Source organism: Ciconia boyciana, chromosome 26 (assembly GCF_034638445.1).
Source record: "Ciconia boyciana chromosome 26, ASM3463844v1, whole genome shotgun sequence".
Taxonomy (NCBI): Eukaryota; Metazoa; Chordata; class Aves; order Ciconiiformes; family Ciconiidae; genus Ciconia; species Ciconia boyciana.
In genome coordinates, this window is record NC_132959.1 from 1,859,102 (window position 1) to 1,920,049 (window position 60,948).

The window sequence follows — 60,948 nt, forward strand, 5'->3', positions numbered from 1 at the left end:
GCAAGCCCTTGTCGGGCATTTTTTCCAGTGATTCCCTTCTTCAATAAAAAGGCACCTAAAGCCATTATAATAATAACGCATGTTGCACATATAGAACAACGAGTGGAAGATGCCTTTTGGAATCCCAATTGCTGATGAATTGCAACTGCCAGCGTGGGGTTATCATCCATATTAAACAGCAGCATGAGGAGGACGCATTCTGACAACAGTAGTCAGCAACAGATGCCAAGGATGGCAATGGCGTGTGCCATACAGACACTCCCGCTGGGCCATAGGGGGTAGCAACTTGTCCATTCTGATTTACACTTCATTGTACTTAAAAACAAAGATATTTTGCTACTTCCATAGTAATAGAGAGGACTTGTTTGGGCTGTTCTATTACAGTAAACCTCACCACACAGCCTTCTCCCTTTCTCCCAGCAGCAGCATGTTCTTGCAAGGAAAAGCCTTCCTTTAGTGGAGTAGGTAACACTGCGGAACAAAGTTCCCCCCTTTCAAGGAATCTCAGGAAAATATATATAATCAGATTGGCAGCAAAATGACTTTGAAGGGCAGGACTAGACCTCATTGCATTATACGCTACTGTGGAATAGAAACCTCAATCAAGAGCTCAACAACAATGGGAAATGGTTGGGATGCTTTCCTACTTTAATTGCATACTGAGATTTATCTTCATAGTGTCATAATGTTTGAGCACAACATAAGATATTTGTAATTCCTTTGGAAAATTGGCTCTGCCTTTTCTATAATTGAAGATAACCATGTGAATTGCAACATATGTCTTTATCTCAGCTTAGACTGGGTAGCAATTTATCCCTGAAGTAATTCCTCAAGAACATTGGAATTAAATACCTAATTACCATTTTCAAGTTAGCCAACTGAATATAAAACTAAATGTTAAGTCTTGTTTTAGAAATGCATTAATAATTCTGTCTTGAAAAGTCAAGACCTTCAATCCAATGTGAGAGGAATCCACACTGTTAGGACTTGTTTCCTTCTCTGCTGCAGACTGCTTGGGGTTAATGTCACTGCAGGGTCCATTTATCTGAACCTAAAGGTTAACAACACAGGCAGTTGGCATGCCAATGCTTTCTGAAAGCATTTTCAAAGCACATCATAAAAGCTCATTAGTGTTCTACACAACTGATTTTGTCATATGTTGTTTTGTTGGGTTCTTTTTGTTGTTGTTTTTTTTTATTTTATTTTAAACAAGAGTATTACAACTGCCAGCTCAAACACTAGCAGAGAAGACAAGGAAATAAAATGATTAGTCAACCAGAGAAGCATAGCCAAAACTCAGTACCTAAAGAGTGCGTCCATAAGGAAGTAATGCAGCAAAACAGTGCACGTGTCAGCTCAATTTACCAGTTAAAACAAGCTTAAGAATCAAATTCCAACACCTTAAAAACTAAAGATACCAAACACAAAAATGATCATCTTTGTATCCATCAGGAGACAGAAAAAACACTTGAGCTGCAGACAAGCCGTCAACACTTTCAAGCACTCAGGAAGTGCTGACAGGATACATTTATTCTGTATTTAACTGAAATGTTAAGATTCTTCAAAAGACTTTAATAGTCCTCTATCTGTAAGGATATGCAGGAAAGATGTATAAACCTTAAAGGACCAAGCTAGAGCTCTGAAGACATCCATTTGATTACACTGTTCAAAAAAGCAGACAGATATCAAGAATCAAATCCATCCCTGAGACCATTGAAACACCACAATAAATAGATCTGATTTATGAAGTTTAAAACTCCAGAAATGTGCGGTTTAGTGTGCACACCACAGCAGGTGAGGCAGGAACCTTAGAAATAATTATTTCAATTACATGTTGGTTTTGGCTAATAAGGACTTTGTGCCCAAAAAGGTGTCCTCTCCACCAGGCTGACTAGGAAAGTATATAAAAGTAATTTGAGGCTCAGAGCTTCATCCATTTCTCTTGGTTTCTTCTCCTTCAACCAAGTATGTGTGATCAGCTCAACTGCTTTATAACTACCATACTAGAGCTAAATAGACTGTAACCTTGAGAGGCTTAGCACATTTAATTTCTTAACAAAGAATAGAGACATGGGAAACCACTGAGGTTTTTCCCACTTTGTCTTAAAGTTAGCAATACCATAAAGGCTGTGAAGAGACAGCAGTTGCAGGGGGAGCTGAACTGGTTTGTGACTATGAAAGTGTGGAACAAATAGTGTGTAATTTTTAGAGATAAAACCTACTGAAACCCTGGCATTACATTTGTCTTAATTTGCTTTACTTCAGACAGCAGCTGTGCACTCCACTTTTCCTTTGCATTAAAAGACTGCATTTTACTGTTGTGTTTCGTGCTTTGTTTCTCTCAAAGGAAAAAAGGTTTCTTATGAACAAGGCTTTAGATATCCCATGAGTAAAAGTCCAGAGCTATTCTACTTCTGAATGATCAGCCATGCAGCTTGATGCCCAGCTTATTAAAAAAAACAGGACAGGCTTGGAGGTGTCCTGCAAACAACCCAAAGACAGCCTTGATGCCTGCTGTCCACTACACAGAACAGGTCCAAAACTGTTGCCCTATACACTTAACCAAACCTGTCACTTACCACTGGCCCAGCCTCAAACCACCTAGCATCATCCCTACATTATTCTGCAGACAATGACACACTTTCCTGTAACTTAGCCTTCCATTAGGTGCTTTGAATGTTATAGATGTGAACAGCTACAGAGACAACATGCTTTGAAGAAAGCCAGCGCTGGGCTCAGCGTCACAAGAAGATTTGTAACTGCTTCCACCAATGGGAAATGGGGAATTTCCCACCTAGGCATATCCTCCACTACACAGTGCACCACTACAAGGGGCTCTCAATCTTATCAGCTGGTCCTGATACTTCTCATTGCTCCATGCGATAGCTCATGCATTAACTTTAAGCCACAAGCCATAAATTCACCAGGAAGGTTGAGAACCAGAGAAGAAATACCCATTTTTCCATTGCCAAGGTTTATTACCCAGCAGTTGAGGCTCTCCACGCTGTGTTATGAGCTATGCAATGGAAAGGTGAAGAGCAACAATCTGCTACACTCTGGTACTACACCAAGGTAAATGGAGAGATGGAATTGCTAATAAAGGCTCCTGCCTCTGAGCATTACCTCTGAGTTAAAGCAACGTCCAGTTAGCTAAGTTTGTCTGCCTGCCCACTGGGAAAAATATTTTCCCTTGAAGCAGACGGCATTGGCTATTGCTTAACATGTGATATCAAGACGAAGCACTGGCCTTACTGCCTGTATCCATCATTTTGTCCCAAAACAAGGGGTTGCAACAAGCAACCCCCTATATTCCCCTTTAAATATACAAACTTGTATTATCATAGAATCATTAAGGTTGGGAAAGACCTCTAGGATCATCTAGTCCAACCGTCAACCCAACACCTCCATGCCTACTAAACCATGTCCCGAAGTGCCATGTCTACACATTTTTTTAACTCCTCCAGGGATGGTGACTCCACCACCTCTCTGGGCAGCCTGTTCCAGTGCTTGACCACCCTTTGAGTAACAAAATTTTTCCTAATGTCCAATCTAAACCTCTCCTGGCACAACATGAGGCCATTTCCATTTCATTATATTTACTAGTTATGTAAAATCAGGAAGCTAAACTACTAAAATCAGCTGGCCTCTTTCTAAAGAGATACTCTGAGCCAGAAAAAGGAAAAAATGACAAGAACCTTGAACTTGATTGAACCACAGTCATGACTTGTAGCATGACCCATCTCAAAGCCTATTCTTACCCCACATCTCAGCTTTGCTCTACTGATAAACTAAGATAGTCCTTCCAGGTACCACGCTTCTGCCAACCTGTGTTTATCCATACATAAAAGAATAACAACACTGATAGAGGCTATTAAATGGCATCTTCACAGCAGGACCTCTTAAAACTCCTTACAAATGCTCATTAATGTTTTACATGAGCAAAGCTCTTCAACCTGGACTCCATTATAATGAACACCAGCACATACCCAATTTAAAGGATGCGTCTCAAAACGTCAAAGACTACTAATTACATCACATGTAGGGAGCAGTTTACCTTCTGACTGACAAGCACAAGGCACATGGACAGGCAGCATCTGCACAAGCACAGCTGAGGTCTAGGTGCAAACCACCAGGTGTTGGGATGGTCACAGAGTAAGATCATGGGGTCATTAGAAAAGCACTCCCCCTTGGCTATCACTGGGATGCTATCATCTAGTCCAACCTGGTAATTCCTTGTTTCTCACCCAAGGAACCCAACCAGATGTCACAAGCACAATTGCTAATCAAGTCTGACCAAATCAGAGTGCCTGTAGGACCACAGTTGCCTGTATAAAGCACCGCCCCCATAGCCAGCTTCTAAATCCTTGGCAAAGTTTGATTCCTTGCAAGTTTAGCTATGCCAGTTTCCAAGCAGATTTCAGTTTGCCATAGGACAAGCCCTGGACACAGCCCTGAGATTTTAATGCCCCACCAAAAGGCAGTATCAGCTTGCCTGCACACCTTCCACTGGCCTTGTTTCCAGCCATAAAAAGCAACTAAACCCAAAGCCTAATAAAATCAGGGAATGACTCCTATTAAGTTTGAAGAGCACTAGATCGGCCTTACAATGAGTAGCTGAGTGCCAAGCTTTGGGTACATCTCTCCCAGCCTTGTTTTGTAAAGCCAGATTCCTCAATGCCCCCAGCTGCCTACCTGCATTTAAATGAACAAAAAAGTAAGGATGATCATTGCCCACTCCCCACTGCTGCTTCCTGATTGTCAGTCACTAAAAGAAGCTTTAAGAGGAGAGGGACAGATTTCTTCACGTAACTAATGAGGTCAATGGAATAAAAGGCGGCTTTTACTTCTCCCATAAAGATTTAAAATGGAAAGAACCCACAGGGTGTGAGGTGCATTTCATGGTGTTTGGGGATAACAATATACTAATAATCACAAGTGAGTAAAATAATCACAGCCAATGAAAAAGTTGCATATGAACAATTCTCTCCTATATCTAATTAGGATTTGATACACAGTGGCTCAGATTTTCCATGCAGTCTAAAAGACCATATAAAAACAAGCACTTCCAAGCTTTCAATCCAGTTCTTACTCTCCGCTGTGAGCTCGGTAAGTTATTTGCCTATTTCTATTTCTAACTAGCAAAATATCCTCTTGTTGGTACTTTGAACTTGAATCTAGATCCTGCAGAAATACTCCAACACTGCAAATTAAGGGGGTTGTTTCTTTTAAAGGATCTTTTTGGGTTTTGTTTTTTTGGTTTTTTTTTTTTACAGGCATAGACAGATACAGGCTTTTAAAGTTGAGCCTGAGATTTACAGAACCTCACCCAATTTGGGATGTGATGTTTCCACTTTGATCTGGCTATTTAGGTTTGAAATTTGCTTTGAAAAAAATTTGCTTTAATTTGCTTTGAAAAAAATGAATTCTAGATTTCTCCTATATTGGAGGCCACTTATCGTAGTAGTTCAAGTAACTATTTCCGTTGGCAGCTGACCTTTACCATCCTAATCAGAGACTGATGTAGATTACTTCTATTATACCACAGAGGCTAATTTTTATCTGGAATAACTGAAGGAAAGTTTGGCTTCTGCATATTCGAGACCTCTTTTACAAACTTTTTGGAGGATTCTTCTTTATAAGAGCTAATATTACCTTCCCACTTTCAAAATGTAGCTAGAAAACCCTGATCCAATCCTGCCTGGTATTTTTCCTGTGTCTGCAGTTAATTGTCAGCTGACATCTTTAAACAAATCATGTCGATCTACAGTAGCTAGCACCTGACCCTTGAGAGCTTGTTCTTAGAGCAGTCCTGTATATCTGCAAAAGCAACTACTACCAAATTGCAAAGTACAGATACCCAAGTGCCATTTGCTAATGCAGAGCAAAGCTGATTTGCAGTCAGATTTTAAATTTTAATTAGGAAATCCAAGGTCTCAGCACTTCTCCATGATCAATCACATCTTTGGAATGGACACCTCATGTCTTCCAAGTATGGCAGAGACAGCACTGACATCCCACAGCTATGGCTCTCAGGCAATGGCTCTTCCCAGCAGCTGGGAGAGACCCTGCACCCTCCTGCCTTCAGGCAGGCCACGTCCATGCGAGGAGCAGTTCAGCCCTGGAGTACGGGGCGCTCCACAGGCTAATTCAGGCAGCTGAGGTACATATGGGAGCAGACACCTCCTGTGATTCTTGCAGCCCTTTGGTCCCCAGCTTCTACTGGAGCAAGCTCAGGAGAGAAAGAGCAAGAGACAGCAGAGTACAGAGTAACCAGTAAAGCAACTACACAGCTGCATCCTGAGATGCAGAGAGTTACATTTGACTTTTTCTACTCACAAGGGACACTGGCAGCTTGAGTCAGACTTTCAAAAGTTGCTCTGTCCTTAATGAGCATTAGACTTTTAAAAATAGAGCTCTGCCACATCACCCTGCCAATTACAAAGATAACAATCCTCTGTTCTGCAATTTAAATTAGCATAAAGGGCAGCAATACTTTCTTTTGCTTTACCTAGTGCCAGCAGAAAGTAATTCCAGTTTCAACTGAAGCGTCTGGAAAGCAAATAAATGATAGCCCTTGCCACAAAAAGATGAAAACTCAGCACTAATCCCAGATACGCCATTGCCTCACTAGCAGAAGCATGCAGGTCGCTTCGCAGCTATGCCTGAAATTCCCCTTCTTCTAGGGATAATAGCTACCTGCTTCACATGACATCTGAAGCTATGAAAGAGATTGTTAGTTAAATGCAATGCTGTGCAGTTTCTGCTGTGTAGAGGAGCACTAAGAGTGAGATCAGCAAGCTCAAACAGCAGAAAGGCAACTTGTCACATATGAGCAGTGATCTGCAGGGAATTCATTTATCTTTCTTCCCTACTTTGTTTTTTAGGTTCATCTCCATCCCATAACAATGGCTTATTATGGGTACCAATACAAGCAGCAGTGCTATATTCCAGGCAGAGTGAAGCATGCCACACCGGTCTTCACGCAGTGCCACAACCCCAGTGTGGTGAAGTGTGCGTCATGTGCTCCGTGTGCTTCCCAAGGCGCCAAGCTGTGCACTGTGAGGAAGACCATGCAGAGCAGCCCCAAGTGCTCCACACCATGTCCATCACGGTGTGTTGAGACACACATTGTGGAAGGCCAGTCTTCCTCCTGTAGCCCCAGGTCTCCTGATCCATGCACCATGGTGTTCCCTCAGCCCCACATGCAGGGCAGGGAACATCTCTGCATGCCGCACTGTGGACAGCCAAGCATTACGGTATGCCCTCAGATATGCGCTCCAGCTCATATGTACCAACACAGCTCGTATCCTTATTCATACCAGTGGTCCAATAGCTACCACTACAACTGTGGGCAACAATAAGCTCCATGGAGGTGTCCGCAGAACAACCAGGCGATGAAGAGCAAGATGCACACCCATAGCTGAGTTCACAGACACAGCTTTCAGAAGCACAACTCTTCTACTGCAGTCACCGGGACTTGTGGACAACCTGACACCTTTACAAACCAGCCCTTATTTAATGCTCTTCATGTTATACTCCTCATTAGATTTAGAGGTCTCATAGCTTCATACCTACATCTACAACATCTACATCTCCTATCATCTACAACAGGCGTAGACCTCGACTGCATGAAGACAGTTTTTCCATGACTGCCAGTGTAAAGAATATTGAGTTTTACCATGGGCATAATCACTCACGTGGATTACACTGCATTGTCAAAGCAGCCTCAGCTAGCCCAGCACCAACAAAAACTAGGTCCTTCCACACTAATATTGCTAAGAATACACATTTCTTTCTGCTTTCAACTTTGTTCCAGATGAGATTTTGTAAAGAAACCGGTTTTTAATTCTGTGCTTTGTTCTATATGCAACCAACAGAAATAAGACAAGTAAATGTCAAATGGTGGAAAACAGGACTTGACTTTCACGTCAAAGGGGTCTACTGTGTGAAGCAACTCACTCTGGAAGCACTTACTACTTAAATATTCACCTCTGATGTAGCAGCTGGAAGCCAGAGAGTAGTTGCTCTATAGTCTGCATTACTTTATTCTCTATGGTATATAACCGACATCTCACATATTAAAGCCTCTACTGCATCAAACTACCTGCTTGCTATTTTGTTTTTTTCCTCCAACCCTATTCACACTTGACTCAGAGCTGAAAACCCCCAGTTGTGCGGCAGCCATAGAAAGACAAGCAATGCTTCCACCTGTGCTGGTAACAAATACTCAGCTCCCCACAGTGGATCTCAAAACAACTTACAAAAAAGCTGAGACAGCTGTAAGATGACTAACAGCTACCAGCAAACACTGGAATAGTCAGGGCAGTGCTCTAACCCCTAGACCGCACTTCTGTATGCAGTAGGACATTAAGCTATTCAAAAATTGAGGTGTTATGACCCCATCCACCAATAAATCCCAATTAAATTTACCCCAAACCACTCCTTGTGCATTTGTAAACTGTACCCTAGCAATCCCTTGGGCTCCATCATGTGGCCAATGGATTCAGGGAGCATGAGGGAGCCACAGCACAGCCAGCCTCAGGCAGGCACACACTGCTTCACAGCACAACAGCTGAGGGCTCAGCACAAAAATCCCAAGCTATCAAGAACCCGCAATGCCATGAACACCCAGCCATTCAGAGTAAAACATCAATATCAGAACAAGGCATAGCAGAAATTGTAAGATTTACAGCGATTTTTTTTTTTCTATCAGCCATGACATACATTGTAACTGATACTCCCAAATATGTCACTTGTGACAAGGTTAGGCAAGGCTACAGGACTCCAAATTCAGTTTGATTTGCACAGCAAGGAAGCATCTTTTAAAAGAACAAAAAGTTTGAAGCCAAAAATAAAGTAGACTGCCTTGGAGTAAAAAAAAAAAAAAAAAAAAAAAAAATCAGAGACAGCAACTCTGAAGTGGCACAACTTCCCTAGAGTCAGCAAAGATGAGGATGACTTACGCCTGCTCCAGATCTGCCTACTAGGAGAGAAGTAATAAAGTTGTGCACTCCACCAAGTAGCCAAAGGGCACGCCTCTAATGTGGTTGCGTCCAAAGGAGGGCAAAGCTATTTGGCGATACCCAGCAAGGGGAACGCTCTCCCATTCCCTCTCCTGGCTGCTACACTACAGCCTGTGAATGCAGTACATCAGCAGACTGAGGTTACAGCAGCAACATGAACAAAGGAGCCTTTCTGCATCTCCCTTCATGGTTTTTCACGCATACCTTTGTGCTACACCCAGGCTTTAAGAGGTCCTAGGTAGTCAGAGGCTTCAGTACTGTGCTCATGTGGGGAACTTCCCTCTTTAAGAGTTTGTTGCCTAGTTCATCATGCTCTCTACATCACTTGCCTGCAAACGCTTCCCGTTGGCCCAACTCTGCTGATCTTCACCACTTCTGGACAATAGTATGGCAATGAAAATGCATGTGATTTGTATTTAAATGCAATACAGCTGCCTGCTCTTTCAACAAGCTGGGCAGCAACTGCCACATTTTTATTATTCCTAATTAAAAACAAAAAGGATGAGAAATTAGGAAGGCATTTAAAGTGCCTCCGCAATTCAGAAACCTCTATCACACTTTCAGAACTCTCTACAGAGGCAGACAGATGCATCAATGTGGTTAAATTCAAAATGTCATGCAGTCAAGTTAGCCCAGCCTGGGGAGACAAGTGAACATCAGGTCGGAGCTACACTGCAAGCGCCACAGCCCACCGGTCCCGCAGCAAGGCCAACCTGCCCTGAGGACCTCAGCCTGGTCTGCACCAGCCACCCAGACCTGCCCTGGGATGCTTGTAGGCTGAAAGCAAAGAGCAACTGCGTCACCTAACACAAAATTTGCCCTTGACAATGATACATTAGGTCCTCTATAACTAAAGATTTTAGAATTAAAATACTATTTCAAAATGAGAGTGCTTTCACCAGTAGCTGATAACCAGTAGTTTTATCTCAGCAACATCACAAAGAATAATTCAAATGAAATCTCCAATAAAAATCTTAGGAAAATAATTAAGACCAAGACCTTTCCAGTTTCAGGTGGGAAAACTTAGGAACACATTAGAAACCTTTGTCCCATCCCAGATTTAAGTCTTACTCAGTGTACTTGTCCCCAGCCACTGTCTCACAGGAGCAGGGAGCCACCTGACAACTCTGGGGCTTCTCAGAGGAAGCATCAAGTTCTCAATAAGAGTTAGCAGGACCTCAAGCATTTGCAGTCTGAAGCTGACTTCGCAGGGTGAATTTGTTCTCTCCTGATCAGCTTTGGCTTACCACATACCTACAGTTCAAAACCTAGCAGGGAGAGCAAGAGAAGGGCTGCAAAGAGAAAGGCAGAACTGTGATTTAGTGAACACTGGCATCACCTCTACCAGGCAAGAGCTGAAGCCACCAGGAGTATTTCATAGCTAGGGATTTTCTCTTTACTCCCTTATTTCTGGTGCAATTCAAAAGCATAGCAGTTGGTCATTTTACCCCATACCATAAAAACATCCTGCCTCTAACATCAGCAGTAAAGCATCCAAAGCCAATTCTAGCACACAGCAGCCAACAATTCATAGGAGAGCGGACCCACAGGCTCCTCTTTCAGCCCTGATGTGATGGAAAGCGCTTTCCATGCATGACCAAAACCATCTATTGCATCAGAAGGGATCAGAGGAGACATCCACAGGAAGGCAGTTCCCTGCATGTCCCCCAGAGCTGCATTCCCTGACCCCAGACCACCACCAGCTCTGCAGCCCATCTGCTCTCATCATTACCAGCACCTGACCAAACCAGCCAGCACCTGCTGCTCAAAGCTTTTCATTTACGACTGTTTCACATTCAGAGTTTATTACTACTTTTCAAACTTTTTTTATATTGTACTTGGACCCAGCTTTGTGTTAGCTAACTTTACAAAGCACAGCAGCTGCGTTTATTTCAATGCATTATCAGGCTGTTCGTTATTTTAAAAGCCCATCTTGCTGCAGACAGTAATTTACACCAGAGCATCTCCTTGACGTGCTCACAGCTGTCAGCTGGTGGATGTGTATCTGTACTTCAGCCGCTTGCACTAGAAATAAGGCTCAGGATTTCCAACAGCCCAGAGAGCATCCCAGCTATCCCAACACATCTGCAATCACAGCCCGGTTAATGCAGCTTAGCTATGCCCTCCTCTGGGCACTACCAGCTTACACGCTTCCTGGTTTTCACAGGATCTCCAACAGCAATGAAGCCATCAGCTGCTCTCTTGCAATTAGCCAAGCTGCATTTTCTTCTGAAGCACGTACAGCAGCTCCTTCCCTCCTCAAAACGGGCCAGGCCAAGGACACACTTCAGTGCTGACAGCCCAGAACTGAGCAGCTGCCCAGCAGAGACCAATGGTGCACAGCTGCTCAACACCCAAAATCCTGGTGACAGAGCAAGCAGAAGGTTAAGATGTTGTTCTCCAAAATGTTAGGGAGGTGCTTTGATGCCACAGAGGTGTTGAAAAGCAGGCAGAAGCCTCTCAGACTTTCTCCCTACAGTCTATAGCCCAGGTATCAGTCAGGATCCTGCAAGCCAAGGCTTTAACTCCTAGAGAAACTACAGAAACAGCCAGTAGAGAAAAACAAGAGCTAGAGCAGCCCCAAGACTATTCCCGCTAGAGATAGCAGCAGTGAAGCACAGTCGTCCATAATAGCACACAGGTTAAAACCATCTGAAACCATTTTTCACTCCAGCTCTTGATATGGGAAGTAAGTACCTGTGGTGGACTCACAGCAGGGCTGCAGAGCAGAGCTGGCTACAGACTTGCAGGCTCTTCTTCACTCATCAGTGTTTTGCTTGGAGAAGTCTCTACCTTGCTAAGAAAGGCAACCCTGAGTGGGTTTCAATAGAGAAGCAACTTGCAGATAAATAAACTGATACAAATATGAGGCCTTTGCTGAAAAGGAGTTAAAGCAGAGTTTTCTCCACCATTCAGCCAGTACAATTGCCAGCAGTCTCTCGATCCATTACAGAGAGGAACAGAGAAGCAAAAAAGAGCTTTCTACTGTATTCAGAGCAAGTTTCCCTGTTCCTAAGCTTCAGCTATCTCTGCCAGCTTCACAATACTAGCTCAAATAAGGCACCCTTCTGGTAACTAACCCCTACACCAACAGCTCCCTCAAAAGACCTCCTGCATCAGAAAAGAATAAAGGTACAAGGGGGGAACAGTTACATTTAGTGGGTGCCTGGGTCATTGGCTAACAAGCATGGGGCAGCTGAGGGCAATCTGGCTCCAAGCAGACAAAAAGGGGGCATGGGTTGGGGCAGCAGCTGGTTTTTGTATGTCAGTTTGTAGGTGGGGGGTAACATCATTTGTTATTGTTGGATTTCCTTCTTGAGAGGGTTTTCTTTCATAGATGGGTACTTTATGTAGGTTTTCCTTTGGGTTGTTGAAGGGAGAGTTGTGGTCTGGCTTTAGTAGCTTATTGAGCACATTAGATAGTATTAAAATAGGCCTGTCAAATCTTTGATGCATGGGATTTGGGGAGACTTCTGTTGCTAGTTTCTCTCTAACATAGAAACCTACTCACGGGTTCCGCTACTTCAGAAGCTGTTTGCAAATCTAAAACCACATCTTAATATGGGTCTCTCTTCTACTCAAAACTTTTAGAAAATCAGAGCATCCTAGAAGCTGAGTTAGCTGTAGGCTTTGGGATTTTTCCTGTTGTGATGCATATGCTAAAAAAGGCAGGTGTCTTTGAGCAGGGCTGCTGTGCTTTGAAAGATATCTATTGGTTTTGCTAGGTTTGAGAGAAATGGTAAAAGCTGGCTGAGAACAGCTTTTAGGGAAAGTCTCTTCATGTGTTCAATATAATTATTTTAAATTCCTAGCAGGTGTGGGAACTTCTTAATTCTGTGGGATTGGAGAGGTCCTGCTTTTTGAGAAAAGTGATATAAAGTAGTTTTCAAAGCAAAGAGAATGAGCTAGATGGTCCTAGAGCACCATCCTGTGGCAGTGCAGGTGCTGAGCTGGAGGAATGTGCTTCCTCCTGACTCACCACCCCTTGTTCCTGGTAGAGCTGGAGGTGCTTGTTGTAATTAGCTGATGCATAACCAGAGCTCAGCTGATCCCCAGCCCCGATACTGCTGTGGATGCAAATCAGTGAGGAGCGAGACAGGCAGATGAGCTATTTGCACAACACTTGTGGAAGGTCTGGTGTTCTCCAGGGACCTCTGTAGGGCTCAGCCCCTGACTTGTATCAGTAAAAGAGGCAATGTTTCACCTGCAGCTTTGTCAGTTTTTGTTCTTCGCTTTGAAGGGAGAATCTGAGGTGTTGCATAAGGTCATTTTGGCAGTTAAAAAATGAATGTGGGTGTGGGAAGGCAAAGCAGTGCAGGAATGGTGTGCCTTGCTGTTGAAATTGCAAGTTGCTGCACTGATGACAAACTTCCGGTGTTAAAGTCAGAGGTAAAGTGATGCAACACCTGCCAGCAGTGCAGATGTACAAAAGCAGCTATATGATGTTAGGGACTCCTGTGTGGTGGTACTGGCTTGCCCATGACTAAGCAAAGTGGTGGAGAAATGGGCCAGCCTTAAAAGGAAAGAAATGGTAAGCCTGGTAAATGTTAATATCAGATTACTGTGAGAAATAAAGAGTTTCAGCTGCAAAGGCCAAATTCTACATCTTCCGTGGCTGTGGAGGTCACAGACCTTGCAAGATCCCTGATCCAAATGTGTCAACTCCTTTCCACTCCTGAGCAACTTGCTATTTGACTTGAGTTTCTGGGAGTTTATACATGGCTGTCCATACCATCATTTTATGCATATGCCTGTCTTATCATTGCCCTGCTCATGTCTATGGGGATGTTACCAACAGCTGGAGGCTTTGAAAGGAGAAAATCCTGTTTCATTGCTGCACTTGGTTGTGTATATCGAGACTTTTCACTACAGGAAGAAATAAGGTTTACTGCAGTCTGAAGAGACTGTGTTTCTCCCTCTCTCCCAACTCCCTTTAGCTTTCTCTGGGTGGTGCTGATGGGATGAGGCTGAGCAGAGTGGGGAGGGCTGACCTGCATTGCCATACAGCTGTGCTGTATGTGTAATTCTAGGAGGAAAATCTGGGGGGACTCTCCCCCTGAAATGTGAGTCATAAGGAGACCTTCTTCAGGTGTCCCTACCCCATGCAGAACATCATGTTTCTTATGTGTCCTACAAAACAGGTTATGAGTTTGCTGTCCTCTACTGACATATGTAAGTAACTAAGAATCAGCTGGTGGTGAAGGGGAAATTCTCCATAATTCTTAAAAATTACGATGCCCTGGAGCCATGAGGCTTCCCCTTGCTCTGAAGTTGTCAACTTAAAATCAGTGTTGATTCTGATGGACCCTGTGTTCTAATTCAGGGCAGCTGCATGGTCAGTAAAGGCCCAAATGGTGCCATGAGCTGGGGTCATTGGAAGGGGTCCCCTGTGTTGGTGGCATTCCTTACTCCAACTGTCCTCACCTTACTGTCAGACCAGCTAATCTTGATTTAGTTTAAAAGCTCTCTTGTGAAGCCTGTAGGGAGTTCCCAGGCAAGTAAATTAACTGTCGGATATGACCACTGATGATAATGAATGGAGCAATTAAGACTTTCCATTTGAAGACTGTAATTTTAATGGGCTGGTGCAAACCAGCTGAATAATATGGGAAGGAAGCTGCATCAGTGTCATAGGTAAAAACTGGGCAGATGACCCACTAAGAAGCTGGGTGGATCATAAAAGTAGGAAGCTATGCAGTTAAACATGCCTGGTGATGAGGAGCTCCAACTGTATTCCCAAGGAGTTTGTCCTGCTCACAGCCCTTGTCACCATGGATCCATACTAGACACTAAAATGAGGTTGGCCATGACGCATTTTGAGTGCTGCTGATGCCTAGGTGACAAATGATGTGTTCTTCAAGCAAGCTCTCCTGGCATCTCAGAAATGCTTCTATTCCCTGTTGGAGAGGAGAGAATGAGAAAAATGCCCGCTGCTGAAGAGGTTCTGCTGGGGAGCAAGGTGCTGAGGCAGTGGCCATCACCTTATCACCACCCCAGTCTCCTCTGTAACCCAATCCCATGGGGTGCTGTGCATGGGCTCTGCAAAACTCCTGCATGTGAAGATAAAAGGCTTGGTGCAAAGTAGGATAAAATAAAGACTTGCTCCAATATTTAGTGCTGCAGGTAGTGAAACAAGACAAAAACACGTGGGTTTCTTACTCCCCTTTGCAGTGGATGCTGTTCCCTTTCAGAAGATCTTGAAATGTTGAGTTAATGAGGGCATGATCTGCCTGCTTGGGCTTACTGGGAGACAGCAGGATTACCTTCTATGAGGAGAGCCTGCTATGTAAATAAGCTATGAACAAATGAAAGGCCTGGCTCTTCTCACACTGCTACAACCCAGGAATAGCTTCAGTAAAGCCAAAGGACTTTAAAATATTGCTTGCACCCAATGCCAGTGGGTTGGACAGTGGGCAGATGCTTCCCATGAATGTCCTGTCACATGTCCTGTTTCCAAAAACATGGATGTCTCTGAGCCACAGCCCTGAGCTGAATGAATTAGTCATCTCCAGCCTGAATGTCCTGTAATTACTTGGCAAACCACATTTTCCCTTATCAGGGCAGGAAGTCTGGCTTGGGAGGTGATGTCTCTGGCTTCAGCCACCCCGCAGGACTCTGGGGTAGGTGTGGGCTGGTGGTCCCTTCTGTATCTCATTCCCCATCTGTAAACAGAAGGAAATGGTCTTCTCCCACCTAATGAGGTGGCAAAGGTCTTGGGGCTCTCTCTGGTCACCATCTAACATGTGGGAAGTCCAATACCAGAGATAATGGGCTCATTTGACTGGAACTGGAATTATACAAACAATATGGGCCAAAGATTGACGTTTGAAGGAAGGTAGTGGCTTTTTACTGTGGGATTTAGGTTGCTTTATGCTCAGGCTCTGCCGGGTGCTGTGCATGTGCAAGCAAACCAAGAATGAGCTTTCAGAAACCAGGTACTTCCCGTGACGCGGGATGTGTTGTTGCTTTCCTCCTCGTTCTCCACCATGAAGCTCGTGCCTAGGTCCATCTCACCTCATGGCTGCCGGCACCAGAGCCGTGGAGGGGAAGGGAACTATGGTGTCAGTGGGCACCATGCCTGCAGCACTGCGGTGCCTTTCATCACATTCTTCTTTGTGCTCCAATCTTTGCTGTCATTACAAAATCTCTCAGTGATGAGACTGTGGGTGTGATAAGAGATCTGCATATCTAATGTAGCAGGGCTGTTGCTCAATTTTTACTTATCCTCCTTTTTGCTTTATCTGCCTGTTGCTATCTTACTTGGTAAGACTTCTCTCTAAGTTGAGGTATGCCAGAGAAACAGTAAAGACCCACGTATAATTTTTTTCAAAATGTTCTTCCACTTTTTCGGAAATGTTAGACATTTCGGTTATTGAAAAGTAATCATTTCTGTTTGCTCACGCTGCCGTTTCTTATCACATTCAGCAAACATTGGTTGAAAAAAGTGAAATAACTGAAAAATATTCTCCCTCTTTTGTTTGGTATAGCATTTATCCTGTGATCTAAGTTTGATATAAGTATGAGGCAAAGTATACCACTTCCATACATAACCTAGAGAGCTAAAAACCATTTGAGGTGATCAGCTTTTTGGTATCCAGCAGACTCCAGGTGCAGTGTAGCATCCAAGCATGCCCACCACCAAATTTAGTTAGGTATTAAACAGAGCAGTTGGAAACATTTTGATCTCAAGGACATTTCTTTGATGTGGCCTCTGTGATATGCTGTGATTTAAAGCCAGACAAAGTTGTGTTAGCGTGAGCTTTGCTTCATGCCATCACAAAGCTGCAGTGCTGGGCAGGTGTTGCTGCTACTGGTAGGGCAGGCCCAAGTCATCCTATTTCATATCTCCCAAACTCCCACTGTAGCACCGATAATTTCCCAATGAGCTTCGGAAGAATGAGGAACTAAGATGGGGGAAAGAAGAAAATCGAAAACAGGGTGTGCCCATGCCTTTAATGTATGTGGCAAACTTCAGGAACCGAATAAAAGTGAAACCAGGAAAGGAAGCCACAGCTGGACAACGGACTGTTCAACTGCCAAAGCGATAGTATATTAATTATTGGGGAAGGTTGTTCTTGTTGGGGTACACAAACCTCATCATCACCGTGTCCACATTCCTTGGCAGAGAGATACAAATCATGCCACACATTGAAATTAGGAGAAATGCTCACAGAAAGAGCCCCAGCCAAGATCATAGCTGGTTAAGTATTGTAATAAGGGCAAAAGGGCAATTTCTCAGTGGACAGACCTGGGGGAAGAGCTGGCACTGAGGAGGGGAAAGGATTGAAAGCTTTGATCCCCGAAATAGAAGCAGAACCCAAGGGGTGGAGGCAGAAACACTTCCAGATTAAAAATAATCCTTCCCTTCCAGTTCCTGCACTCATCTGACAGCAAGGATTAAGTGGGTAGAGAGGCAGGCTGTGCCTTGTCTGAAGAGATGGGGAGTGAGGAAACAGGTGTGAAAAGGAAGTGATACTGTGGGAAGGAGAAAAGCAATTTCTGCTCAGTAGAGGTGGATCCATGTCCTCAGGACGAAGGTGCTGACTGCACCAGGGCAAGGGCCACCACCCCGAACAAGGCATGGCATCAATCCTGGCCACCACCAGGGACTGTTAGCCATCGACGACACACGTTGCACCTGCTGTCTGGGTGTCTGTCATACCCAGCAGCAAGTCTTGCATCACCAAGTCATCTGGCAGCAAGGGCAGGCTGCCTGTCGGGGGAGAGTGGGTAGGTCTTGCTTTGGGGGCAGTGAGCTGATGAAGAGATAAAGCTGTTCTGAATATTCTTCATGAACCACTGCCCTTCTTGAGGACCACTGAGCCCAGTCCCTAAAGGCTGAGAGGAGATGGGGCCACAAGGGAGACGTCATGCTCCCATAGCCCTGAGGGTTGCCCAGGGTGTGCCCAGCTCTGTGTCCACCTCACTGGCACAAGTGTCCCACAGTGCCTCAATGTATGTCATATGGGGATGCTGGGCATCACAGGTGTTTTGTGCATTAGGCCATTTTATTAAATGTTTTGCCATATGAACCTGCTGAGGGAGAAACTGAAGTCTTAGGGAGAGTTGGCTTACATCAAGGAACAGAAGATGATCCACCATCCCACCAGCCACATTGCCTTTACCTCCCCATCCTTACCCACCAGCCTGTGATGTGCAAAAAGCACAGCCGGAATAGGGAATTAAACAGAAAATAATCTGAGGGCTTCCAAAACTCGCTAGATCTCCAGTGTGCCTTGGTCGCACCGACATCCAGCCCATTTGCTACCCATCATCCAGCAGAAGCATGGCCATCTCCTACAATCAGGACGGATGTGAGGATCACATTTCTTTCATAACTCACGCAGAGGGTATAATCAGGAGGTATTGAGCAAACGCATCATGAGAACACATATGCCTCTGTGGCAATTATACTCCACCCTACTGATACAGCTTTGGTAGCTACAAACTGTGCTTCATAGTGAAGAAAAATATTTAGTGCACACAGTGTTCTTCGGGGTCTCTGCATTAAATCACTTAAAGAAAAGAGAGCTCTGACCCCCCAAATGCTGGGGAGCTCTGCCTCCGCAATGTGATTTTCCTTCATAAGAAGGGCTTTATCTGGGGATGAGGCATTAGGCTGAGACTTTGAAGCTCTGGTTTAAGTCCCAAATTTGAGATGTTCCCAAGTCACTCTCGCCTGTGCATAAAATGGGGACATAATTCTGCTTTGTCTGATTTCCAGTCTTGTGTACGGAAACTCACATTTATAGGCCTGGGAAAAGGGACCTTCAGTAGTGGGAAGGAGTGGTTGGTTGGAAGCGAAACACTTTTATAATTAACAGATGAAAGACCTCAGTTAGCTCAGCTGGGACTGGGACTAGCTGTAAAGCTAATTTCAGTTAATGTGAGCATTTAACTTTGCTGTTGAAATGCAGGAATATGGTGTCAAATTCAGATTTTCTTGCTGTCTCTCAACAGTTTGCAAATACTACTGTTTTGTTGCTTGCAATGAGTCCTTTAACAAAGTGGCAGCATGTGCCAGCACCTCCGTGTTGCTCTGACCTATCCAGCCAAGCTAACAAGCCTCATTTAGAGCAATGAAATCAAGCTTTGTTATGCCCCACTCCCCAGCACACGTACCTAAAATGCCAGGATTCATCTTTTATGTGCCAGAACATGCTGAACCACTTACTACTGCATCCTGACTGCCCTTGATCTTAATAGCAGAGATAAACAAGCTGTTCTAGATATGCTAAGTATATGCTACAACCACAGACCTTAATTTGGTTTTCAAACAGTGAATCCCTTGACATCTATCTTCCCTGCCCTACTTACTTGCCCGGTCCAGGCACACCACAGAGGGGCTTTGACTTTATCTGTAATTGTGTCTCCATCACATTAGGAGTTGTGTGGTCTCAGCTGGGTGTTTCTAGACGTAAACATAGCAGTTGTATTGTAGGAAATACTGCACCAAACCTTAGTGAAAGACCAGGTGGGAAGGGGAGGTGATTTTTATGTTATTTAACTTTATTTGGCTCTACCCACTTGCATACTCATCCACATAATCTCAAGCAGCCGGATGTGTATGAGTACCTTGTGCAGGATCACTTGGGAGTGACACAAGGGACACCAAGTACTGAGGTACTGCATCTGCTGCGCTCCTCTTGACTAGCAGCCATGAACAGTGTTTTGGGCAAGCCTTTTATAAAAATCAATAATTATAGGGGGATATTTTGCCTCAGTCACTCTCCTTGGTTCCTGGGCAAGGTTGCAGCCTATGGTACAATTTCATTATTTTGGTATTCATTTATTGTACCATTCATTTATTATGGTACAATATTCATCATATATATGTATGATGATATACATCATACAGTTACTGTCTCTCTCCTTGCTGGGGAAAAAAAAAAAAAGAAAACACACGTGATATGAATATTCTTCTACCCAGAAGATGGCTTTGCAAATTACATGTTTTTACAAGTGTTTGAAAACTCAGGCTTCCAAAGGTTTTTCTAATAGACAATGCAAATATCTTTTTGGGCCTCTGACAGGTGAAACCTTGCAGCTGTCCCACGAAATCCCTTTCAGATGAGAGCCTTCAACAGAGCACTGTGTGCTGGGGAGAGGGTCCCTCGTCCTCCACCACCAATGTTGATGCCTCCTTCCTCCCAGGAAGGTGGCCATGTGGCAGGGGGTTTGGTGAGGCTGACAGGCACTGCTGAATGACGGAGCATCGTCTGAGAGGCTGAGGGCAAAGATGAGATAAGGCTGAGCAGGTCTCATGCTCCAGGGCAGGAAACGCACACAGGCAAAGCAAGGAAGGAAGCACTTAGCAGAGACTGCGGGTGGCACAGCCTACGGCTCTCTGTCATGAAGCATGGCTCTGAAATAATAAAGCAAGCTACGGTTGCCTCAATCAGCTATATCTGAGTGAAAGATCCTTCCAGCACTGCAACTTCCTGGAGCTGGAGGGTTTTATTGGAGGAACTTGCTGCTGCTCTTTGTAATAATTCCAGTTTGGCAGAAGAAAGACATGAAAAATGTGAGCAAACTCTATATCCAGAGTGAACTCCCCTGCAGCCCTTACAGTTAAGGGATGAGGTGCTACAAGAGGAGAATGGCAAAGATGACCCCTTTTATCTCTTAACCCATGAGTAAATGTACCAAAATACTGTGTGCAGTCTGCAATAAATTATACTCTCTCAGCCAGAGGGGCTTTGCCTATTCTTATATGCTCCTGAGAGGTTTAAAGAGAGCCTGTTGCATACTTATCTGCCCACTGGATATAAAACTCTCAGTATTGTCTTGATTTTTTTTCAATACTGCTCCTTTTCTGCTATGTTCACTCTGCCTATGACAATGCAGTCAATGCCCAGACCATCTCTCACTGCTATTGTGTATATAACTACCAGTGAACATAGCAATGAAATAGCTTTTGGACTTTCTTTAAAGGTAAATTATGTAAGCTGACCATGTCCCCTGGCTATGTTAGGCACAGTCTAAGCAAAAACACTGGGAAGTACCAATGAAGTTATGACAGTCCAGCACCCTGAGGGCAAAGACGGCTCTTCCAGTGCCTGCACAGCTGTGGATGACTCCCATAATGTGATGGGATGTGGTGGCCATGCTCTCGCAGTGCTGCCAGCTCACTGCCATAACTGTCAGGGAGGGAAACCGGCCCCTCTGCTCTTGTGCTGAGGTCTCTGCAGGCCAGCATGGTTAAAAATAAAAAGGTCACAGTCCTAACCCAGGCGCTCTTAAACCACTGCAAGTCTACATGAAGACCACTGCACTGCTGCTTTGGCTGTTTGGGTTTCTTTCCTCCATTTCTCTGTAGGTCAAATCCTCCAAGGCTGTAAATCACCTGGAGCCTCCCAGATTTGCATCACTTCAGCCTCTGGCTCTATTGGCATGTGTTGTCTTTTGGGGAGCTTAAACTCATTGGACCGGAGTCCAATGTATGTCTCTACAGCCCCTGGCAATAACGTGGGTGTCATTAGAAACATATAATACATTCCTACCAATCTGCCAGTTACAACACAATATAATGACACTCCAGAGCCACGTCTGGGTGTTCAGAAACATTTTCTAGAATAAGAAATAAATTATCTATGTCTGTAAAGACAAAAGTTCCTCTTTTCCCCCTCACGTTTCCTTTCTGGAATGTTGGACCCCTCTGTAGGGGGGATATGAAAGTAAATCACTTGGGTTTTTTCTGAAAATCCAAGAGCATGTCTGCTTTTCCCCATTTCTTCACTTTACTCGTAGTAGGCGGAGCGATCCAATGACTTTAATATAGCTGAAAACAAAAGAGGTGGTGGAAGGGAGATATCGATCAGAAATGACGAGCCCAAGATTATGCCAAGTAAGTGGGCAGTTGTGGTTGGGTTTGGCTGGTAAATAAATCAATCATTGTTTCTTTCCAAGAGGAGGACTAGATACTATATAAAAGTTCTCACACACCAGGTTTCCTCACTCCATTTGACTTCTTTCCACTGGTTTGTGCTGTGGGACACGGTAAGATATTTCATGCTACTGATGGAAACTAACTTAGCTGATTAGCCTTGGAATGCTAAACTGGAAAAGGTGGGAGTAAATATGGCTTTTGGGTCTCATAGTCCAAAAATTCCTCCTTATTTACAGTCAATTTTTTCTTTCCTAATGATTCAGTCTGTGGGATTACTTAATCACACAGAAAAGGGGGAGAGGTGGGACATAGAAAACATGGGTCTTTGGAGCCCCTTTGTTTTCTCTGGGTACCACTGTATACAGGCAGCTCCTAAATACTCTTGGAATATAAATCTTAAGAAAAAGGGCAGGAAAAAGAGGTTTTGCAGGTACTTAGCAAAGAGTGGGAAAGAAAGGAACTGAAATACAAAATGGGAGTCTATTCTTGTTTTCCAGCCTTTTATCTAAATTGGAAAGGGTTCTCTTCTGACCACCTTTTTTCCTGGAGGAACCATTTCCTCTTCTGGCATGTTCAGACACCTCAGCCCGCTGACCTGTAGATTCTTTTCATTAGTAGAGCTGTCACTTGCTTGTCAGAGGAATATAAATTACTACTGCCAGCAGACAAGGATGTGGGCTGTGGTGGGAGTTAAGTCCCAAGAAGTGCTCAAACTTCACAGCACCCCTGTAGGTTTCAGCCTTGGGTACAGGCACCCATCAAGCCCTTGCAAGTGGTGACCTAAAGCATTCCACTGAAGCTTTGTGCAGCTGCTTTCTTTTATTTTTTTTTTACATTGCTGATATCTTTTCCACTGGCTGTTCCTCCTTCTAATTTTTAAGAAGAAATAAAACAGTCACCCTTTTGAAACAAAGATTGAAGAATTTCAAAGTGCAATGCAGTTATTGTTATGCAAATTATGAGCGATGTTCTTTGTTTCTTGTATGACATGGAATATTAATATCTATCCCCGAGCATTACAGCTCTTTCAAAATTCCCAAACCACATTTGGATAAGGGTAATTCTGGTGTACCACTACCTTGCGTACCTCTTGCAGTAGCATGCCACTGTGACAACATGCTGCAAGAAGGAATTATTAAGGAATGATTACCGTTGCACCTGTCCTAGAAAAAAAAGACCAGTTATATATGGATAGAGGAGGACCTGTAGAAGACCTGATCAAGGGATATGGAATGAGCTGAAAACTTCCCACATCCTTCCTGGTACTCCTTTTAATTTATAAATTCCTGAGGTTGACAATACCCTTTTGCATTAGCTATCAGAGGTAGATGGGGGGCCAAAAAGGGAACAGAAGACATTTTCATGTTTTGGTCTGCCTTTGGAAGGGGATGGGGAGATGCAGTGACACAAACTTTCCTCCCCCTGGGTTTGCTGAGGCCTGCTGAGGTTTTTTTCTTTCTCTTGGAGGACTCCCTGACGCCTGGGACGATGGGTTCCCATCAGCAGAAGGGCGACGGCCGTGGCATTGGTGGTGGAGGAGGTTCATGCCACGGGGGTGGAGGAGGAGGATCCTGCCACAGTAGTGGTGAAGGAGGATCTCTAGGATACCAGACCCAAGGATCGTCCTGCCATGGAGGAGGAGGCAGCGGCAGCTGCAGTGGCGGTGGTGGTGCTATTTACCAGACCCACATACCATCATCCTCCTTTGGAGGAGGAGGAGGTTCAGGCCACCAGAGCCAAGGATCCATCATTGGTGGCGGCGGAGGTGGAGGAGGAGGTGGTGGGTCAGGCCACCAGGGACAAGGACCCATCTGCATTACTGGAGGAGGAGGAGGTGGTGGTGGTGGAGGCAGTTGTGGTTCAGGCCACCAAAGTCAAGGCCCCATCTGCATTGGAGGTGGTAGCATGGGAGGAGGAGGAGGAGGTGGTTCAGGGCACCAAAGCCAAGGTCCCATCTGTATTGGTGGTGGTGGAGGTGGAGGAGGTGGGGGTGGTGGTTCTGGCCACCAGGGCCAAGGCCCCATCTGCATTGGTGGAGGAAGTGGTGGTGATGGTGGTGGAGGTGGTTCTGGCTACCAGGGCCAAGGCCCCATCTGTATTGGTGGTGGTGGCGGAGGAGGAGGTGGTGGTTCAGGTCATCAAAGCCAAGGCCCCATCTGCATTGGTGGAGGAAGCAGTGGTGGTGGTGGTGGTGGAGGTGGTTCAGGCCACCAGGGCCAAGGCCCCATCTGCATTGGAGGTGGCAGCATAGGAGGAGGAGGAGGAGGAGGTGGTTCAGGTCATCAGAGCCAAGGCCCCATCTGCATTGGTGGTGGTGGCGGAGGAGGAGGTGGTTCTGGCTACCAGAGCCAAGGCCCCATCTGCATTGGTGGTGGTGGCGGAGGAGGAGGAGGTGGTGGTTCAGGTCATCAAAGCCAAAGCCCCATCTGTATTGGTGGAGGAAGCAGCGGTGGAGGCAGTTCAGGCCACCAGGGCCAAGGCCCCATCTGCATTGGAGGTGGCAGCATAGGAGGAGGAGGAGGAGGTGGTTCAGGTCATCAAAGCCAAGGCCCCATCTGCATTGGTGGTGGTGGCGGAGGAGGAGGTGGTTCTGGCTACCAGGGCCAAGGCCCCATCTGCATTGGTGGTGGTGGTGGAGGAGGAGGTGGTGGTTCAGGTCATCAAAGCCAAGGCCCCATTTGTATTGATGGAGGAAGCGGTCGGGGTGGGGGTGGAGGTGGTTCAGGCCACCAGGGCCAAGGCCCCATCTGCATTGGAGGTGGCAGCATAGGAGGAGGAGGAGGAGGAGGAGGAGGTGGTTCCGGCCACCAGGGCCAAGGCCCCATCTGCATTGGTGGTGGTGGTGGAGGAGGAGGAGGTGGTTCTGGCTACCAGGGCCAAGGCCCCATCTGCATTGGAGGAGGCAGCATAGGAGGCGGAGCGGGGGGGGGTGGTGGTTCAGGCCACCAGGGTCAAGGATCCATCTGCATCATTGGGGGAGGTGGCTCAGGCCACCAGAGCCAGGGATCATCCTCTATTGGAGGAGGTGGTGGTGGAGGTGGTTCATCAAGTTCTGGAGGTCTGTCCATTCAACAGCAGACCCAACCAATCTCCTGGCCGCCACAGACTAAACACAAGTAGTGTCTGCAGAATGGACTCTCAGATCAAGAAAGCCCAAGATACAAACATGCCTCACATTTCTTTCTCTATTAAATTTAAGAATATTTGCATTATTCCTTTCTCCTCTTCCTTGGGATTTTTATGTTCAGCTCTCCAGCTGACCAGAACCTCTGGTGTTGTGTATCAATAACTTCCAGCCAGGGTTGTTTCATATGTCTGTTATCTGCCTCAATTTTCTAGTCCTTGCACAAGACAATAAAACTTGCCGTTCTAGAGAGCTTCATTGTCTGAGTGGTTGGATTTTGCTTTATACCACAATGTTTGCATTATTTCCATTATTATGTTTTTATTCTGAGCTGATGCTCTTGTAATAACAGAGCACAAGTGCATTGAAAACCCACCTGTAGAAGAGATGCTGGATTCACTAAATATTCTTAGGTCATCTTTTAATGTCTGTTGCTACTCATGATCCTGAATTTTGCCCTTCAGATAAGGTACCACAAAATTAAACATTGCAGTCTCTCTACCTCATCAAAATGTCATGCAATGCCCAAGGAAGTTTTAAATGGGTTAGGAGAGCAAAGATGCAAAGGATTAGCAAGGTACTATTACAGGTGTGAAACTGAGGCCCTTGCCGTGCATGATGCAGGAGCTCTTGGTGCTCACAGCTGTACCAAGCAGCTGTGGAAGAGAAATGAGGGGTCTCTCCAACCCTTACTCCAGCTCTGAACCCCTAGTGGAGCCAGCAGCAGGGACATGACTTCAGAAAGCCCCTTCCAAGGGCTGAGATGCTAAGCCTGGACTAACTAGGGATCTCCGCATTCCCACAGGAATAAAACACAGCTCCAGGTATGAGTCTTCAGAGGGAGTTTCCCCATGGGAAGTGATTTCTTTGATGTGGTATATTCTGGCAATTAACAGGGAAAGGAAAATAAACCTTCTCTGCCCAAACTATTCTACATGAGGCAGATGACAGATGCCTGGAAGCGTCCCAGAAGAGACAGGAGTGACCCACACCTATAGCGGGTAAAAAAGCTTCATGTTTACATGTCTCTCTACCCTCTGTCCTCTCCCCCTTGGGGACCCCAGGGATGCAAGCATTCTCAAAACATGCCTGGACAAGCTCCTCCAGCCAGTGCTGCCACTGGAACAGATGAGTTGCCTGGGATTTTATTATGGAAAGTCATAGGGTGCTAAAATACCAGTGACTGGGAACTGCACAAACACTGCCATTGCCTGCACGGTGCTAACAGAAAGCTGGGGATCCCACTTCAAGGAGGTGGGAGCATTGCTGTTGAACGTCCCTGCACCCAGAAATGGCCCAGGACCAAGAAAGCCGGGAGCCAAGTTTCAGAGGCTCTCCGGGTGACAGCAGGAGCACAGCACATCCTCAGATCTTGTTGCTTCTTCAGAGCCATCTCCCGAACTGGGATGAATTCACCCTTTTGGTTAACATCCATCAAGATGCTGACACACAGGGTAGATGGAGGATCTGGTACCCTCTACCTGCAACACTTCAACTCCTTTCTAAAATAGGCATCACCCCTCCTCCCAGAGGCAGTGTAAAGCCTGCCTGACCTGTCTACTGTCCATAGTGGTGCACTTAAACAACAATCATGACCAACACTTCACTGGTGTAGTGGCGAAGTCCAGGCACGTGAGATTCCTTTGCTGCCCCAGCAACAGCCCTCTCCTTTCCCCTGGGCATCTCCATAGACTGTAACACACAATAAACATGAGTCCCCACAGCCCCTTCTGCTGTCAGTCATCTCCCAGCTTGAGTGGAGGGCTTCCAGCTAGCTGGAGTCCCACAATCCTACCTTGAAAGTCAACCGCGGGAGCTGAGCTCACGTGATACCTGCAGCCAAACTGCAGGTAGCCTAGGAAGTGATAAAGTAGAGAGGCATTGATCTGATTCAATGAGTCAGGACAAGTGGGCTGAAGGAGGACAGTTTGTTTAGTAAATAAACCTATCACCATTCCTTTGGATGCCTCACTTCCGACTTGGGAAAACAAGAAACGTATAAAAGTTGCTGGATCTCACAGTGCTTCATTCGTTCAGCTTTGCTCTGTGGAACACGTTGTCAGAGCCGAGAAGGGTAAGTCCATTTCTGCCAAATGGAGCGATTCTTCTCTTACTTTCATGCTTGCAAAACATAAATGCTTTGATAAAGTACGTCTGATTGGTGGTGGCTTGAAGGGCAGGAAGGTCGCTTTGATGAATTTAGATCTCCTGTGGATGTCAGCAGAAGCATGATCATCCTGTGCTACTAAAACTCATGTGTTTCATCAGTATAGAGACGGAGATGGAACAGCTATGGGATGAAAGACTTTAAATGATGGATTGATTAACTTCAGCGATCTGGTAATCTCCTGTTAGCAAAAGGCTCTATGTGTGGCTGGGATCTATGGAGCAAAAAACGCTAAGAGAAAGGAAGTTCTTTGGTTCTGGAGACTGTTTGCCAATGTCGTTGGGCAGTACACTGGTCCTTCTGGCTGGGGAAAATTCTCATGACCACAGCGGATGCTCTTGATTGAAAAGCATACTGTTTCTTGCAGGGTCACTGCTCAACGATGTGCTCCAGACAGACCTCCGGAGGCTGCCATGAAACGTCCTCCCAGTCCGGCGGATGCCACAGCGGGGGCTCCTGCTGCCACGGGGGCAGCTCCTCCAGCTACCAGGCACAGGGCTCCTCCTGCTGTGGCAGCTCAGGCTCAGGCAGCTACGGGGGGGGCAGCGGGAGCTCTGGCAAGATCATTGTCAGCTCTGGTGGTGGAGGAGGTGGATCGTGCTGCACTGGGGGCTCCTCAGGCTACGGCATGGGAGGAGGATACAGCGGCGGCAGTGGGGGATCAGGCCAGAAGATCATTATTAGCTCAGGTGGTGGAGGAGGTGGCTCATCTGGATGCTGCAGTGGAGGATCCAGCTATGGCATGGGAGGAGGATACAGTGGTGGGTCTTCAGGATCAAAGAGCATAATTGGAGGTGGAGGTAGTGGAGGATCATCTGGATGCTGCAGTGGGGATCCAGTGGTGGGTCTTCAGGAGCAAAGATCATCATTGGAGGTGGAAGCAGTGGGGGTTCCTCTGGATGCTGCAGTGGAGGATCCAGCTATGGCATGGGAGGAGGATACAGTGGTGGGTCTTCAGGATCAAAGAGCATAATTGGAGGTGGAGGTAGTGGAGGATCATCTGGATGCTGCAGTGGGGGATCCAGTGGTGGGTCTTCAGGAGCAAAGATCATCATTGGAGGTGGAAGCAGTGGGGGTTCCTCTGGATGCTGCAGTGGGGGCTCCTCAGGCTATGGCATGGGAGGAGGATACAGTGGTGGGTCTTCAGGATCAAAGAGCATAATTGGAGGTGGAGGTAGTGGAGGATCATCTGGATGCTGCAGTGGGGGATCCAGTGGTGGGTCTTCAGGAGCAAAGATCATCATTGGAGGTGGAAGCAGTGGGGGTTCCTCTGGATGCTGCAGTGGGGGCTCCTCAGGCTATGGCATGGGAGGAGGATACAGTGGTGGGTCTTCAGGATCAAAGAGCATAATTGGAGGTGGAGGTAGTGGAGGATCATCTGGATGCTGCAGTGGGGGATCCAGTGGTGGGTCCTCAGGAGCAAAGATCATCATTGGAGGTGGAAGCAGTGGGGGTTCCTCTGGATGCTGCAGTGGGGGCTCCTCAGGCTATGGCATGGGAGGAGGATACAGTGGTGGGTCTTCAGGATCAAAGAGCATAATTGGAGGTGGAGGTAGTGGAGGATCATCTGGATGCTGCAGTGGGGGATCCAGTGGTGGGTCTTCAGGAGCAAAGATCATCATTGGAGGTGGAAGTAGTGGAGGATCCTCTGGATGCTGCAGTGGGGGTTCCTCAGGCTATGGCATGGGAGGAGGATACAGTGGTGGCAGTGGAGGATCTGGCCAGAAGATCATTGTGAGCTCAGGTGGTGGAGGAGGTGGCTCATCTGGATGCTGCAGTGGGGGATCCAGTGGTGGGTCTTCAGGAGGCAAGATCATCATTGGAGGTGGAGGTAGTGGGGGATCCTCTGGATGCTGCAGTGGAGGATCCAGTGGTGGCAGTGGCGGTTCCTCAGGCCACACAATCATCATCAGCTCTGGCGGGGGCAGCGGAGGGTCCTGCCAGTCCACACAGCAGAAATGCCCTATTGTCATGCCCAACATCGAGTCCCATCAGACCAAGCAGGCCTGCCACTGGCCCCCCAGCCACCAGAAGTAACAGCCACAGGCAGCCCTGGAACTCATCAAGAACAGCCCTGTCTCCGTCTTCCAAGTTTGCCTGTTTCCTCCCAGCATGTCCTCTTCCCTTGTCTTCCCTTGATGCTGCATCCCTGTGTTGTGAACTCCCAGACAGCTCTTCTCACCCATCGATATAAAGGGAAATAAATATTACTGTGTACAGAAAGAACTGGTTTTGCAAGGTTGCTTTTATCCTTTGTCAGTCCCCTGTTTACTTTCAAAAAGTTAATAACGCATCAAATACATTCGGATGTGAAATCTTCTTCAGCCTGCAGTGCTGGAGCAGATGGTTATTAACAGATCTTGCTTGAGAGAAACCTTCTTGCTTAAGCAGATTATCATTGTCCCTCTTGGAAACAGTCCAGCAAGGCTGCAACTTTAACCTGGGGAACAGGTCCACTTTGGTTTCCCCTCCCCTGAGAAGGGAGCAGACCACAAGCTCTGGGTTTCGCTACAGGGATTTCCAGTGCAGACAGCAGCATCCTTTGGAAATACAGTTGGGTTTTTATGTACTCCATTCCTCTAGATTTATCACAAGAAAACCATTAATTATGGTAGGAAACATTCGGTAGCATTTGTGCTGAAGCCAGCAGCTAGTCCTCTTGGGGACAGGTGTGATTACAGTCTTGCATTCAGTAAATTTTAAGCTAAGAGTTTTTTTTGTCCATCTCGCACACACAACTGGTAGGCAGGAAATACAATTAGGAATAAAAGGGATCATCAGCCATGCAAACGCTTGAGGGATCATGAATGACCAGCTTCTGCCTTCTGCAGAAAAATTGAAGAGTTCTTCTTACACCAGCAGTATCTTCATCATGTCCCTTGTTATCAACGTTAGCATTGCTGTACATGAAGGAAGCTGCTAGGAAAAAGGACTGTAGGATCTGGCCAAGGTTTTTCTCTCTCTCATAACAATGCATACCAAGGCACCGTCCATTGAGGTGTTTGCAGTGATGACACTGAAAGATAACGTGACCTGCCAGTCCATCCTGAGGGTGACTGGACTGCAGGGCAGAAAAGGGCTGAGACAGAGCATAAGAAAACAGGCAGTGTGATCCAAATTTGGGGCAGCCTCTACCATGAAGCCTTTTGCATCCACCCTTGCCTTTACCCAACATAGGTATTCAAGCTACTCTTTAACCTGGGGGTGGTTGTGGCAATGCTGACCCCTCCAGCAGCTGTGGGTCCAGCCACACTATTCCTCTACGTGTGCCAAGTACCACACATGTGCATGTGCTACAGGTTCAGTGTTTCCAGTCCCTGCAGGGTCCAGCCTTGGGGTCTCTGCACACCAGCACTTGCAGGAGCACCTCTCACCACCCTTGCTGAAAGCCTCCACAGCCTTCCCTCACACTCTGGGTCCTGATGAGCTGCAAATCCTGGGTGCCCCTTTGTGCAAGTCCCTACAGGTTAAATGCACAGAAGGGATCAAGGTGTTGTGATGCTCAGTAGCACATTGCCCACACTTTATGCATGAGAGCCAGAATTGCATTGAGACCTTAAATTTTCCTTTGGTGATGAGAGTGGAGCTTAGGCCACTGGAGGGAGTCCAAAGCAAAATGAAGGAAGACCCCTGTGCTCACGTTCCTGGTGCTGATGGTCCTGTCCCCATACCAACGGAGTTGTGTGCATGCTCAAAATTATGTTCATCATGACAGGGCTGGGCAGCCTGCTTCTGCTGTCATGCATCCTCTTGGCTAAAACCCCACACTTATGCTTTCCTCTACTCAGTCTCCCATGAGGGTGGATGCCGTTGTCAGCCTCCAAGCATGCATGACGCAGTGACAGGATGAAGCTGCTGCAAAACATAGCAGCCAGCGCTGTGATAACTGTGCTGACAAACTGTTGTTCTCCAGCAAGCAAAATACCCAGATGCCTCCCCAGCCTCAGGTGTGGGTGGGCTGGCCAGTGAAGCAGGACCCTCAGAAAATGGGTCCTGCTGAGACAGAGGAAATGTTGAATGTCCTAGAGTTCAAGGGTAGGGTCTTGATGGCCTTCAAATGCACCTTTTCAAACAGAAAGATTTCAAGACGTTCCCATTCCAGCCTGGTGAGCGGGATCCCTGGGAAGCTGGAGCTGAGCACAGACCTCTCTGCTCAATCCAACAGCAGCGTCCACCTTGGGCTCCCAAAAGGATGAGGGGAAATGGCCCCCACATCTCTGCCATCCTCACGGGGCCCTCCGAAATGGATCTGGGCTGAGGTGCTCCAAAGGGGTGCACTGCCCCATCAGAGGTGGTACCTCTGGCCCGTTGAGCACATGGTTGCCTTTCCCAGTGGGCTGGACATACTCCTGCTCCCCATCCAGCTCCCCATCTCACCAGTCCTTGAGGAAACTCTCTTTCCCCAAAAGTCCTTGGGACTCCGCTCCAGCACATCCTTTACCCTTGTCCTTCCATCACGCTCTAGCCCTAACTTGCTCCAGCCACCATCCCTCAGCATCTGCTCTGTCTCCACTCTCTGCTGAGTACCCAAGAAGCTGCAGCCTGGCAGAAATGCACTGGGGAGCCCCCAAGGTAGACACCCAGAAGCCATTTGCCTCCAACGTTTCAGAGCAAGACTCCCGGAAAGGAATCATTAAGTAGAATTAGCAACTACGGTGCAGAACGTAATTGATACATCTCCTTTGTATCACCTATCTGCTGCAAGTGAGTCAAAGAAGGAGGTAGCTAAAGCCAGGCTCAGTAAATAAATCGATCAACATTCCTTAGGGTGTCTCACTTCCCTTGAGAACACAATGCATGCAATATAAAAGCTCACCTATCCCAAGGCTCCTCATTCACCTGCCACCGAGCCTTGCACGCATTTCCAGTTGCACTGAAGGTAAGCCCGTTGATACGGAAACTTTTTGAACCCCTAGGCAAAGAGGCCGCTCCACCAGTTGGTCTTTGAGCATGCTTTGAATGAGGGAAACATGCCGACTCGACATCGGATGGGGTTCTCCGAAAAACCATTTGGTGTGCCAACAGCACTGCCTTCCTTACAGAAGGGAGCTGTAGCTGATATTCTAAGGGCGCACAAATATGGCTGAATTTTCAGCTGCTGTGAGTTTCAGCAGTCTATAAATCCAGAAGTATCTACAGTGGGACTAAAGCCTTTAGAGTGCAGATCTGAGCGTGTCAGAGCACGTGTGCAAATCTCTGGAAGTACTCTAAATGTTCCTGCATGCAGAGTTTTTCTGTGACTCTTATGATCTGCAGAGCAGTCCCTGGGAGCTTCTCATTGCAGATCTTTCCTGCTGTCTAACAAGGGTGGGGGAGTTTATCAAGCTGCCATTCTTGTAGGACTGCAGAAGGGACAGATGGGGTATTTCCTGGGAACTGCTCCATTTTTGGTTTGCTGCGAAGGTTCAGCAGCATCTCCAAGGGGCTTCTTACTGACAGCACTATTTCTTGCAGGGTTGCTGCTCAACGATGTGCTCCAGACAGACCTCTGGAGGCTGCCATGAAACGTCCTCCCAGTCCGGCGGATGCCACAGCGGGGGCTCCTGCTGCCACGGGGGCAGCTCCTCCAGCTACCAGGCACAGGGCTCCTCCTGCTGTGGCAGCTCAGGCTCAGGCAGCTACGGGGGGGGCAGCGGGAGCTCTGGCAAGATCATTGTCAGCTCTGGTGGTGGAGGAGGTGGATCCTGCTGCACTGGGGGCTCCTCAGGCTACGGCATGGGAGGAGGATACAGCGGCGGCAGTGGGGGATCAGGCCAGAAGATCATTATTAGCTCAGGTGGTGGAGGAGGTGGCTCATCTGGATGCTGCAGTGGAGGATCCAGCTATGGCATGGGAGGAGGATACAGTGGTGGGTCTTCAGGATCAAAGAGCATAATTGGAGGTGGAGGTAGTGGAGGATCATCTGGATGCTGCAGTGGGGGATCCAGTGGTGGGTCCTCAGGAGCAAAGATCATCATTGGAGGTGGAAGCAGTGGGGGTTCCTCTGGATGCTGCAGTGGGGGCTCCTCAGGCTATGGCATGGGAGGAGGATACAGTGGTGGGTCTTCAGGATCAAAGAGCATAATTGGAGGTGGAGGTAGTGGAGGATCATCTGGATGCTGCAGTGGGGGATCCAGTGGTGGGTCTTCAGGAGCAAAGATCATCATTGGAGGTGGAAGCAGTGGGGGTTCCTCTGGATGCTGCAGTGGAGGATCCAGCTATGGCATGGGAGGAGGATACAGTGGTGGGTCTTCAGGATCAAAGAGCATAATTGGAGGTGGAGGTAGTGGAGGATCATCTGGATGCTGCAGTGGGGGATCCAGTGGTGGGTCTTCAGGAGCAAAGATCATCATTGGAGGTGGAAGCAGTGGAGGTTCCTCTGGATGCTGCAGTGGGGGCTCCTCAGGCTATGGCATGGGAGGAGGATACAGTGGTGGGTCTTCAGGATCAAAGAGCATAATTGGAGGTGGAAGTAGTGGAGGATCATCTGGATGCTGCAGTGGGGGATCCAGTGGTGGGTCTTCAGGAGCAAAGATCATCATTGGAGGTGGAAGTAGTGGAGGTTCCTCTGGATGCTGCAGTGGAGGATCCAGCTATGGCATGGGAGGAGGATACAGTGGTGGGTCTTCAGGATCAAAGAGCATAATTGGAGGTGGAGGTAGTGGAGGATCATCTGGATGCTGCAGTGGGGGATCCAGTGGTGGGTCTTCAGGAGCAAAGATCATCATTGGAGGTGGAAGCAGTGGAGGTTCCTCTGGATGCTGCAGTGGAGGATCCAGCTATGGCATGGGAGGAGGATACAGTGGTGGGTCTTCAGGATCAAAGAGCATAATTGGAGGTGGAGGTAGTGGAGGATCATCTGGATGCTGCAGTGGGGGCTCCTCCGGCTATGGCATGGGAGGAGGATACAGTGGTGGGTCTTCAGGATCAAAGAGCATAATTGGAGGTGGAGGTAGTGGAGGATCATCTGGATGCTGCAGTGGGGGCTCCTCAGGCTATGGCATGGGAGGAGGATACAGTGGTGGTAGTGGGGGATCTGGCCAGAAGATCATTGTGAGCTCAGGTGGTGGAGGAGGTGGCTCATCTGGATGCTGCAGTGGGGGATCCAGTGGTGGGTCTTCAGGAGGCAAGATCATCATTGGAGGTGGAGGTAGTGGGGGATCCTCTGGATGCTGCAGTGGAGGATCCAGTGGTGGCAGTGGCGGTTCCTCAGGCCACACAATCATCATCAGCTCTGGCGGGGGCAGCGGAGGGTCCTGCCAGTCCACACAGCAGAAATGCCCTATTGTCATGCCCAACATCGAGTCCCATCAGACCAAGCAGGCCTGCCACTGGCCCCCCAGCCACCAGAAGTAACAGCCACAGGCAGCCCTGGAACTCATCAAGAACAGCCCTGCCTCTGCCATGTCACCTTTTTCCCTCCAGACCTGGCTCTGTTTGCCTGTTTCTTCCCAGCATGCCCTCCTCTTCTCTTCCCTTGATGCTGCATCCCTGTGCTGAGAACTGCAGGATTAACAGCCTTGTTCCCTGCTGCTGGTGTTGGAATGCCTTTGATAAGGCTCTGCTGCTGTTCCAAAGAGCAGTTTTTATATCTAATAAATATAATAATATCTCAAAGCTGCCTTTTTTATGAATTTGTTTTTTCTTGTATTCTCAACCAGCATCTTATGGTCCTGGAAGCTAGCATTCTATCTGATGAGACATTTCACTCCTCTCTGTAAAGAAGATGATGGGTTCAATGATGCATTGCTGTAGATGCAGCTCTAAAGCCACCCCGTTTATAGCCCCAGAGAGTTTGCACCTTCATTTTCCCCCTGGCTCCATGACAGAGTAACAGCAAAGCCTAAAACATCAAGCACCCACAGCACCCAACATCCCTTTGGCGCCTGTGCATGGTGCAGCCATCCCAGCTCATGGCTCTACATCCTCTGAGGCACCAGCACCCAATGACCATGTCTGTGGAGCAATGAAGTGCTTCTGGGACACATGACCAAGCCCATCAGGCTCAGCCCTGAAGAGCAGGGATTGGGGCTGACCCTCAATAGCAGCTGTTGCTGCCTGGAGTGGCAAATAACACCATGCCAATGTCCATGTCCCCACCATCCTTCCAGTTCTCTCCCAGCTTTGCAAACCTCACAGCAGCTCTACCCAGCAAGTAAATCTCACACAGTGGGTCAGCCAAATCAGCCCTGGGCCAGGCAGAAGGAAATAAAACCAGCAGCAAGTTCCTCAAGCAGCTCAACACACTCCAAATCATGCCTCCAGGCCTTAATCCCTCCTTGCCCAGCCTTTTGAAATCTGCTTTGAAATGCCAAGGGCAGCACCACCACCCCTGTGCACTGCTTTCTTCCCGGTAGACATGGCCTTTTGCCAAAGCTGGGACTCATTGTCCCCACAGCAAAATTGCTCAGAGCTGAACAGACCTAGTCCAGCCTGCAAGAGCCATGATGTGGGGCCAAGCTGGCGCACCACAGGCTGCAGTGTGGACATCATGACAGGCAGCACTACCAGCATGGCCACAGCGCATAACCCTTCCAGCCCTCCAGGTCAGTCTCCCTGGAGTTCCTAGTGCTTGGTGTTCTTCCCAAGCCAGAGGAAGAACACAGCATATGAAAATGCAGAAGGAAGGCATTTGGAGCCATAATTCTTCATTAGAGGAGTAATCCAGCCACAGCGGGTTTAAGTGTTGGGACATTCACACCTCCACAATTCTCTCCAGGGCCACTAAGCTTTCTCAGAGCATCTCTAGAACCCTTGCAAAATACCCGAGCCAGGCGCTTCACTTTTGACGAGCTTTTGGTTTGGATGCAAATGTCTTCCTCAGAAAATCTCCCACTGGAGCCACCAGTAAGATGCTGGAGACATCAACATGCTGTGTGGCCACCAGACACTTTCTGAGCATTTGCCTTCCCCTCTCCTGGGTACCCACTGATCACACCCACCCTTACAGTGATGCCCCTTACAGTGATGCCCCGAGCCATGAGCATTGCCACACCACTGAACCGCAGCCTCCCTGCCCCTTCCCTGAGCAGGACCCAGTCACCACCACCCTCTGCCCCACACTCACTTATCTTCTTACTCAGCATCTCCCTACACCCACACTCCCACCCACCTCCCCCAGTCTCCCCCAGCATTGCCACCTCACTGGGGGCTGAAGCAGTCCTCCGTAGCTCAGGGCAGGAGCACAGGAATAGGATCATTAAGCAGAAGTACCAATTACTGCCACATGCAACACAACAAGCAGTGTGAAGGAAAGATATCAATCAGATGTCATGAGTCAAAGCAAACACTGAAATCAGAGTTTGACTGATAAATAAATCCTTGCCATTCCTTAGGGTGTCTCACTTCCCATATATGCTAAACGCCATATAAAAGTGCCTGTCTGTTAAAGCTCCTCATTCAGTTGACTTTTATCTTCTAAATGTGTTTCCAATGGCTGAGGAGGGTAAGTCTGTTCTTTTCTGAGACTTTATTATTTCGTATTCATGGGAGATAGATAGCTTCATTTGAGATCTTGACATGTGCTTGCAACATATCCACGCTGCCTGAGCATCTATAGCAAAGTTCTCAGGATCTGTACAGTTTCTTGCTATGGTGCGGATCAGATCACTAGGAAGCAAGATGAAGTCAGATCACCGCACTGGGAGCCAGAGACCTGAGCAGGCTAAAAACCCAGATGAATCTGTAGTGGGACCAGCACATGGTGACTGCATATTCTTTGCAGTTTTGATCATCTTTGCAATGTGCGGGACACATTTTTTATATTATTTAATAAGCCTATACTGTAATTCAAAATTATTACATACCTCTGTGGCTGTGCTGATTGCCTTATGTAAAAGACCTTTGGGGATGCTACGCAACAATGGCAATAATACAGCTAGCAACATCATCTTGCATGGAACTTTTGATCCACTATTCTTGCAGCAGTTTAAAAACAGAAGCAAGGATAATCCTTGCTATTTTTACAGCTCTGCAGTTATGGTCATGAAGATGAGTGGGGGAAACCATGGCAGTCATTAGATGTTAAAAGAATATATTTCAGATTTTTGATTCTCCGGAAATACACCCTGGAGTTAAGAAAGAGAAAAGCTATCCCAGTAAGAGTCAAAATACTCTTGCATTTGAAGAACAGCTGGGCAGTGCCCTGTTTTGAAGCCTGGCATTGCCTTTCTGACCACACCACCTGCAGCCTCCCCACCTGCCATGGTGCAAAAATGAAGCAAAACAGTGCAGGTTTTGGTTTTTTTCCTCTTTCAGATTTATCAGTCTCTCCGAGGGAGATGTGCCCACCGGAACAGGGGCTACAGCAATGACATCTCCTCACATCACAGAGGAGCCTGCAGCAACAGTGGGGGCTTCCCGAGCCTCCGGGGACACGGCTCCTTCTTCTGTGATGGAGAAGGCTCAGTCATCTACAGCCGGGGAGCTTCATCCTCCCAGCCCATGCCAGCATCACCCACCTACAATGTTGTAGGGGAGTACAGATGTGGTGGTGGTGGATCTGTTGTAATAACCAGCAGTGACAGCGAGGGGACGTCTGGCTGGGGCATTGCAGGGAGGACAGTCCCAGCCTACGGCACCAGGGAGGAAATAGGGTACGGCAGTGAGGACTCAGGCCGGAACATCATTGGCACCTCAGGGGGTGGTGGAGGATCCAGCTGCCACAGTGGGATATCGGGCGTCACTGCGGGAGGAGGCTCTGGATACGGATACGATGCGTCACTGACAGGTAGGGGCAGTGGTGGATCAGGGTACTATAGCGGAGGATTGGGCTATGACATCGGAGGATGCTCAGGCCCAGAGCTCAGCTCTGGAGGTGGTGGGTCCTCCCAGGCCATGCAGCAGAAATGCCCCGTGGTCATTCCCAACATCGAGACCCAACAGAGCAAGAAGACCAGCCACTGGCCCCCCAGCCAGAAGAAGTGACTGACCCAGCAGCCCCCACTCAAGCAAAAGTGCCCTGAATGTGCCACAATGGGGCTTTTCCCTGACTGTGTCATTACGGTCAGGGAGCTTTGCATTCCTCACATTGAGCTGCGGCTAGCAACATTGCTGCAAGCACTGCTGGGAAAAGTGTTTTGTGCTTTGGTGATGGGAAAAGATTCTTCTCTCCATCTCCTTTTGCTCATGGGTTGGAAAATAAAACTTCATAGTCTGTGGGAAATTCCAGTATCTGAATGGTTTCTTTAATTTCTGGCTCCTTCACTCAAAATACAGATAGATACTCAAGGAATCTACTTTACAAGATTTATCTTCCAACATTTTTGATATACATTTTACAATCATACTCAAATGTAATATTTATTTTAATAGAATTAAAATACATCATTTTCAACAGCAGGAGAAGGTTCTTAATTTTGCTCTTGCCAAAGCCAGAGCTTTCCTCATGCTGTTCCCATCAAAAGGAAACGCTGTGCCCTGCCGAGACCCTCTGCATGGGTACACAGGCCAGACTCTGCGAGCTACGTTAAGGAGATATGCAAAACTCCCAGGTGATTTCCGACTGATTATTATTTACAGCGTGACCTTGGGAGTGCAAGGTTGTTTACCTGGAAACAATTACACACTAGGCTCCTGTCCCAGAGAGATTGCAGGTGATGTTGTAAGCCGGAGCACGTAAACCTTATGCTTGCACCAGTAGCATGAGGCAACTTGAACAAGCTCGTTTGCTTCTTCTCAGTAACCTGCTTCATGACATTTTTTGATAGGATCAGGCCCTAAATTAGGCACAGGGAGAAGATGGTTCCTCTGTGCTGTGCTGATGAGACAGCGTGGGGGAGGCTTGAACATCCAGTGCTGGTTGTTACGTGATATTTGCCAAACATTTAGTGTTTTGGGACTGTTCTCTGGGGTTTTTTGACTCCTCCAAATATTGGTAATGAAAGAAAAAAAACCCCATAGGTCTGTGCCCATGTAAAAGGGAGACAAAAGAGCATAAAATTACATTGTAAAATTTTTTTTACCATTGCTGCTTTCACCCACATGTGGGGATTTTGACCCTTTCAGGTCAATAAAAACCCAGAAAACTTTGCCCTGATGTTTGTAAAACACCACAGCTTACAAAAACCAAACTCCTCTGAGCCCTAGCCCCATGTTTGGTGCCACAGCGGGGATCTTTCACACTGTAAAATCTTATAAGACTGTGGTGCAGGGAATGTTACATAAGGTTTTGTCACCAGCCATATTAAATTCCATTCTAAAATTAGACAGTGTTATCATTTATTTGCATCTACTTATATTCCTAAAATCTACCACTTCATTATTGATTTCTGTTATTTTCCCTATTTCATCTGATAACATCAAAGGTAGCAAAAGAACTCAGAAAGCTGAAACAACTTCCAAGAGACCTCCAGAAAACCAATAAGAGTCTGGAGTATTCAAAAACTTCTTGTTTATTCAACTAACTGACCAAAAACCATCCCAAAGTTTGTGTCCCCCCCCAGTAAAAGAAAATAGAAAACACTTTAAAAGTACATTTCTTATTCACTGTCCCACCTGGCTGGTTCTTTGAGGCTTGTATCAAAAAGCACTCCACAAGCTTAGATGTTAACCAAGCTAGATGATATAATAGTATAGTAGACCCAGGGGAGAAGGAGGATGCTCTTGCATCCAGAGCTTGAACACGAGGAGCTGGGGCTGCATCCCACTGCCCTTCTCTGCACACTGGAGAGGCTGCAGCTCACCTCCAGCATGAGGCTGGGAGCAGGCGGAGGCTGGATTTTACACACAGGCATACACATGCGCACTTGCACATGCAGATTTCCTCCCTGCTCGTTGTGCAACAGGGGAGGAACGAGTCATCCTTTATGGCTGACAACTGTGATAATGCAGGACTCTCGTCTACGAGCATGTCGGTGCTTGCAAAAGCCATGGCCCCTCTGCTTCGGCTGTTTGTAAACAGGCAGGCTGAACGGTAAACACGAATCTGGCTTCTTGATGAAAGTCACTAACTGGCGCCTCTGGATAGAAACTAAAGAAATTGTTTTAAAGATAGCAAGTGGGAGCCACCCCTCTGCTTCAGATGTTCAGTCGATCTCTGCCCAACAAAACCTTGTGACTCCCATGTTTGCAGAGGGAGTTAAGATGCAAAATGAGTAAAAACACAAGAGCGAGCCCTGCTGAAATTGCACAGTCAAGCTGCTAATGGGAGGGAAAAGGAGAAACCGAGGCTGTTGCAAAGCCATGGTTGCACAGCTGATTGCACCAGGGCCAGGCAAGCACCCCAGACTTGCAGAAGTCCGCTGGTTTGCACCCAGGGTGCACCTGTCCTGCCCCAGGGAAGAGCTGGGTGAGTTCAAGATGCGTGGTGAGCTCAGGTACATGGTCTCTGAGATCATGCTTTACTCACTGCTTACTCATGAATGCAAGGTTTGCCCAAGCAGCTTCTGTAGGCATGCATTTCCCATCATGGACAATGGCTGCTTCAGAGGCAGGCAAATTAAAAAAAAATATATATATTAGAAAAACAGAAATATTAAAAGAGCAGTTCTGTTCAGGACTTTTTGGTATTGGCCAGGAAAAATGTCAGCAATGAAAATTAGTGGTAACTATGTCAGTATCAGTGAAATGGCTATAAAATCAGACATGAAGTAGATGAACACAGGTAGAGAAACCGCACTACATTTTAGGGGTATTCACAGGTATAAGCCAAGACTTCCAAAAGTGGCCTGTACCGCTACCTGGCTTTGACAGGTCACTTTCCAGTCATAGCTCTTGGAGCCTGCCACAGTGGCCACAGGCTTTATTATCCTGGTTTTATTGCTCTGGGAAATGACACAGTCAGAGAGAGGAAATCAAGAGGGGACCCTCGGCTGCTAAGCTTCTGGCATTTGCAGATGTCTTACAGGGTGAAGAGAACTTTAAAGATGCTTTCAGAAGACATGTGATGAGGACTTTCTAAAAACTTGCCATTTTTTATGGTGAGGACCTGAAAGTGGTGGCTCTCGTCCCAGTCCTGCCAAGAGCAGTTAGAGATGACTGGGCATCGTGACCTCTCCTCCCTGCCAGACTTTGGGCAAGAGGTTTCAGGAGGATAGAAACCCAAAAAAGCACCACCTTTGCCATCCATTTTGCAATATAAAACTCATTCTGGCATGACGGTGAGACAGTCAAGCCACCCACACGGTTTTCACTCTTCGTGCATTACAACTTGCATGGGGCAGGGTGGCAATTAAAGCTGTGTAACACAAGGAACACAATCTACTGTATGACAAGTCAATCAAAGAAACTGGGTTGAATAAGCTTTTGAAGGTGGTGGATAATTAGAGGTGTGGCTGTTTTGTAAATATGTTGGTCATTTTTCCCCAGGGGTTTATTGCATTTTCAGGAAGAGAGTTAGGAACCATATAAAAGTTCTCGGATGGGAGAGCAGCTCATTCACTCAGCTCCGCTCCTTCTTCAGAGCCTTCACAGCCAAGGTAAGTTGCTACTACACCGCTAACATTTCATTCCTATGAAAATTTGCTGAACTGAGCTGAGCTATGCTTTTACAAAGATGGGTCTCTCTGCAGGGGCTGGGATTATTGAGAGCCAAGTTCTTGCCTTGGTGGCTGGGGCAATTTTGTGCTATCAAAATTGGTCTCAAGACTGCCTATGCTAAGAAGCAAAATTTATTGTTCTTATCATGTATAGATATATTTGGATTACTTCAATGCTCAGGATTCCTAGTTTCCAAAGGACAAACTGGAAATAAAAAAGTACAGATGGGATTTGGGAATGAATGGGAGTCAGCAAGCTGATCTTTCATAAGAAACCTTGGGTTTAAGCTGGGAATTTTAATTGCACTTATGAGCCTGACTCCTTTACTAAGCTCCTTTGGAAAATGTAAATCTTCAGGAGCTGAAAATATTAAGCTGTCCTTGAAGAAATCTAGGAAAGAACTGAGAAGGCAAATTTAAACTATGAGAGGAAGGAGTAGCATGAACAGCCTTCAGCTCAGCTGGCCGCATCCTGGATGCCTTCTGCCTCCTTGAAATCTCAGCTCTCCTCAGAAAGGGGTTTAGATGTGCATATAGGATTTTCCTCATACCTCGGGAAATTGGGCACTGAGCAGCCAAGGGTCCACAGGGCACAGAGGGAGCAGAGGACATGAGGAGGGAGGAAGGCACAGGAATCTCTTCATTTTGAGCACCTGGCTTTGAAAGTGTATTTTGCCAAGGCTCTAATACCACCAGTCCTGGCTGTAAGTTCACCGGCTGTGCCAGAGCCCCTCTAGACTGCAAGTTTTTCGGACCCTTGCCAAGATGCCTTTTGCTGGTGCAGCATAAACTGGCAGCCCACAGCGCATCCGCTCCTCTGTTACACAGCCCTGAGATAATCCCAGGGTGTCTTGCACAAGCGCTCGTGGGATGCAGCAAGGGAGAGCAGGGAAACGGCTCATGGAGCCCAGCAGAAATGGAGATCAGGGCTGCTGGGGGGGCTCATGAGGGCTTTCAGATGGTGCGGGCTGATCCAGCACTGCGGGAACAAAGCCCCAAGCTGGGGGAAATGGGACGGGCAGACAGGCAAATCCTGCCAAGCCCGGGCAGGCTCATAAACACATCAAGGAAATCTGAACCCAAAGCAGAGTGGGGAAAGCATGCTGCCCTTCATGCACCTAACGACAAAGGTCTCTCCTTCCCAGGGTTCACTGCACCAACCGAAAAATGTGCTCCCGTGGAGACAGAGGCTGCCACAGCACCGAGAGCTCCTCCTGCCACAGTGGAGGCTCCTCCTGCCACGACAGCGAGAGGTCCTGCCATGGCTCCGAGGAGGTCATCTGCCACGAAGTGAGCGCCGTGCAGGATGTGACACCAGTGGTGGTTCTCCCTCCCCAGTGCCCCGTGGTCACCGTGCCCGGGCAGGTGCCAGTGGCTCCTGCTCCCTGCCAGCAGCAGCAGCAGATCAAGCAGCCAGTGCAGTGGCCCCCACAGCAGCAGAAGTGAAGGGGCGAGGACGAGCCAACAGTCAGCGCACACCGCAGGGCTGCGCCTCTCCCCTCTCCTCCATAAGATGCAGCCCGGAGCTTGGGCAGGTCCTGCCCCTTCCCTCAAGCACATATTACCTCTCCCCGCTCCTGATAATGCAAAGTGGCATTAGCATGGCAGAAACGTGATTTGCTCTCGCGCGCACAAGAATTTTAATCCATTAATTTCCTGCTTCTGTCTCCAGTAGCAAAGATGTGATATTAAAACCTAAAGCTCACAAAACGTGCTGGTGTCCTAGTGTTTTTCCACCATTACCCTTCTCCTTATCTTTAGCATCATTCCAAAGCCCACCTTTATAACAAGAGCTGCTTTTCACAGCTTCCTCCCCTTCCCATTGCTCTTCAATGGCAGCGATGTGTCAAAGCTCAACTCTCCAGTCCCCACACCTTCTGCGTCTGCCAGATAAATGCAGATGCTGGGTTTGGAAAAGCTGTCTGGGGTTGAAGGTGCAGATCAGCATCTCTGGTAATCCCAGCCCTTGGCTTTGCGACAACTGGCCCTGAGCCTCAGACCTTCACAGGCACATTTTCAAGGAGCTAAAACCAAAGCTTTGGCTTTATGATACGTACATGGCTGGTGAGCATTCACAGCACAAAAGCAGTCTCCATCTAGGAAGTCTGAAAATCACTGATCACCATAAACAAGAGGGTGTAAGCAAAGGAAGGACTATGTTATACCTAATCTTCCTTCTGACCTGTTCTAAATAGACAATATGGGATTAGATGCATATTTTGTGCAAGGTAACTCTACCTTCTTTGAAAATCCCAGCAAGAGTCCATATTGCCTAGATGAAATACTGGCTGATGCAAAATAAAACTGGGTTTAAGCCAGGTCATGCACTGCAGCATTGACTCCCACAGTGAACTCTAGTCCTGTAAATACCATGCATGCCTGGAAAACAAGAGAAAGATTGCAAAAGAAAAAAAATGTTCCCAGTTCCTACCAAGGTTTAAGCTAACTTTTCTCAGCAGAAACCATAAAAGTTCTGAGCTTCCCTTGTAGATGTAGAAAAAAGGAATATCAAACAGACAGATGGCCATAAAAATCAGCAGTTGTATCTCCCATTGCACTCAATTCAACCCCAGGTTCTCCTCCAGTGTCCACCAGCGTGGAGGCAGATTGCTGCAGGAATTTGTGGCTCTGTGGGATGAGAGTAGTATTGTGTGTAATGCGCTAGATATTTAATTAGCAAAGGGTTTGCACTGAATCTTTGAAAGGAACAAGAAACTTATTATTAGCACTTGTTTTATTATTACTGTTAATTAAAATAATGAGGAGGATCATTCCCATATGCAAGGTACATGATTGCAGGTGCAAGGAATGAACGTCAGGGTCAGAGACGTGCAGCTCTGACTGTGCACAAAGGTGTTGTGTGGTGCTACCGATTGTCCCTGTCCCCCCAGACACCCAGGTACCCCTCTGCCAGTGCCAAACCCATCCTATGCCAAACAGGAGGTTGAAACCAAGCCAGACTGGAGGCTCTGGGCTGGGTTTGAGTCTGACTGAACTCAAAGTTTGAGGGAAGGGGAGATAAAATCTCTTATCTTAATTCTTTCTAAGCAGTCCAAGTTTTCACCTACGCTTTCACTCTCAGATAAGCTGAAGCGCTGCAGGTTGTGTCATTCATTTAAGGAGAGACTTAGGAAGAGCCTGAGGAATAGAGACAGCAAATCTCTCCTGAGCTGAAGTTTTGTTATCTCAGCATACATGTCTGGGAAGTGAAGCAGGAAAGCGAATTGCATAAATTCAGCAGGAAATTGTCCCCACCTTCCCCCGCCACAAAGGCCACAGCAGCAATGATGCCTCTGCTGAGGGCAACCTCTGCAGAGGACATTTTCTGGACAGTGCCTCAACCAAGCCAGCAGGAGAAGAGTGGGCAAGGAACAGAACACAGAAAGCATGATAAACCCAAGGCAAACATTAGAAAAGTGAGCGACAAGGAGGCCCTGCATGCGGAGCACGTTTCTCAGCGCTACACAAGCATTGGGCAAGCGTTGGGCTCCTACACAGCGCTTCTGGCTGTGCCGTTGTGGTTGTATACAGCGATGCTGCAACGTGAGAGTCCCAGACCACGCCAGCACGAGGGTCCCGCACAACCTGGTCTCCCATTAATTGTAGCATCCCCCATAACACCCCTCTGAGCATGCCCCATAGCTATGGCATGCCCCACATGTCTCGTAGCTGCTCACCAGCTCCCCAGCACAGGGCGAAGACCTGCTTCCCTGGCACGGTGCCGGCTCAGAGCAGACTGAGCGGCGGTAGCCATAGTGCCGATAGTTGTGGCCACCCCAGCATGAGTCTCTGCCACGGGTGCAGCTGGGGCTGTAGGCGTAGAGGAGGGGTGTGTGCCAGGTGTCCAACCAGGAGCCTGCCGGGTCATACCAGGTTGAGTTCAAGTTGAAGAAGGATTCCCTCCCAGAAGAACATGCCATTTTGGGTAGTGGAGTACACCTAAAGGAAAGGTAGCTCAGTGATGGAAGCAAGACAATACCTTTTTATGCAATTTTTTTATCTACTGCACTTCAAGATAAGCAGGGCCAACCAGAAATAGAGGACGTACTTACCTACAGCAAATTTGGACCTTTTTTTTCCCCTTGTTTTATCATTGTCTATAAGATATCTTCTGGATGACATATTAGATACTGTAACATTTTTCCTGCAAGTGAGATGTTTATTCAAAAACCTAATTTTTATTATTATTTTCAATAATTGGATATCATTTATAAATTAAATACAAGAAATATTCCATAGAAAGTATCTCCCTCTTGCACTATTTACAATAAACAAGCAGTTGGTTTTAGGCAGAGACAAGTCAAGTGGGTAAACACAGAGCTACAGTCTACAAATAAGTTTCCATAAATGTTCCAGACCATCAGTCAAACACATACCTTAGTCAACAACAGGGGAGCAATAGGAGAAGTAAAGTCAAACTGAAGGGAATGGCCTGAAACAGGGGAGCTTTATAGAGCTGGAGGCTCCAGCAGTGAGGCACCCCTGGAGAATGGGTGTTTTGCTCTCCCCCGACAACAGCCAGTTTTGTTTGCTGCCCGTGGTTCCTGATATTTACATCTGACACGCTTTTTTAATTTTTACCATCTTCTCTCTTTTATATGACAGAAAATTTACTCCCAAACATGATCAAAGATTTCTAAAGGTGCTGCCTAACTACGGCCTAAATAAAACTTTGCAGCAAAGTATTTATAGGTTCATTCTATACATTGTGATACTGAAGCACAGATGTGAATGGACCTGTTTGAGGGATCCCTGTGAGTCAGTAGAGCATCACCCAAAATCAATTCTGCCTGACGTCTAATCCACAATGTCATCCCAGTGTTGACACATTCTTGCCTTTTATGGGACAAGAAAATGTAATTGCTGGGTTAGATGGGCATGACCTGTACGTAGACACGGAAAGGAAGGCAGAAGTTAATCCGTGATTCACGGGAAAATCCAGGCTCAGAAACATCTACCTCTACCACATTATGCTGTTTTGTTTGTTTTTTCTTGAGCTACAGCCCTGTCTAATGCATATTTCCGTAAGAGCTGCAGAGATGCCATGGCTGAGGAAAGCAGGACAGCCACACTAGCACTCTCTCGCAGCTAATAGTCCAAATATTGTCTTCAACATTATTGTGAAATTAAAGATCTTAAACCTTACTCTGGAGGCAGGCACATGGCCCACCTTCTCACAACCTCAACTGCTAAAATTTCCAGGAAGTAAACTAAAGAGAGGTTTTCTTTAAAATTTGGGGGAAAAAAAATAGAAGTACATTAAAGAAGGACAGAGGGAAATAGGAACAGAAAATAACTACACCCCTGGGCGTGTGAGCAGGACTTAGGCTGGTGGATTCACCTCAAACCATTCTGCTCCAGGATTTGATATCACTGCCATCAACACTGTATTGCAGAATTAGATTGAAACAGCATCTATAGCAAGAATAAAAGAAATCCTTGATAGGACACACCATGCAGACAGGTTGAAATGATCAATGAAGGACATCTTTGGGTTAATGCCGAATGTCTCATTAAAACATCTGGTACCATTGGGCAAGTCAGCTAGAGTATTTCTGCCCTAAGCATAATCTGCATGAGTTAACATTAGTAATCATTTTTCTTTCACATGGAGGTGTGATCACGTTTAGCTCTTGGTCCATGTGACATCCCAGCACAGCTTGAGGAATTGGTACTTCTGAATTACAAACATCTCTTCCGCTTGATATTTGTTGTCCATGACCAAATCCATTAGTTTCTTTGGTATTGGCGTCACTTTGCATGAAATACCTTCCAATCTCTTTCATAGGGAGGCGAAGGAATTAGAGTGCTATTAATAACCTATGGGACAATTACAATGCTAAAAGCACAGTGCATCAAAGGGAAAATGTCGGAAGCTGAATACAGCGGATAGAAATGGGCTGGGATATGTAATTAGGTTACACTTGCCAAGAGATGTCTCATGTCCCAGATAACCCTTTGGAAGAGTATAAAAGGTCTCTCATCCCAGTTTCCTTCATTCGCTTCTCTGCTCCTATACACCTTCATTCCTGTTGCTGAAGGGGTAAGTCCAATTTTTCTATTTCTCCTGAGTTTCTTTATGAAACCAGCTGCTTTCACACAGCCTTTGGTAGAGTTGGAGTATGATACTCGCTCCTCACCTCTGGACCTCGATCATGCCAGAGACCAAGTTCTTGTTAACCGCATGAGCTGTTTTATTAACGCAAACGACAACTGGGATATAGGGTTAGCAGGCAGAGGCTCAAGCCGAAACAAAACAACAGAAACATTGGAAAATATAGAGAAGAGGACAGTCGGAGGACTTTATGGAAAAGAGGCTTAGAAGTTTTTGAGTAGAAGGCACTGGAGGGTCTGGGGCTGCATACGGGCAATGGATGTTTTGAATAATTTTTCTCTGGAAAGCAAATTTTATCTGTAAAAGGTCATGTCTTTAGTGGGGGATACAAATCATCTCCCAATACCTAATCAGCATTGAAATCACTTTCTTATCCCTGAAGAACTAGAAATGAGGAATAAAATGGAGAATTCCAGAGCAAATTAGAGAATGCAGGTATGCCCACATGCATTAGGGCCGCTGTACCAGCATGACTGTTCTTCTCTTCCCTACAGCTTTGCCGATACTCCAGAAAGATGTGCTCTCGCAGGTCCTGCCACAGCCACGAAACCTCCTGCCACGAATCCCACTCCTCCTGCCATGACTCAGGACCCTCCTGCCATTACACCATCCAGAGGCAGCCTGTGCAGAAGTTCACCTACGTGACACCCTGCTGCCCACCCGTGCAGCCCTGTTGCCCCCCTGTGCAGCGCTACTGTCCCCCTGTGCAGCGCTACTGCCCCCCCGTGCAGCCCTGCTGCCCCCCGGTCCCCTACTGCCCCCAGTACACCAAGAACATCTGCAAGCTGCCGCCGACATGCCCCAAGTACTAACAACAGGATCCAGCCCCGGCACCTGGACCCACCGGCTCGCTCCTCCCTTGGATGCTCTCGATGCCTAAAGCTTGAATCACTGGATCTCTTTTCCCATTTTTGATTTGCATGAATCCTCTAATATCTTGTCTGTAATTAGAATTTTCTTCAAAATATAAATCTAATGTGTTTTAATTTGTTTAGCATGCAAGACCCAGCTTATGTTCTTTTCCAAAAGGCTGGGAATGATTTCTGCTGGCAGTGGCTTACACATGATGTGTCAACCTCCAAAACATGTAGATGAGACAATAAAATTTCATTTCTGAAAGTAGAAGTATTTTATGATTTTTCTTTGACCTCTTGAGAATTATCTTTACCTCTGACTTCTTAGTCACTACTTCTCATTCTTTTCTTCTCAAATTTATCACAAAATGCCCACATCCTAAAGTTTCAAAATGAATGAAAGCCAGTCATTCCAGATGCATTTCTGTGGCAGATGAATACCACTATGGACAGCATACAGACAGGTCATCTGTACCCTATTTAGCCTAGGACTGTCTTTCTCAGTTCCCTACTTCAGCAGCACCTCATACTTCATTTGTCATTCTGACTCAGAATTACAAATGTTTTGAGGTGTCTAATAAATGCAAATAGGCGCCTGGAGGTCTCCTCTAACCCTCCTTCTTTCACTGAACCTCAAATTACTGTTTTCAATGAAAATTGCACACACTTAAAAATAAATGCTAAATCTCTCTCTACTTTTTACAACCTAAGACTATCCTTATCTCCCCAGTCGCCAGCCCATCTATCTGAGACATCTATTCTAGAACAGGATCGCCTGCTTCCTTCTGCCAGCGCCTGTTTCTCTGCATCCGTTTCACAAAGAGCTTGACAACTAGCTTCAGCTTAAATTATTAACTTTGAGTATCTAGAAAAGGGTGAGATGAATGCACCCTGCATAACAGAGAATTGACACAAGGGCCTTTCCCAAAAATACCACTTTATCAACCTAGATGAACCATTTCTACATTACTTATAACTGACAGAGCTTTTCAGAAGACTGCAGGTGAGATTTTTAAACAAGGGCTAGCTCTAAAAGACTTTTTAAAAAACTTTTTTTTTGCTGAATCATGGCCTTGAAAAACAAATAAAAGGACCCTCAACCAGAACATGAAACCATGCTTTCCCGGGATGTAATTTCAAATTCAGAATGAATTAGCATCTCACAAAACTGTTGGCAGAGTAGCAAATTTTTTTCCCCAAAATTTGACATGAAAAAAACCCCTGAAAGACAAGAAGACCATCTCAACAGGGATAGCTGCTCCCTTCTGAACTCAATAAACAACTTTTAGGGCCCTCTTGTTCTAGTTGCATCAGGACCGACCCATGGGATGCTCCCGAGGAGTTTCATGTTCTAGTTGCATCAGGACCGACCCATGGGAAGTTCCCAAGGAGTTTCATGTTCTAGTTGCATCAGGACCAACCCATGGGATGCTCCTGAGGAGTTCCTGCAGCACCCCCTGGATAAAAGTCACAGGAAAGGAACAATTACCTGTTTCATTGTCCTAAAGTAAAGTCTTGGGCCACTGTGAGAGAAACTTGATAGTAAATAGTCAAACACTGCAATGAGTAAAAGTTACAAAACTGCTTAAGTAAGATAGGAGCCCAAAGCAATTTGGGATCTGAAAACAGGATGCCAATAGGTGATAGCTTCCCAGCCCAAATCCTTCCTGCTTAGGGTTTGAAATCCCCTTCTTCTAGGAGGAATGTAAACAGGGTAATATCGTGGCACAAGGGAAAAACAGCTGATGGCTGGTGGAGTCACAAACGGAATGAAACAAAATTGGAACTGGGGACGTCCTTTTAGCGTCATCTCCGGCATTGAGGCGTTAGGTGAGTTTGAGCTAGTTAACAGGACTTCCCTCTAAGTAGAGTACATGTGAGTTGTGGCTGTTAATTACAGTCCTTTCTGTCACGAACAAAACATATCAGTCAAAATGTGAGTCTGCCATGCAGACCAAGGGGCAGCATGCAGAGTAGGAGTCAACGCTTTTGAATTGTACGTTGATGCAATACTGGTTGCCCAACGACAAATCACTTAATAACTCTAGGGTTAGGTTCGTTTTTAATATGTAAATATGCAACTGCCTTCAAAATTCCCTTATAAAGCAGATTGGGAAATTCATTCCCTATTAACATGTTAAGGAAAAAGTCATAATTGTTTTTCCTGACTGTGTCAAATCGGAAATGCTAAAAGCTAGACACAGAAGATAAATATGAACGTGACTACTTAGTTAATTGTCAGCATTGCCAAGAGATGTATAATTTCTCGGATAACCTTTTGGAAGATATAAAAGTTCGCCGTCCCGTGTTCCTCCTTCATTCAGCATCAGCTCTCGGTGATCTTCCTCTTGCTTGCTCCAACAAAGCGTAAGTTGGATTATATTGATTTATCTACTATTGAGCAGCAGGAGCTCACATAGGAGTTCTAGCTGACTAGTTCCACATCTAGACCTTGCCTTTGTCTTAGAAATTTCTTATTTTTGGTGACTGGGTGCCTGAACATGTAGGCTATGCAAAGGGTGCTTGTGGTTTGCTCACAGCAGATGGGATGACAGAAAAATAGGAGTAATTGAAGGACCAGATCTCCAAAGACACAGAGTCTTTGGGACCCAGCAAGGAATTAATTCCCAAACTAGCTGGTGATGGAGGGAGAGATATCTGAGACAAGTCAGTGCAGTTTTAGAAGTAAATTTTACTTTAAAAAGCCAACAGTAGCATCTTGGTAAGGAAATTCCCATCAGAGCTGGGAGTGCTATTAATGAGTGCTCCCACCATCGTAGAGTATCCCCCAAAAGACAAGGCAGTATCACTTTCAGGGTCAAGATATCTCATATATTACAAAACAGAGGAAAACAAAATTTCCCAGACCACTACAGAAAAAAAGCCAAGGAAAATGCAGAAGGTTACAGTGGGGCAGCTGTACCAGCCTGATGGTCTCTCTCTCTTCCCTACAGCCTTGCCGATACTCCAGAAAGATGTGCTCTCGTGGGTCCTGCCACGACTATGAGTCCTCCTGCCACGAATCCCGGTCTTCCTGCCATGGATCCCGCTCCTCCTGCCATGACTCAGGACCCTCCTGCCATTACACCATCCAGAGGCAGCCTGTGCAGAAGTTCACCTACGTGACACCCTGCTGCCCACCCGTGCAGCCCTGTTGCCCCCCTGTGCAGCGCTACTGTCCCCCTGTGCAGCGCTACTGCCCCCCCGTGCAGCCCTGCTGCCCCCCGGTCCCCTACTGCCCCCAGTACACCAAGAACATCTGCAAGCTGCCGCCGACATGCCCCAAGTACTAACAACAGGATCCAGCCCCGGCACCTGGACCCACTGGCTCGCCCCTCCTTTGGACGCTGTGGCCACAGATTGTCTCATCCTTACTGAAATCCCTGGGTCTCTGCCATGTGCCTCACTGCTGGTCTGGATGAAATGTTCTCCTAATTATTATTCAAGGTGTCATTCTTTCTAATTATTCAGGAAATGTCCTTTCTAATTATTCAGTGCATAATTACTGTTGGGAATCTTTCTATGCCATGCACTTCTGTTTCAGACTCATCTGGGTGTGGGAAACAATAAATCTTACAATTCATGAGACCTGCATTGTCATTCAATTTCTTTATTGACTTTTTCCTTTTGACTTTTTTATTTTTTTCTGGATTCTTCAGTCAAATTTCCTCATATTCTCAAATGGTGGCCAATAACAATTCTGACATTCATTTGGGAAGAAAACAGACACATTAGTAGAGGAAAAAGTTCTCAGCTACCAAAAATCTGCATAAACCTGAAGGGCTGAGTAGAACAAGGCTTCCCCTTACACCAGACGATGAGCTGGTCTACACAGATTTTTGTCCCATCGTTTTGAAAACAACGAGATGAAAAACAATTGAACGCAAACTCTTCTGTTTTGGAGACAAGCATAGCTCATTAAATGAAAGAGGAATAAGTAGTTTGCAGTTGCTAATATTCTTACTCAATACATGCAATAATTTACTCCAAGCTCGGCTTCAGAACTTGGGCATATAAATATTTTCAAATATCTTAATACTTCTGAGCCTCTGAAAACAGAAGTCACAAACTTTTTTCATATTCTGGTGTTGCTTGTCACTAGTATATACTTTGGAGCAGAGAAATGGGTTAGCCCAGAGAAGGTTCTCCTCATGTAAGACTCTCGTGCACTTGCGCAGCACAGATCTGAACACCACAATATGTTATTATGGAGATCTCGTAAACCAAACACTTCTGAATGTAACTGAACAAGTATCAACCCCCACATGGCTCTAAAAATGACATTTCATCACTGTAGATTGGGCTTCCCGTACATAATCCCTTAAAAGAACTGCAAGCCATGGATGATAACTCTTTAGAGATCATGTTTTCCTTAGCAGAATCTGAATTTGAAAGGTTCAGAAACATTTGTTGAGTGGGTGTAACCTAGGACACTCCAGTTTTGAAAGGCTGTTGAGGAAGTGGAAAGATTTTGGAGGAACATTGGTGTGATGCTTCAGGCCAAAGCACAGAGGAAAGGAGAACTGTCACACAAGCACCAGCTTCTCCAACTAGCCAGCTGCAGCCTCTCTTGGTTTTGGGCCTGCAACTGAGTCACAAAATGTCCCTGAGGAATTCGTGCAATCCTCCCTTACTACACAAAACTCACCACAAGCAATTATATTGCCTCTAGCCTGATGAAAAGCTGTAAGACACCCATACTTTAGAGAGCGCTTCTCGTTAGCAGTTAGCAAATTACGAATTACTCTAATGGGTAACATTTTCCAAAGTTGATGAGTTACAGGCTTCATTTTCTTACGCTTCAAAGACTGAGTCAAACAGGATTATGAATCCAGATTTAGTGCCCATAATTTCACCACTAGTGACAAAACCCAATATTTGCTCAAACTACAGCTCAAACGCTCTCTTTCTCTGAATACTCTGCTTTCCAGACATTTCTGCAGGTGAGGTCAGGTGAAAAAAAGTGTAAGAAATCAGTGAAGGGAAAGAGAAACCAAGGAATGGGAAAACTTAACATACTCATGCCTTCTACAGAGCTCATCGCCAGACATTTTTCTCTGATCGTAAGTACTAAATAACCTTTGATACACGTGGAACAATCTGATGGAGTCAGCCAAGTCATCTGGCCAGTCAAGGAACATGTGAAGAATCAGAAATATTTTATTTTTTGCTGTACCAAGGAAACGAAGAGATCGTGCCAGACTTCCCAACATTGTGCCATACCCATGAGTTGCAGCTGGTAATCCCATTTCCTCTTGGCATTCAACAACATGTAAATTAAAATCCTGAGCTGTCACCTGCACAAAATGGTAGGCCTACCCCAGGAGTCAGCATTTCTGAGACGTAAAGACCTTTCTGTCGTTGATGCAATCCCGGTTGCCCATTGGCAAGCTAATTAACACCTATGAGATTAGTGTCAGTCTACAGGAAATGGGAAAGAAATGCCTCCCAAAATCCTTATAGGAAATGCATTAGGAATTACATATGGGATGAAATACAGTGTGGCAAAGAGGAAACACTAAAAATAGGATAGCACAAACATCTGCGGGATTGAGTGCGGAAATAATTAAGCTGTCATTGCAAAGACGTGTCTCATATCCGAGATAACCTTTTGGAGTAGTATAAAAGACTGCTCAGCCCAGTCCTCCTCAGTCGCTCGCCTTCGCTTCCAGACACTTCTCCCTGTAGCTGAAGAGGGTAAGAACAATTTTACTATTTCTGTTCATGCTGACAGAGAGGAAACCTCCACTAGAGGTTTTTATGGACCTCCTGGGAGCTGGGACTTACCTAAATGCCTTCTGCTTGCACCCTTGCGGTGCTCTGAGGCAGGCACAGTGAGCAGCAGACAGAAGGATGGGGATCACTGGGGAAGATCCAGCGAAGGCTCACAAAGAGATCCTCGAGTGACACAAGCTCCGTGCTGTTTCACAAGGGAGATGGTGGTTTGGGAGTGGCTTATGGGGCTCATTGCATCGGCTTGCAGGGACCTAGCTTCAGACAGCATTTGCCAGAGCAAGCCCCGCAGACTAGGCAGGATCAAGGGGGTATTTGGTCTGGATTAGGCAGGCAAAAAGAAAGAGAGAAGCAGTTCACTGGGGAGCTCAAGAAAAATGTTACTAAAAAAAAAAGAAGGGGAGGGAATATAAGAAGTTAATCTGGGGCTCTTCTCACCACGTTGATCTCTCACTCCTGACAGCTTTGCCGATACTCCAGAAAGATGTGCTCTCGTGGGTCCTGCCACGACTATGAGTCCTCCTGCCACGAATCCCGGTCTTCCTGCCATGGATCCCGCTCCTCCTGCCATGACTCAGGACCCTCCTGCCATTACACCATCCAGAGGCAGCCTGTGCAGAAGTTCACCTACGTGACACCCTGCTGCCCACCCGTGCAGCCCTGTTGCCCCCCTGTGCAGCGCTACTGTCCCCCTGTGCAGCGCTACTGCCCCCCCGTGCAGCGCTACTGCCCCCCGGTCCCCTACTGCCCCCAGTACACCAAGAACATCTGCAAGCTGCCGCCGACATGCCCCAAGTACTAACAACAGGATCCGGCCCCGGCACCTGGACCCACCGGCTCGCTCCTCGCCCAAAGCCTCAAGCTCGTCTCCTTGCTCATCGTTTGCCACCCATGCCACTTCTCTGCAAGCAAACACTTTTAAAGTGGTTGGAGCGTAGCGTGGTATTAGGATGAAATCTCTCGGTTTAATGAGCTTTGAGCTGTTTACCTTCTTTCTGCCAATGCAAAGCACACTGTCCGCTGGGATAGTTTCTTTCTTGCTTTGCTGCTTCATTCTCCAGCAAGACAATAAAAATTATATTTCAAGCCTACCTAACAGTTCTGGATGTTTTTAGTCACCGCTCCGTCATATCTGCTTGTCTGGCGGCATCTGTTTTTTCTTGTGGTTTTAAAGCCATGCTTTAATCACTGGTGAAAACAGCTAAAGTAGGAGGAACGCCAAAGAAACATGAAAGTCAAGGAAAACGCCTGCGGCACCCACCAGTGATGCCAGGACCGCTGCACCGCACACAGAGAGCTAGGAGAAACACGTCGGGTTATTTCCTGGTGAAACCAAATATTTGCACTGAGGTCAGCAGATGCAATGGGGGTTTGAGAGTTACAGCCGGCAGCCTGGGCTGCACGTTCATGTTTTTACTGTAGACATGATCTTTAAAAGCTGCTGCTATATTTGGAAACAAAACAAAGCAAATCCTGCAGGGTTTGGAACTTGCCTTGGAACACCCTCAATTAAACAATTTCTACAGTGTAAAATGAGAGAAGGTTTCCCCAGCGTGATTCATCCATCCCAGGGCAGGCATGGGAAATAAGCTGGATGAACTGGGCACTGCAAGTACCTAGTAAATGGCCAGTTAGTATATAAGTAATTGGAATTAGTTATTTATAGGTCATGGAGAAAATTGTCATTATAGAGGAACAGCCTGCTAAAAAGGAAAAGTTGCAAATGGGATGCAGAGAGCAATTAATTACTCACCTTCATTCAAGTTGTTGCCATTGCTAAGAGATGGCTCATTTTCATGCGACCCTTGGCAGCTACATGAAAAACTCTTTTCCTTATTCGTTCTTCACCTCTCTGCAGTGGGGTATTGAGTCAGTAAGGCTTTCTGTCCATAGGAGTGGTTTTGTCTTCAAGTGTATACATTCACTTTCCCTTGCTGCCCCAGGCCTCCAACTTTCTATTCTGTGATTAATCACAGCACATTTTATTTGCTCTTCCTTTTCCAAGTCCCATGAAAGGTGCAAAGCCTCTGAACTGGTTACACTTTCTGCTGTGCTCAAGCTTGAAGTTCCCGTTAACTTGAGGATGAGGCAGCAATAATGGGGAAACAAGAATGAAGCTTGTTTCTATTCTGTTCTGTTCTGTTCTAAGCTTTTGTCAGGCCTGGAGAGGTTTGACACCTGGAACATCAAGGATCAAAGCCTTTATGAATGCTTTAACTTGTTGGAATATTTTTTTTTAAATCAGACACCATAGACATTTGGCAAGAGAAGTCCTCTATACCTAACGCTCTAGATAGCTTAGAGGAACATTTCTGCTCTGCTGAGTATGTGTTAAGTAACGTAACAGTGGATTTCCACAACCAGGATAAACCATGAGCAAACCCCTAAGGATTAATGAGGAGGAATTTGCCTTAGCTGTCTCACGGCGAGGATTGCTTCACTGCACCCGTAATTCTCAAATCCAAACAAACAGAATGGGCATCTTACAAAGCCTGCTAAGCTCATTGACTCAATGGGAAATTTAACTGGGATCTTTTTTTGGATCTAATCTGAATCTTTTCTTTTGTAAAACTCCTCTTGTAAAATCGGTTAAGTGTCTCCCAGCTGCCTATGGATCTGTCTCACATGGCTATAGACATCTCTGATGCTCACATCCAGGTCTAGCAGCAGCAGTGGGGTTTTTTTACGCAGAGGGACACTGGATGAAGCAATGCACCAGATCCGTACAAAGTCACACAGAAAACTGCCTCATTTTGACCAACATCTCATACTTTACCTCACTGCTCAGGATCCCCCACATTTCTAATGTCAGAGTCTCCTATCATTTCTCTGCAGGCCCCTCCTGGCCATCTCCCAGGTTGCCATGAGCCTCCTTTATTGGTTAGCTGAAATGCAGGTTCTCAGCTGGTGTAAATCTCTATCAGATTATAATATGTGGCAGTGACCTAGTCTAACCTGGTCATTAGCATGAAGCCAAACTCAATAGGAAATGAAGCCTATGTTTTAGTGGACAGGAACATTGACCTTGGAAAGAACTTGCCTGGAGAAGTGGTGACTTCACGGTCCTTTGAATTCTTCAAAGCAAGACTGGGTAGCTTTCTAAAAGCTGGGATGTAGCCAAATAAAAACTGTAGAAACTGGGTGGAAATGGATGTTTTATGCCACCAGAAGTCAAACTGAAGGTTCACAATGACCTATCCTGTCCTCAGCATCTGTGATCTGGATCACACTGTGTTTCTATATGAACAGAAACAGCCTTAATCTTCTCTCCTTCACCTCAGGAGAAATCAGGATATCTCCAGTGAAGCTGTATGCTATAGGGGAGGGTGGTCAAGGGTCCTTCGGTGCTCTGCTCCCACAGATGCACAGCCCCACAGCAGCAGGAGCAGCCCTCCTCCTTGGGGTGATCTCAGAAACAAAACATTTAATCACGTCAGTCACAGTCCCGGGTCCCATGAATTCCCTCTGACCGGAGAGAGATAATTTTTTAAAAAGACGTCGTTTATTTTGAAATCCTAAAAATGCTCAGGGCATCATGTGAGGCCTTCAGGCTTTCATGCAAAATAAATATTAACATCATTAATGAATAATTGCAACATGATCATTAACATCAGCACTAATGACTCCCAATGGGTGACTGAGAACTGAGCATAGAGTATGCTCAAATATAACATCCGTAGGTGGATCTTTCATTACTCGAGGGCATACTAGGACTTAAAAAAATGGAATAGGAATTTTGCAGAGCAAGCTACACTAAGCAGAAGCAGGATGTAAAACTTCCAGAAAAGTTTTGCATTTTGCTTTTATTTAAAGATGTCAAAAAGGAATTGGAAAAATATGGACTCCGATTTGACCCAAACTCTACTCCAAATTTCCATGATGAATTTGCACAGTCGTTTGCACCTAAAATTTCTGATATTGGCAAGGCCAAGGGCATGTGTTTTCCCATGCATGGATGGGTGAGGCAGCAAGGGATGAGATGTCAAGAACTTTCTGTTACACATTTGCCCTTCTGATGACCAGACACCCCAAAGAAAGACATCGGGCTTCACCGTTTCTGCATTCAAAAACAAAACACGGGGCCATGGAATTACGCTTGCTGGAATTCTATTTTAAAAAATCATATTGAGGAGTGACTGACGTCCAGAAGGCCTCTGCATGCCTCTGGAATCCACTGCTACTCCATCTTAATTATGATTTTTATGTTAATTGAGCACTCACTAGCTCTGAACAAGCCACCTAGCATCTCAATGTAACAGCGTTACCATATGCAAAATGAGCAGAAACATACCTTTTAAGCATCGCACAAGAATTAACTTGACATTAAAAAATTGTAAAAAATTTACAGAACAAATTGATAATAACACAAAATTGAGGGGTTGGTCAAAAACAATGAGGCAAAGACTAAATAGATGAAGGCACATTCAACAAATAAGTATAGGCTTAGTGCGTAAATCATGAATTGCTGTGGGGTACCTCATTTCCGGCAGGACAATTTCGAGCTAAATAAAAGGTCTCCCCGTCCCTTTGCTCCTCACTCAACTGCACCACTCCGTTAGCACGGTAAGTGCTACCTATTAGCAGTGTTCTTTGATAGCAATGGTTCTCATTTGGTTTTGGTCAAGCAATGAATTGAAATGTGTCTTTGTACCTCATCTTTGTAGGGTGTTGGACTAGCTGACCTTTAAAGGTCCCTTCCAACCCAAACTATTCTATGATTCTATGATCTACAGCTCTCTCTGAAATCCAGATTTTCCTAGCCTGTTGGTCTATTGCTTATTGGAAAAGACAGTTGGTAGAGAGAGCACAGTGGAAAATAAGCTTCTTGGGATGGAAATTCAGGGAGTGATCTTCATGGATGAGCACAGGGAAGTTAGTTCCCAGGAGAGTTCAAAAGATGCACAAGTATCTCTGGGATAGTGACAGGTGGCTTCACTTCTGTAAGGATCTTTTTTTGCAGCTCAAGACCAATAAATAGGAAGCAGTGTGTGATATGGCTATCACCCATGGGCCTAGACAACAGCATTTGTATGCCAAAATAAAACACATCTATATACTTAGAAAGATGGGTTGTATCTGAAAGTACGCTGTGTTTCAGGTCCTTGCTCCTTCCAGCTTTGACTACACTACAAACATGTGCTCTACTGGATGTTGCTCTACCGGATGCTGCTCCGTCATGAGGAGCAAAACAGTGTGCTGCAGCCAGCCATGCCAGAAGACCATCTGCTGCGATCCATGCCAAAAGACTGTCTGCTGCAGCCCATGCCAGCAGTCCTGCTGCTGCGACCCATGCCAGAAGCCCTGCTGTGACCCATGCCAGCAGTCCGTGTGCTGTGACCCCTGCCAGAAGCCCTGCTGTGACCCGTGCCAGCAGTCCGTCTGCTGTGACCCATGCCAGAAGCCCTGCTGTGACCCGTGCCAGCAGTCCGTCTGCTGTGACCCGTGCCAGAAGCCCTGCTGTGACCCGTGCCAGCAGTCCGTCTGCTGTGACCCATGCCAGAAGCCCTGCTGTGACCCGTGCCAGCAGTCCGTCTGCTGTGACCCCTGCCAGAAGCCCTGCTGTGACCCGTGCCAGCAGTCCGTCTGCTGTGACCCATGCCAGAAGCCCTGCTGTGACCCGTGCCAGCAGTCCGTCTGCTGTGACCCATGCCAGAAGCCCTGCTGTGACCCGTGCCAGCAGTCCGTCTGCTGTGACCCGTGCCAGAAGCCCTGCTGTGACCCGTGCCAGCAGTCCGTCTGCTGTGACCCGTGCCAGAAGCCCTGCTGTGACCCGTGCCAGCAGTCCGTCTGCTGTGACCCGTGCCAGAAGCCCTGCTGTGACCCGTGCCAGCAGTCCGTCTGCTGTGACCCGTGCCAGAAGCCCTGTTGTGACCCGTGCCAGCAGTCCGTCTGCTGTGACCCATGCCAGCAGTCTGTCTGCTGTGACCCATGCCAGAAGCCCTGCTGTGACCCGTGCCAGCAGTCCGTCTGCTGTGACCCATGCCAGAAGCCCTGCTGTGACCCCTGCCAGCAGTCCGTCTGCTGTACCAAGGTGTGCCAGAAGTCCTGCTGCTGCTGCGGTCAGCAACCCTGCTGCTGCGGCCAGCGACCCTGCTGCTGCTGTGGCTGCCGCCCCTGCTGCTGCTCTGGATGTCTGTCTTCCTGTTCCTACATGGTGAAGAAGCAGCCCGTTGTGGTGTGTTACAGCCCCGTGCAATACTGCTCTCCCATGAGGAAGTACTGCATACCCATCCAGAAGTGCTGCACCACAATCAAGAAGTCTTGCTGAGCCAACTCTGGGTAGCAAAAGCAGCTCTGGCGGCTCCCATCTCTGGCGTTGAACAAGAACAGGCACATGGAGATGAAAACCTGCTCATTTGCTTCTGGTTCACATGATGATGGAGTAAACGCCTAGCAATTTTCTTCTTCTTTTCAAACTTAAGCCATCTTCTTCTTTCTGTCCTTTAATTATTGAACATCTGCAATGCACTTGAATATATCACCCATTGTATAAGGCAAAGAGCTATTAGATATTAGTGGGGCTGTTAATTTTCTTCTTGTTGTATGGGACTTGGGATACCTTTGCTGTTAACGTGATCATTCTTCAT

At 46.6% G+C, this 60,948-nt stretch overlaps 5 protein-coding genes across 5 annotated transcripts; all 5 read left to right on the forward strand.

Moving 5' to 3' along the window:
* Positions 1–23,400: 23,400 nt before the first annotated feature.
* Positions 23,401–25,032, forward strand: LOC140644021 (uncharacterized). The gene has a single exon (XM_072846480.1). It carries the CDS (start codon positions 23,401–23,403, stop codon positions 25,030–25,032), a length of 1,632 nt encoding a protein of 543 aa, XP_072702581.1.
* Positions 25,033–27,585: 2,553 nt separating this feature from the next.
* Positions 27,586–29,240, forward strand: LOC140644070 (uncharacterized). The gene is given in 4 exon segments (XM_072846561.1): positions 27,586–28,033; positions 28,036–28,182; positions 28,264–28,749; positions 28,831–29,240. Coding segments are annotated over 4 exon segments (1,491 nt in total).
* A 3,432-nt stretch (positions 29,241–32,672) lies between these two features.
* LOC140644111 (uncharacterized) lies at positions 32,673–34,538 on the forward strand. The gene is made up of 5 exons (XM_072846626.1): positions 32,673–32,799; positions 32,881–33,022; positions 33,125–33,459; positions 33,541–34,074; positions 34,192–34,538. The coding sequence occupies exons 1-5, from the start codon at positions 32,673–32,675 to the stop codon at positions 34,536–34,538; spliced, it is 1,485 nt and encodes a 494-aa protein (XP_072702727.1).
* A 2,265-nt stretch (positions 34,539–36,803) lies between these two features.
* On the forward strand, positions 36,804–38,108 carry LOC140644022 (uncharacterized). The gene is made up of 2 exons (XM_072846481.1): positions 36,804–36,869; positions 37,440–38,108. The coding sequence occupies exons 1-2, from the start codon at positions 36,804–36,806 to the stop codon at positions 38,106–38,108; spliced, it is 735 nt and encodes a 244-aa protein (XP_072702582.1).
* Positions 38,109–59,495: 21,387 nt separating this feature from the next.
* Positions 59,496–60,629, forward strand: LOC140644309 (uncharacterized). Its single transcript, XM_072847016.1, has one exon. The coding sequence runs from the start codon at positions 59,496–59,498 to the stop codon at positions 60,627–60,629; it is 1,134 nt and encodes a 377-aa protein (XP_072703117.1).
* Positions 60,630–60,948: the final 319 nt, after the last annotated feature.

Excerpts from the sequence above, each read along its gene's own strand:
- LOC140644021 (XM_072846480.1), top strand. The coding sequence starts at position 23,401 with ATGGGTTCCCATCAGCAGAAGGGCGACGGCCGTGGCATTGGTGGTGGA.
- LOC140644111 (XM_072846626.1), top strand. The coding sequence starts at position 32,673 with ATGTGCTCCAGACAGACCTCTGGAGGCTGCCATGAAACGTCCTCCCAG. Across the intron at positions 33,460-33,540 it reads ATCAAAGAGCATAATTGGAG|GTGGAAGCAGTGGAGGTTCC; the intron begins GTGGAGGTAGTG and ends TCATCATTGGAG. Across the intron at positions 34,075-34,191 it reads TGGGGGCTCCTCCGGCTATG|GAGGATACAGTGGTGGTAGT; the intron begins GCATGGGAGGAG and ends ATGGCATGGGAG.
- LOC140644022 (XM_072846481.1), top strand. The coding sequence starts at position 36,804 with ATGAAGTCAGATCACCGCACTGGGAGCCAGAGACCTGAGCAGGCTAAA. Across the intron at positions 36,870-37,439 it reads AAAACCCAGATGAATCTGTA|ATTTATCAGTCTCTCCGAGG; the intron begins GTGGGACCAGCA and ends TTCCTCTTTCAG.
- LOC140644309 (XM_072847016.1), top strand. The coding sequence starts at position 59,496 with ATGTGCTCTACTGGATGTTGCTCTACCGGATGCTGCTCCGTCATGAGG.